Below are 72,089 nucleotides of genomic sequence, written 5' to 3'. Positions count from 1 at the left end.
ACTATTTCACTTTAAAAACCATAGGTTACAAAATCGTTATAGTTAGGAATTAGCATTTCAAAAACCTATGAAATTCACTGAAAAAACCATAGGTTTCACACCAGTTATAGTTAGCTGAACATTTTACTTATACAAAACCATTGAAATTCCCACGTTATAGTTAGTTGGACTCACTATAACTTGCGCGCCCACAATCCACTGCTGATGATGTCACATATTACATCATTCATGACATGGTCCGAGGAATGTACCGGGGAGCGTACCATGGGGAAAAAAGAATGACAGAGTTTTTAAAAAATGTAGTATTTTTGGCAGAGTAGACCCCCCTGACCCCCTAGCTTTGATGTGGGGGCCATAAAAGGGCCCCACGAGGCAAAAAAAAATATATATATTTTTTTTTAGATTTGCGCGGGGGGAGCGCCCGGTACGCGCACCGGGGAGCGTACCGGGGAGCGTACCATGGGGAAAAAAGAATGACAGAGTTTTTTTTAAATGTAGCATTTTTTTATAAATTGGAGGTAGTTCTTAAAAGAACTGTTTTTTTATTCTTTTTGTTGTTTTATATTTTTTTATTGTTTTTTGGAATTTTTTTTACTTTTTTGGGCTTTTATGAACAATTTTATATTTTTTTGTAATTTTTATGGGGACAAACAAAAAACAGAGAATTGTAAACGGCTCAACTGGAGCAAAAAAAATAGGAAACAATTAAGGTTTGTTTTTGCACTTGTGGTTGTCTCCAGCACGGTTAATCAGTTTAATACTTTGCTCTCCATAGCAATTTGTCCTTCCACAAAATTGCTAACTATTTTGAAATCTCCAAACTGGGTTTGGATGTTTGGGATCATCTCACTTGTCTCTGGACCCGATGGAGTGGGTTGCTTACTTTGGGAGGTGCTGGGAGAAGATTGGGGAGGGTTTCTGGTCAGTACTCTGACCTCTGCCGGAGCATAGTTATTTGGGTGCCGGCATTGCATGTGGCGAATCATGGTGTTGTTGCCAAAAGAATACTTTTTGGCAGGGTTCCCCCTGGAAAGTACAGTGCCACAGATCAGACAAGTAACCTTTGGCGCATTAACTTTCTTGAGGCCCCTTGGGATTTAAAAAACTCCCAGACAATGTGCTCCTTTGGCTTATAGGTGGTAGTATCTTCAGGCAGGTACCGCCTCTCCTCCTCCTCCTCCTCCTCCTTCTCTTCTTCTTCTCCACCACTGTGGTGTTGTGGTGGTCCTTGTGGTGGTGGTGGTGGTGGTTGAGATGCTCCTGCTGCTGCTACTGTAGCCATTTCTCAGTACAAATAGGTACAAATAGGTCTGCAAACAGGTCTTCCTCAGTCAAAGTAAAAAGTGAGAATGAGGAAAAAAGGTGGGGGCTTTCATCATTTGGAAAGCAAAACTGTCCTGAACCAATGAAAAGTGTTATTTTCAGGTCACATGACCCGGCTTTCATCATTTGGAAACCAAAGCTGTCTTGAACCAATGAAAAGTGTTATTTTCAGGTCACATGACTTGACGCGCTTACGCTACGTGCCCCGACGCGCTTACGCTACGCGCCCTGGGGCGCTTACGTAGCGCGATCGTATGCGCTCGAGTGCTTCCGGGTGCGCTTACGTCGTGCATATCACGCGGACGTGCCTACGCGATACGTCACGATGATGTTTTCGTTCGCTGCAATAGCGCAAACGCGACGCTCACAGGTACGCGCACCGGGGCGCGCCGGAAGACTGTGCTTACCGGTGTGCTCAAGGGCAAAAAAAAGAATAAAACCATGAACAATATACATAAAAAAATATTATTACATAAATAAACAATATAGGATTCATTATTATATTTGATAGCTATAGAAATTTGCTATTCAAAAACCTTTGAAATTCACTGAAAAAACATAGGTTTGAGGCCCTATATATAGATAGGAATTAGCATTGAAAAACCTATGAAATTCACTGAAAAAACCATAGGTTTCACACCAGTTATAGTTAGGAATTAGCATTTAAAAAACCTAATAAATTCACTGAAAAAAACATAGGTTTCACACCAGTTATAGTTAGCTGGAAATTTTACTGACTGATTTTTTTGAATATGTGTTTCAAGGGTTACATTACACTGAAAGGAGGTCTGTCACTCTGTCACAAGGATGGTGTCATCAGTGATGTCATGAGTGATGTCACTGACCATGTCATGAGTGATGTAATATGTGACGTCATCAGCAGTTCATTGCAGGCGCGCAAGTTATAGTGAGTCCAACTAACTATAACGTGGGAATTTTAATGGTTTTATGTCAGTAAAATTTCCAGCTAACTATAACTGGTGTGAAACCTATGGTTTTTTCAGTGAATATATATATATATATATATATATATATATATATATATATATATATATATATATATATATATATATATATATATATATATATATATATATATATCCACCACAGGTTTTCAGCAAGGCACTCGGAGCAGTATGTAGTCGCGCTACCGCAAGAAAACAGCAGACCCAGGTATTCCGTGAGTTGTTCATTTATTCAGCAACAAAGCAGCATAATATAATATATATATATATATATATATATATATATATATATATATATATATATATATATATATATATATATATATCCAAAACAACAAACTGCACCTTTTTACTTCCAAGAGAGCTGGAACTCCACTTGTCATTTGCGATTTATTTTATTCAACTCACTGGTTTTTCTTCATGACCTTGCTCACATAACAAAACGCTTTGCGGTAAGCTAATTTGTACAACCCTTATGTGTCCCGTGATCTAAATAAACAGTGTAGAGAGACTCAATTTTGGCATTGTATATCGCAATATCATTACCAGCCTGTAATTTACATAAGAATTCAAGTTCATTTTGACTTTCAATTCATTATCAATTTGAAACAATTGCTAAAATTGTTCAAATAAATAAATACATGATGCCTAAATAAATACATAAGAAAGTACATATACACACACAATGTCATGTGTAGACTCTCCAATTTATGCAGAATGGCCGTTTAAGGCCTATTTGTTCTACCAGTTTGTTTCCATTGTTTTTATCAACACTCGGAAATGTCATAGTGGTTTCCTATTAGCATACATGCATTATCTTTACAATAAACAAATTCCCTACTATTTACTCATTTTATTTATGTACTCAGCATGAAATGTATATAAATGTCACAGGAATACATTAATGAATTCCCCAAGTTCAAAATCATTTCCGCCTTCTTATGTGCAAATTGTGCCTAGCCATCTTAATAAAGTGCTTATATGCATAATAAGTGCCTTATTAGTGCAAACATTGCCGTAAAGTGCTAAGTGCCTTACAGTACATGTAATAGTCAAACATGGCTAAAAATAACACATCTATAAAACATTTTTTAAAAGGGTTTTATATATTTTTTATAAATAGTTATCAGTTTTCCCGAGGCGGCAGGCTAAAATTGAATATATTATACATATTATGTCCTGTCATAGTCCTATTTGAGTCTTGACCGACATTAAATCCTATATGTGTTACACAGACTGTCAGGCTGATCACTTAATAATATATTATGTGCTTATCTGCTTCTCTACTTGTTTGCTAGTCTTACTTTATCACAGAGGGGCAATGCTATACATGATTGTAGATGTTTAGGATTACATTTAAGATGTTATACACCTTGTGAAAGACTTGGCAGTTTCACAAGAAATTATGTAAGTCCTCTGTATTGTGAAGTCCTGTTGGTGCTTTGCAATCAAATTCAAAGTATAAAGCGTTACTCTAACTGTCTCAGCAGCCGATCTCTATTACCTCCATGACGGAGAGTAAAGAAAGCATCTACTACAAATTATTTAAGACAGCGGAGGTCATTTACATGTTCAGTTTTAAAATGACAAGCCAAGGGGATATGTGGCATCGTTATTGACAATGGCTCGTAGGTGCTGTAAAATTGTCACATGCACCTGTAGCTTGGTACTTCCCACGTATCTCAAGCCACAGGTACATGTCAGCACATATACCGCATATTCTGCCCAGCAGTTATAATTTCTATTGATAGATGTTTTTTTGGACTAAAAGGTGTTTCATAATGTGTTGTGTTCTCACCAAACATGCATGCCCTGCATTAGGAACACTTAAAGAATCTCTGCTTTGGTTTCAGCCACGTGGTACTTGGACCAAGTTCAGGGCTGCTTTTGACTAGATGGGGCCTCATTGTTAATGCCTGTCTAAAGGTAGCAGTTAGTAATGTTGGTAGCCTTGGTGCCAGAACTTCATTTGTAAGTGTGATGGGCCAATTTATAATAACCATGGACCTTAACTGTCTTTGTTGACAGCTATATGTAGTGATGATCCTCAGTGTTTTATCATCTTTCATATTTCTTGAAGTTTGAGATGTGGCTGCAGTGTCTACTTCTATATGATGTTTCTTTTGTTCTAATAAGGATTACCTAGTTCTGCCATTGGTTTGATTGCTCATATCCCCTCAGCCTGAATCTACCCTTGGCTTCTTGTATGCATTTCTCTAATTACATTTCTATGCTGCATATTCTTTTAAGCCTGAGCAACAAATAGGCCACACTGACAACAGATTAGATTGCCCAGTGCCCACCCATGCTCAGCAGTATTCACTATTTTCTTTTTTTCCACAGGAACGTAAATATTAAGCCATTATTAATTATTAATTGCCTACATTGACTCATCCTTCTAGCACTAAAGGTTACGCTTGTCCACTTCGTAGGTCGAGTTAACTTCAGTTTGTTCTAACTTGTACTTGGCTATCCCTGCCACCATTATGATTTATTTTACTTTAGCATTGCTTATCATTCATCATCTTGTTTCTTGTTTAACAGTCTTCTTCTTGTATACTTACACCTTACTGTAATTCTTCTGTTCGTTCCATAGTCTACCTCAGGTGACTGACTGTCTCATTGTCTTTTTTTGCAAATGTAATAGTCTACTACTGCTACCACCACCCTCCATGGCACCTTAGGAAACCAGACCATCATCATGCAGCCATCACTTTGCCTAAACATCAATCACAGGTAGGAGAAGAAGTGTGGGAAGTCAATAATGTATGTACTATAGAAATTAATTAATTCACACATGCACATCCTTCTGAATACTTACTGCAAAGGGTTTTTTATTGCAGAATGCATAGACTAGGAGGAGAGACTGGCAGTAGTAGGACAAGAGAGGGTACTGCATCTATATGTCGTTGTGTTACACTATTGGTGGATTTCAAAATCTAGCTGTGGCCCTGCAGCAAAAGGAGGAAACAAACAAGGTGACGTAAAAGAGTATCCCCCACAAAAGATTAGTGTCATATGTATTGTAAAACTATAAATACTTTATTACCCTAACAATATAAACTAGAAGAAGAAAAAGTCTCAACACCTAACCCACCCCTCTCCCTAACCCCAACCAATGTCCAATAAATTAAATAAATGCCCATCCATGTCAAAGTTCAAGAAAAAAGTAGTAAACACGAAGTTTCCCCAACTCTCAACATCCCACCCACCAAAGAAAAGATTAAAAAAGGGGCAAGGGTTGAAGACTGAGGTCTAGAGTCATGGGTGCTGGCTAGTTTACTCCAGGACCGCCTCTAGGTGCGCGATTCAGATGAGCATGTGGTACCAAAAGATCCTGCATGAAAAACAGGAGTGGGCAGCAGTAGATGATGATGAAGTTGATGGGTGGGGCGGGTGGCTGCTAGGACATGGCACCATACCACCAGATGCACAGGGGGTTGGCTGGGCCCAGGCCATTAGAGGAAGAACCTGCAGCTGCTCCTCTTCCGACAGGGCAACCAGCCAGCGATATTCATCCGGGATGGGTTCCAGCTTCCTTTGCCAGGCCCTGCTGCTAACTATATCAAGAAAGAAAAAAATACAATTGTAAGCATACTCTTAGTAAAACAGTAACACAAATTTATAAACATAAAACTTATAGTGGCACACTAGCACTAGCAGTTATGGTATCCTCCTCACTTCCTCTGCCCCTAAGATTTGGATGCGATGATTAGACTTTCAGTCACTATGGAGTAGAGTAGAAGTATTCTTCATCCCTCTCTTGTTTAGCACAATTAATCTTGTAGGCATGCTAGCTCAGTCAGCTTGTGGCCTAGGCAGACTCATGTTACTTTACTACTGTCTGCATGTGGGGCAGCCGTACTATACAATTATTTACTTTTTTCATTATGGCCATACTCTGTTAAATTAATGGCAAATGCTCAGACCGTTTCACTTTCACCCTGACTACTGCAATAAGGCACATGATGATGATGACATTCTTACGAATGATGATATACAGCAGCCCGACATTCTGTCACTCATGTGACGATGATGACATACTGAGTGATTTGTAAGTACTTGTTACCATGCAGCTGATAGGCCACCCATGGCTGACACAGTAAAAATTACGTGGGTACGGACTGGAGCAGAAGTGAGCCTTGGAGTCAGAGGAAGGTGATTAATGATGGGTGGGTAGGTTACATAATAGTAGTCATGCACATGCTTCCAAACTACTGTGAGTCAAGGGAGTACTCTATTCTGCGGAGAGTGCGAGCTAGACCCCTGACCCTTGGCCAGAGATCAGCTCCTACCACCGCAGCTCCTCCATGCTGTCCTCTGCCTGCAGTCCTCCCAGGCAGGGTTCAAGTCTGCACCTTGCTGGTGCCTGTTGCCGGTAGATTTTTCTGCTATTATTGTGACATTATTTTGTTTTGTCTGGATTGTATTTCTTGTTTTATTGTTTTTCCTGATTTTATTGGTTCTTGATCCCGCTGACTCCTCTCTTTGTCCCCACGTCCATTCTGCCTTCTGCTTCCCACCCACACTGCTCTCGCCTCCCAGCTGCTCCTCCTTCTACCTTCCCTACTTAATGGAGACCTCTGCGCAGTCACGCCACTGGCAATCCCGTGTGCGCCTGGATCGCACCAGACCCCCGGCACCTGCAAGAGTTTCAACACCCGATACTGATACAATGCCAAATCCCTCCATGCACTCAAGGCCAGCCGAAACTCCACCTGCTTCCAGGATGCCCCGAAGCTCTCTCACAGACACTTGACCTGCCAAAACTGCAGCTACACTAGCCAGCGCAATCCAGCGCGTCCTGCCCATCCCAACAAAGCAGGCCAAACCAATCTGAGATGCATACTACTCAACACCCGCTCAGTCCACAAGCATGCAGTCGAACTATGGGACCTTCTCGATTCTTTCTCCCCCGGATGTTACCTATCTGACGGAGACCTGGATGAAAGCCTCCTTGGCGCCCCATATAGACATAGCCATCCTGAATGGCTACAAGATCACCCGCAGGGACCGAAACAACAACAAACCGAGAGGAGGAATTGCCATTGTCCACAGGAACACCATCAGAATTTTGACTAACACCGAAGACTCCCTCAACATGCCAAACACCTACACTTCCACGTTGATCACAACACTACCCTAGGAGGGACCCTTGTCTACATACCCCCGGGCCTGACCACAGTTCAGCAACTCCATCGCCGACCTCATCAGCACACACGCCCTCGCCTTCACAGACTACATCCTCCTTGGAGACCTGAGCTTTCACCTCGAGAACACCAACAACAGCAACTCCACAACCCTAATAGACAACCTCGGACTCAAACAGCTCATCAAAATTCCCACAGTTCCCACGCCGGACACACCCTAGACCCCATCTTCACCACCAGCACTCATATCACCATCAGCCACACAACCGAACTCCACTGGACCGACCACCACTGCATCCACTTCTCCTTCGCAAAACACAACTCGTACAGCCAAACGCAATGAATCCCACACCGCAGCTGGAACAAATCCACAAAAGGCCAGCCCCCTCACCACCCTCGCCTGAGACCCTCCATCCTAGCCCTCAAACACTAACGCTGCGGCCCACAACTTCAGACAATGGATAGACAACTGCTCCATTCAGGAAACCCTCAGGCACACCGACACAAGAGCCATCTGGTTCAACATTGACCTTCAGACTTCCAAGCAAACCTGCCAAAGACTTGAGAAGCAGTAGCGCCAAGACCAGACACCAGACAACCAGCACCAACTCATCTGATTTGCCAAAAAGACTTTCTTCAAGGAACACATCACCAACAATGCACACAACAGCAAAGATCTCTTCAGCATCGTGAAAGAACGTGTTTCCCCCAATTCCAGCTCTAACAACATCCTGCCGTCGCATGAACTCTGCGACTCCCTGGCCACCTTCTTCCAACGCAAGATCGCAGACATCCACGACAGCTTCGAGACCTAGACACCGACGACAGCCGCCGACACCCCGACTCAACGCCCTCCAAATACACTGACCTCCTGCTCTCCTGCAACAATGTCAACGATGAAGACACCATCAAAATCATGAACACCATCCTCTCCGGCTCACCCTCTGACCCAGGCCCACACCACATCTTCAACACAGTAAGCTCCATCGTCGCATCCCAACTCCAAAAGATCATCAACAGCTTCTTCGAAACCGCCACCTTCCTGGAGAGCTGGAAAGAAGCTGAAATCTACGCCCTACTCAAAAAGCCCAAAGCGGACCCAAAGCACCTCAAGAACTTTCGACCCATCTCCCTGCTTCCATTCCCGGTGAAAGTCATTGAGAAGACTGCAAACCGAAACTGACCCACTTCCTGGAGGAGAACAACATCCTGGACTCAAGCTTCCGCAGCAACCACAGCACCGAAACTGCTCTCATCGCCGCCACAGATGACATCAGGACCCTGCTGGACATCGGCGAAACAGCGGCCCTCCTCCACCTAGACCTCTCTGTCGCTTTGGACACAGTCTGCCATCACACCTTACGCACATACCTCCACAATGCAGGGATCTGTGAAAAAACCCTGAACTGGATCACCTCCTTCCACACTGGCAGAACCTAGAGAGACCGCCTCCCCCCTTTACGATCCAAAGCCACCATGATCACCTGCAGTGTACTCCAAGGATCATCCCTCAGCCCAACCCTTTTCAACATCTACATGGCACCGCTTGCCGACATCATCTGAGTGCACCACCTCAACATCATCTCATACACCGACGACACACAGCTGATCCTCTTCCTCTCCAAGGACCCAGGAACTGCCAAATCCAACCTGCATGAGTTAATGAAGGCTGTCACAGAGTAGATGAAGACCAGCCGTCTGAAACTGAACTCTGACAAAACGGAGGTTCTCATCCTCGACTCTAACCCCTGTGCATGGGATGGACATGGTGGCTGACCATTCTGGGAGCTGCCTGACACCTACCAACCGCACACGCAACCTGGGGTTCATCCTGGACTTAACGCTTTCTATGACCCAGCAAGTGAATGCTGTTTTCTCCTCCTGCTTCAACACCCTCCGCATGCTCCGAAAGATCTACAGATGGATCCCCACTGAAACCAGAAGGTGATGGTCACCCAAGCCCTCATCAGCAGCAGGCTGGACTACGGCAACGCCCTCTATGCGGGAACCATGGCCAAACTCCAGAAACAACTCCAACACATACAAAACGCCTCCGCACACCTCATCCTATGAATCCCTTGCCACAGCCACATCACTGCCCACCTGAGAGACCTGCACTGGCTCCCGGTCAACAAGAGGATCACCTTCAAACTCCTCACCCCTGCTCACAAGTTTCTCCACAATGCTGGACCAACCTACCTCAACGAATGACTCACTTTCTACACACCGAACCACCAGCTTTGCTCCACTGACCTCGTCCTTGCCACCATCCCACGCATCCACTGAACGACCACCGGAGGCAGGTCATTCTCCCACCTCTCCGTCAAGACATGTAGCACCCTCCCCATCCACCTGCGGCAGACGCAGGACCTGCTGACCTTTAGGAGACTTCTCAAAATCTTGCTGTTCGATCAGTAGCTGCGTCATCTCCCTCCCCCTCTAGCACCTTGAGACCCTCACGGTAAGCAGCGTGCTCTACAAATGTTTGATTGATTGATTGAGCCATAAACCTTTGAATCAAAAACCTTGAAAAAAACACAGTTCTCGTTCTTCCCAGGGCTTTTTTCATTTATCAGTGCATTGCTCTTCTAACACTATTCTTTTATTTTTCACCCTTGGCTTTGGTACTCTTTCAGGATTTAATTTTCTTTTACATTCTCTTCATCATGTCTGACTCTATTTTCACCTACTATCTATGATACCATCCAGGCATCCATCCATCCAAACATGGCTATATGCAACCAGCTGTAACCATCAACATACATTTGTCATAGATATAACCAACCACCACCCATGCATCCTTGCTTGCCTTAGAGTTTGACCCCTCAAACCCCCCAGAGGATTACTTTCACCCATACAATTTCACCCACCCAGGCAGGCATCCTCCTCCTCCCGAATGGCATGGACCTCACCGCTGGCCCGGCACTGGTGGTCTGTACGCCTAGAAAAAACATTTTACATTTTATTGTATGCCATGTACGCCTCCCCTATTTATTTTTTTCATTAGCAAGATTGAAAAAAAATACATAATTAATAATACATACACTACACTTCACTATTCACAATTCGGTAGAGTAGAGAAGACTGTATTGTCCTATCAAAAATAACAAACTAATATCCGGTTGGGCATTTTGTTAGTGGAAAGTTTTGAAAACCTCTCAAGAAGAGGACAATCCAAAGGACTGGACTCAGTGACTAGAGCTATGGTGCAACTAATTTTTTGAAAATAAGAAAGAGTGGCCAACTGTGCGGACATGAGGTCTCTCTAAGTTGAAAAATAATAATAATAATAATAATAATAATAATAATAATAATAATAATAATAATAATAATAATAATAATAATAATAAGGTAACTTGTAAAGCGCATGGTTATGCCTTCCCGGCGTGTCTCCGCGCTGTGGAAATGACATGCCCAGCAGAAATAGCATAGCCAAAAAAAAACCCCACCTGATAGAGACCCTAAATGGAGAACAAATAAGTTTTGAGGAGACTCCTAAACTTGGCATCTGACCTTTCAAGTCTGAGACCCATTGGGAGTTTGTTCCAGCTTTGTGCAACTATGAATCGAAAAGAGCGGCCACCCATTCTGGCTTTCTTGATTTGAGGGATTTCAAGCCGCCCTGTACCTCCTGAACGTAGATCCCTACCTGGCACATACCTGGTGACCAAGTCTCCCAGGTAGGATGGAGCCTTGTGCCAGAGAATGCAATGGCATATTAGGAGGGATTTAAACAGGACCCTCTTCTTAACAGGAAGCCAATGAAGTGCCGCCAATGCAGGCCTAGATGCAGCTCTTCTGGGGAGTCTCAAGACAAGCCCTGCTGCTGCATTTTGTAGGACCTGTAGGCGCCTTAGACTCTTTTCAGATGCACCCAGGTATAAAACATTCCCGTAATCCAAACAGGAAGTAATAAGGGCCAGGGTCATTGTCCGTCTTGCTTCTAGCGGAAGCAGATCCAAGGTTTTATTTAGTGTTTTTAGAACACCAAAGCCCTTTCCCACAAGACACTGGATATGTACTCCATAGGAAAGGGCGGGGTCAACCCATATGCCTAGATTCTTTGCCTCCTTACAAGGAGTAGGAGTTGGGCCTAAGCATTGTAGCCACCAGTCATCCGTCCAGCTGATTCTGTCTCCACCCACCACCAGTACCTCGGTCTTGCCTCCATTCAGCTTTAGACAGTTCTTATTCATCCAGGAGGCCAGCTCCTGCAGGCATGTCTTAAAGTTTGAGGCCTCAGCCGAAGGCGCCTGGGAGAGGAAGATCAGCAGCTGGGTGTCATCAGCGTAGGAGACTAACTCCACTCCGAACGTCTGCACCACCTCAGCCAGAGGGGCCAAATATAAATTAAACAAGGTTGGACTCAAGGCAGAGCCTTGAGGCACCCATTGTTCCAGCACTACCTCTGCAGACTGACAGGAGCCCCGTTGGACCTGAAAGCTACGGGCCGTTAAGAAGGATTTCAGTCAGCCCAGTGCAGACCCTCTGACCCCACCTTTGTTCAGACACTGCAGCAAGGTGAAATGAGCTACAGTGTCGAATACCGCACTGAGGTCTAGCATTATCAGTGCCATGGTATGTCCAGCATCCGCATCTTGCCTAATGGTCTTTGTAGCTCTCAGCAGGGCGATTTCGGTAGAGTATCCTGCCCTAAAGCCCGATTGAGAGGGATGTAAGAGATTCGCCTTCTCTAGATGGGCAATCAATTGTGTATTTACCACCTTCTCTGCCACCTTGGCTAAATACGCAGCAGAGAAATAGGTCTAAGGTTCTCTAAAACTTCATGGCTAACATTTGTTTTTTTCTAATTGGTAAGACTACCGCTCTCTTCCAAGCCACCGGTAGTGTGTGGGAAGCAAAAGAGGTCTCGAGGACATATCTAATATAGGGCTCCAGGATTTGCAGGCTCTCTCCCAACACCCTAGGCAGTGCTGGATCTCGTGGGGATTCGGATTTGACACTGAGACAGATACTTCTCAGAATTTCCGGCGGGGGGACTATAAATTGCTCCAAGGTCCATTCTGTATTACTAGCCCCTGTCACTTCCTCAAAGGTCAGACCACTTTCAGGGCTGCTAGAGAAAGAGGCATAGATGTTCCTAACCTTCGTAGCGAAATACTCCGCAACTCGATTACATTCGGCCACCGAGTCATTGTCCGGAGCGTTAGAGCAGGCCACAACAGAGATCTCTTTAAAAATTCTGAAGAGTTCCTTAGAGGAGTTTTCCGCTTCCCCAATTCTGTTTTTATAATGTGAAGCCTTCGCTCCTCTCAGCAGCACTTGATATTTCCTCTGAGCCACCCTATAACGTTTCTTATCCTGAATGCAAAAACCCTTACGCCATCTTCTCTCTAGTCTCTTACAATCAGACCTAGCCGTCTGCAAGATAGGAGTAAACCAGGGGGCCGATTTTACAGCTCTGTTGCCATGTTTTGTTAGTAGTGGCGGAGGCACCTCATTGAGGGCCAGCAGGATGCGCTCCTCTAGATTTTTATTAGCGCTATCACTGTCCGAACCTCTCGGAGGTCCTCCTTTCCCCAACAACTTGTTAAAGGTGTCCTGGGAGAAATTTTTCCATTTACGACAGGGATAGCTTTTATTTTCTCCCCTCTGTATATCTTCCACCAGCCCATTTATCCTAAAGGGTACCAGAAAATGGTCTGACCAGGGGACAGGTAAAGGTATGTCTACCTCCACCCCATCCCAACTGGCGAACACGGGATCTAGCAGATGGCCATGCTTGTGGGTGGGGATATCTGATTTCAGCTCCAGTTGCATAATCTGCAAGTCTTGCCTTAACTCTACCGCCTCCTTCAATGAAGCGTCCTCCAGATGTATATTCAAGTCCCCTAACACAAGAAGCCTACGACGTCTAGTCGCCAAATGGGCAATACCCTCCTGCAGACTCAACCTAAAGTTGCCAAGTCCCCCTGGGGGACGATATAGAGGATCCCTGTGATAGAGGACTTCGGGCTTACTTTTAGCCCAAAAAGCGCTGCTTCACAGTTCTTCATTTCTAGGGGTTCTAAGGTGCATCCATAAGGTGCTTTGGTAATAATCGCAATTCCACCACCCCTACCTATAGCTCTATCAATTTTAGCCATTGTAAAGCCAGGAGGGAGAGCCTCAAAGATATCAGGATCTGAATTATCCCTCAACCATGTCTCCGGTAGGAAAAGAACATCGAGTTTTTCTTCCAAAAGGAGCTCCCAGATCTGGTTACTATGTTTGCTTAAAGATCTACAGTTCAATAGTCTGCCCAAAAGCGTCATGCTGCCTGACCCACTAGCTGTCTCTCTATATACCTTGAAGGGGCAGTTAGGGCAATTACAAAGTTGCATTGCCTCCATAGAGTGTCTGCACTCCTCAGCTATGGGTGGGCGTAGTTGTAAGAGTTTCTCTCTCCCATAGTGAGTGGGACATTGATGGAATTGGACAGGGGTTTTAGCCCCGGCCCCCGTCCGGGGCCGGGGATAAAACCCATGATGCCATCCTTCTACTCTTCATACTTCCAGCCATGGTGCACAGTAACCAGTTGTTCAGTATTCACCATCAACTGTTGCTACTAAAAAAAGTACTAGGACTGCGTTAGAAAAAGAAAAATACACCACTTCGCGTTGTCCTACTTGGGTGACCACACACATAAACAAAAAGAGGGAGGTAGAGTATAGAAGTAGGATTCTTACTCCACAGACTTAGTTACATAAACAAAAGGAATCCTCCTGAGAGTGTTAGGGAAGTGTTTCCCACAATGGTGTGGGAGCACTTAGTGTTTTTTAAAATACCCGCACACACCAAAAGGCCCCTTGGTGTCATGCTTCATCATAGGGATCTTCGCACCCCTCTAGCGGGATGCAGCGTGCTACAACCTATGACTACGCGGGAGCACTTGTAGTTATGACTATGTGTGGTGCATGTGATGCATGTGATAGGGATATTTTATGTGAGTGGTGGGATTTAGTGAAGGATTAAAAAGATACCTGGCTCGTGGGTTTTATGGAAAAAAACTTTATTCACAACTCCGGGCTGGTACTACTAAAAGAAGTGAAGTGTGAGGTTGGACCTGTCGTGTTAATGGACGGTATCTCGTGTGTGCGTCGACATGTTTCGGAGTTTAAGCTCCTTCTTCAGGACGGGGGCACAACTTCCCCACCTTACTCACGTTTCACTAGTTTTGTCACAAAAATTTGTGTTAATAACAAAAAGCGAAAAATTAAATATGTGTATAAAAATACAGGCTATAATGTGCCTACAGCGGTTTGGCTCAAGGTCAATGCAAATTGCATGACCTGAGAGAGAGAAAAGAAAAAGAAAAAGAAAATGGTCACCCTGGTAGTGGGTAGCTCATACAGGTGCAGTCCCCTGGAACAAACCATTCGCTCAATTGACCCTGTAAAAGAAAATTGACAAGACATACAACACAGAAACACATACACTCAAAGGATGTAAAGGAAGTTGTGGTCATACTTATTAAGTATTGCTTGCTTGCTTCATGAGCATTCAAGAATGTCTGGGGGGTGATTGCCATTGTGCAATATAGGTAAAAACAATGTACATTTTAATATGGTTCCTTACTTACTTCGTTAGTCTTAGGAATGCTTGTATTGCAGACTCTACACTCACAAACTCGGGATGAGTTGTCCTCCGTCTTACCCCACACGCTGCTCCGCCTGACTGAGTTGGAAAGTCCGGACGTGTGGTATTTATACCTCGTTTTCAATTAGTGGTTCGACCTCATTAGCATTAAACCGGATGTAATTATGTGCCCATATAAGGGCGATCCGCCATTAGTTGGGTGGTTCTGCTGAAGAAAGGTTAATTATAAGTTAATTGTAGGTCCTTTTTAGGCAGAACCGGCGAGAACGATCAGATGTCAGCCCCGCGGTTCCGTCTAGGAGGTGTGCGCATGTGTGAGTAGCACCCACTAGGTCGCGCATGCTCAGATCAGAGCTACAGTATTGCGCATGCGGGAGGGATGGCAGAGTTTTCCTGCACATGCGTGCAGGATGTCCAGCGCTGTTTTGTTCCCTCGGTAGTTGCTTTTGACCCGAGGAATGTCTATTTTACCTTGCGATATATCCAATACAAAGGGTAAACGTGATTGTATATTCACTGCTTTTTTCACTCAAGATACTCTTGTGCTCGTTCATGCGTATTTTCACAGCTCTCGTGGTTATCCCCACGTATTCCAACCCGCATGGACATGTAATTAAATAGACCACGTTCTTGGTATTACAATTCGTCATTTTGCGCTGTTTCCACGTGGTGCCATTTCCGAATGTTAGTATAGTGCTTTTTTGTGTCAAATGGCAGCTGCTGCAGTTCCCACATGGGAAATGACCCTGTATTCCTATGGTGGTTTGTCTTGTCTCATGAGTAGGTTTGGGTCGTGTGTGTACCAAAATATCTTCAAGGTTTCTGCCTCTGCGGTGTGCGTACATCGGTTTTTCCAGGTTAAGGGTGCCACATGTGAGGATACCCCAATGTTTATTAATGATCTTGGAGACCTCATTGGACATGGTATTATAGGTGGTGACACATATTGGTCGTCTGGTTTCTGGTGGTCTACTTGAGTGACCACCATTACTGATTGAGCATGATGAGACAGTAAAAGAAACTAAAAAAGCCTTCTCTTCTCACAAACCTGCGGAGAATACTTACTTGGGCATGCAACCTGCACAGCAGATTAGTGCTACTAGTACTAGTAGTAGTAAGGATTCCTTACTACTACTAGTAATAGTAGTAGCCTCTGACCAATTGCTTCTCTGAGTCTTACAGTACCACTACTAGGCAATCCACATATAAGGGGAGAAGGAAAGCTGAGTGAAACCCAGGAGAAAGCAAGCTACAGCCTGACTAATACAGAGTCAGAGCAGAGGTTAGTCAGAAGCAGTTTGATTTGATGTTAAAAGAAAAGCAGACACTAGAAACAATGTTAGTACTAGTAGTTAGTAGAAGGTAATGGAGCAAAAACAAGAATTTAAAAACAAATAAATTGAAGAGACTTTGGAAAAATGTAAATTAGGAAATGGAAATAATAAAGCGGTAAACGTTAGGGAAATATTAATATATAACAACACCAGGAGGACTTACTGGGGCCATAGCAAATCCATCTGTGCCTGAGGCCACTTCCTGCTGCTCCCGGGAGACCCCTCGAGCTCCCGCACACATGCACTGCCAGCAGGCCCAGTCTTCATCTTGCCCCTGGATGCTGACCATATAAGACATAATTTAAGGGCCAAAAATTATTTGTGATAAATAAATACATATAATTGCTCCAAAATTATTCTCAGAGAGGAAACATTGACCTATCCTAAATCAGATCGACTTATTCGACTAGTAGTAGTCGACTAGTATGTGTCGCAGTTGAGTACCTTCCAATCATTATAATTCCACAGTTCAATTCAGATTCCAGAATCCTAAACTTACCTAGCCCGCCTATTCCAGACTCTGGAATGAATTGCAAAAAAATTATATTTGCTTCAACTAAGTTCCAATCTCATTTCCAATCATCTCTCAGTCTCAACTCAAACCCCATGTGATGGGCCAATTACTAAGTCACAGGGTCAAGACTGATTTGCATCTGGTCATGTCTGACCTGGGGTGGCTTGGTGAGCAAAATAACGATGGATTAAAACCAGATCTGTGACTGGGGGTGAATGCTTTGCCATTGTGCAACATTCCGTCCATCATCTTGTGTGTTTTGCTGTTCACCCTATGTGGGAAGGGTATGCCCAGATGTGGGTCCCTTGCTCACTAAGCCACTGGAGTCAAGCTATCCTGGCTGAAGATGGCTGATAGCCAGAAACTGGTCCTAGGATGCTTGATTCTGGACCAGGAAAGACATGGCTTGGCAGTTCGGGCTGGACTGTTCCCATGAGGCACAGGGTCAAGACTGATTTGCATATGGTCATGTCTGACCTGTGGTGGCTTGATGAGCAAAATAACGATGGATTAAACCCAGATCTGTGACTGGGGATGAATGTTTTGCCATTGTGCAACATTCCGTCCATCATCTTGTGTGTTTTCAAATTACTACGTCTGCATTTTTATTCTTCTTAATAGATATATGGACTCATGCATATTGCATACGCCAAATTAGTTGGTTGCTATTTTATTCCTTCACTACACGAACAAACTACAAAAGGTTCTACTATGACTGAAGTCATGTGAGAGGAAGTGTCATGCAGGCAGCTAAATTACCAAATAATACTAACTACTACCACTATCTTAGTGACAGGAGACAGGACAGCCAGACAGGACAAGGGAAAGGACTAGAGTCTTTCCTATATGTATTACCTAACTTAAATTCTCTAACCTCTCTTACATAACCAGCTGAAGAGAGCACAAAGTTGCAAACAAGTACGATTAGTTATTAGCACCAAGCATGAGCACTTGTCTGGAAGTAACAATCACGTAATAATGAGATTTTTAAACATAAGTTACCTGCATGTTAGCTATTTGCGAAAAAAATAATATTCGCAATAACACAGAGCAGAAGAACACAATAGTAATATAATTAGCTACTCACCAAGCCCCGGGACCTCAACATCTAGCAGGTCCAGCAGGTCATGCTCCCGGTCCAGGATGTTAGACCACGGGTGCATTAACTGTTTACAGGTGCACCGGACCCCAGAGCAGCGAAATAATGCCTTTGACACCCTATCCCTCTGCCGGTGACACTCCCGGAGCTCGTAACCAGACCCAGGCCTTCCGCCTGCTGCCAGCTTTAAGGGTAGGTGGCACTAGATAAAAAAAAACAGTGCGGCCACCCCCGCCTCAGTGAATAAGGCTAGTGGCTGCACCCCTTGTGGGCGCCGCCTTCCGCAAGAAAGGCAGTTGTGGCTTTCACTCCTCTACTTCCCCTGGCCCTTAGTTTTCTTAAGGTTCTTTGCAAGAGCAAGTAATAGAAAAAAGAGTGGTAAATGCACTAAAAACACAAAAAATGCTGGAAAAAATGCAAAATATAGAATCAGGAATAACAATAAAAAAAATGAAATAAAATACCAGCATTTGTAAAGCACACAGCTACCTCCGGAGAGGTGTCCCGGCACTGGGGACCATCAGGAAGATTAAGCAAGCTATTGCCCAGAGTCACACAGCATTGGGCTAACCTGCAGCCAGCGCCGGGGATCGAACCGCGAACCCCTTGGTCCGGAGTCAGGCACCCTGGCCGCAGCACCACACCTAGATAATAAATAAAAAAGATCAAAAAATAGTTTCTAGAAACAAAGGAGTGAAAAGAAATAGGGAGGATAGAAAAGCAGGCCCAGGACCATAGCAAAAAGGGTAAAAACAAGATGGCCGAGCCCATTGGCGACCGTGTGGTGAAGTTCACACGATATTTTCCCCAGAGCACACAATAAGCATCCCCGAACATGCAATATGCATTCCCGTACAAGAAAAACACATTGCGAATGGGTGGAAAAAGTAACTCAGCGTGCTTGTGGAAATCCGCATATCTCACAGAGGTTTTTTGCGACTTTGCGGGGTGCCAAGTAGCGTGACTACGCGAACTCCGCCCAGGGTTACTATTGATAGGTCTAAACCTCCCTTTTTAATAGATAGAAATCACCCCTAAGAAATGCCCTACACAGCCCAGAGGGCAGGATGCAGTGTATTTAAAAATGTGGACATGTACGTTTAAGTTTTGCAAGTACTGGTAGTGAAAAACTTCTAAATTCAGTTTTTCACAACTGTGAGGCCAACCTCTCCCACAGAATAACATTAGTTTCTCTTATTACATTTAATAAGTAGTAATTTTCAATTGGGAGGAGAAAAGAGCATCATGTTTGGCGCCTAATTAATTGTAATTAAAAGCCTCTTTGATAGTAAAGTTGGATTTTAAGTTACACATTTGAAAATGCCACATTTACAAAGGCTTTTGAAGAGATTTTACATCTTACAGAAAATAAAGCAGAAACTAAAGTTTACAGTGCAATAGAAGTGCAAGAGATTTATGGCCTCATCCGGGAGGTTCGTACTTTTGATTTAACTCCAGGGCCAGTTACACAACAATAGAGACAGTTAGAATATTTGATGCAACCTGAAATCAATCAACGTCTGCACGCCACTACTCTTGTCCAGTATAACAAGGCTAGCAGGATCCCTAGGGAACTGAGACTTCCTCTAAAACCCATGATGTTCAAAATGAACAAAAAGTACATGGACAAGTGGTATTCTATTTTAAACAAGTGTTCTCTTGACCTGATTCTTTTAATCGTAGAGGAACTATCAAGTTTTCTAGTGGGCTTGGAACAAAAGATACAAGCACTAGAAAATTCTTTAAAAACACGCATGGAAGGTGAAGATTGGGCATCATCACTAGAAGACATCAATAAAAGGCTAGACAGTTATGCTAAGGAAATTCATGAATGCAAGGTGCGCAAGTTTAGACACGACACCATAGACTATAAACTTGAAAAGGTCTACTCATGGGCAGAAGTGTACGCACTGAAATTTACATACCATAAGCCTGACACTACTTTATCTGAAGAGAGCTTCTTGTCCATCAGTGAGACTCGAGTATCTCGACCACCTGTACCAGTGTTGTTAGACATTGTACAAACTGAAGTACCCACAACATCAACATCCAAGGTCTCTTTTTTAGAGATAAGCCCAGCGGCTAACAATGCACCTTCGGGTCAAGCAGCAGTACAAATAGACACGGCAAAATCCGCAGAGGTCACGGACAACACAAAACCAATCAGCACCGGTCGTAGACACAAGAAGCACTAGTGGTTAATATTTCAAAAGCACAAACAGCAGTATTAAACAAGGGTATATCCTTTGTGCCTACATTTCAAGCTATGGCTCTTGAGACAGAAATAGAATTCTACAAGTTTATGAGAAAACTAAGATTAAGGTATTTATTTTCCAATCTAGAACCAGCTCAAATGAACACCAACCAAATTGAATACAAAGAATTTAAACCCAAAAGTAATTTCATAGCTCCCACTTCACACAAAGTCATGGATTTCTTTGAGGCATTGATTAAAAGAGAGCTGGCTCAGTTAACAACTTCATCCTGTAAACAACACAATCTGACACCAGATGACAGAAAGGCACTTAAAACCTTAAGGATGAATGAGGCTATAGTATTTTTTCCCAGCTGACAAGGGGGGAGCACTAGTGGTGATGGACCGTAGTTATTACAAAGCCGAAATTCACAAAAATTTTAAAGACCCACCTTTCCGTCCTAAAGTGTCGGCTTGTAGTTCAATACATGAACCTTTGAGGCAATACCTTGATACGATTTTACAACCATTCGTACAGTATGTACAGGATACCACTCATTTTTTGAAATTGCTCTGTGAGCTTATGCTGCCACCAACAGAGATTTGGTTAGGTACAGTTGATGTAGTGTCCCTCTATACTTCGATACCTCATTCTGAGGGCATTGAAGCAATAGAGTGGGCACTACAGCAGCAGGGAGAAACACAGCCCAACAATGTCTCCCTTCTAGAACTACTACAGTTATGTCTGTTTAACAGTTACTTCAAATGGCAAGATAGATTTTTCTTACAACCTATGGTACTTCCATGGGTTTTGCAGGGGCACTCAGCTATGCTAACATCTTTATGATGAAATATGAGCAGGGGAATGTACTGAATGACCCATCTTGGACTGATCAGTTAATCATATATCGCAGATATATTGATGACATATTCATCATTTGGCAGTGTACGGAACTGGGTTGAATGACATAAACCCCAAAATCCAATTCACTTACACACTGGACAGACAAATAATTTCATTCCTAGATGTCAGCATGGAATTGCATGATACAGAAATCACCACTAAGATGTACAAGAAGCCCACAGACAGCAATAATACGCTACTTTTCAGTAGTTTTTCACCCCGAGACCTTAAAGAAACACCTCCCTTTTTCTAAATTTTTGAGGATTAAGCGCATCTCATCAGATAGTCTTCAGTACACAGAAGCATTACCAGGATCTAAAAAGTGTTCTTTTAGACCGGGGGTATCCCATTGACATTGTAGAAGCATCCGTTATTAGAGCAGTGTTCGTTTTCACATTTTCAACTCAGTCACCAGCCATAAAGAGAATAATTTTACATTGTTGGGATCTGCTGCAAACAGAGCCTGACTTTGGAACTCTTTTTCAGGATCCCCCTATTTTTACATACAAAAGATCCAATAATCTTCGGGAGCTACTCACTAAAAGAAAGTCTAAGGACATGGAGCAGCACAAGGGTATGCTAAAATGTAATAATTGCTCGCATTGCATCACAGGTACATCCATATCACACCCTTGGTCAGGAAAAGCCATACATTTATGTTTCACTGCAAACTGTAACACCCAGAATGTCATTTATGTGATTCGTTGCCCAAGTGCTCTGCATTATGTAGGGAAGACAAAAAGATCAGTTAGGATTCGCATAACTGAACATAAGAGCAGGATTAGAACCAGAGCATTGAGTTCGCCGCTAGCCAGTCATTGGACTGATGCACACCATTCTATAGCCCAGTTGTGATTCACAGTACTAGAGTTAGTGACACACCGGAACGACAGAGACATGACTAAATACATCAAACAGAGGGAGACTTTCCGGATTAGATACTTGGATACCTTGACCCAAAGGGGTTAAATGACAAATTAGAGCTATCTTGCTTTCTTTAGGGCTATACTTTGGACTGGACCTAGAGACTTTGTTTTTAATTTGGAATTTAATAGTAGCAAGACCAGTACCAGAATTTTACACACTCCATGTGGAATGATGCGCACCAGAGGGGTACGGCATTTAAGGGTGTATCATTCATTCTATTTCTTTGCTTAGGTTGATCCACAAAGTGAATTATTAGCCTGTGTTTTACTACTGTTGTTGTTTTTTTCGTTTATTTCTCTATTTAGCCTGATCTTAATTCATGTTAATCACTGGTTCTAATGTCCAGAGATTGGATTGTGTATCTATATGTTAATCTTGCTTTAAGAGCCAGTTCCTGGCACACATCACATTTCTGCACTTTATCATGTTTTTTACCATATGTATAATGTTTAGTGGTTTTAATCAGAGAAATATTTGTGTACATACATGATTACTATTCATTAAAAGCCAGATTCCGGCAAATATACATTTTTACATTTATTCATGTCTCTTGCAATATGTTGGCACCAAGCAAAGAGAACGCATAGTGTTTCAGTCTTGTATGTTTTCACTTTAGCAAAACCAATATGCTTAAGGGTGTTGAAGCAGGCACCACACGGAGTCAGCGAAATCCGCATACAGATAACTTCAGGCTACTTTACTAGATATAACCACAGTGGAACTCACAGTCATTCGGGTTTTATGTCTCTTTATATCTTTTATCGTTTCTTTTCCTGTTTCCTTCTGGGGTTTTACACACACTCCAGATAGGGCAAGATGGCTGCCAGATTTTCCAGTATTTTATATGTACGTGAACCTTTTCTCTGTTTCCATTCACTGACGTAGTCTATGTGCCTCATGAGGGTTGTGAGCAGGACGCAATAAAAATCTGTATCGGAGAGAGCGTCTTTGAACTTTAGTGAGCGCGTTCCAGAGGATTGCTTTCATGTTCCAGCTAACTATATCCCAATAAGTCACCGAACGTGTGATCGGCAGGCAGAGGGTGTGGGGTGACTGTTCCTGAGCCAGAATCATGATTAATGTAAAGCTAACTGAACCAATAGAAATTTCACGCGGGACGAGGCAGGAATGCCCCTGTTCCCCACTGCTCTTCGCCCTTTTTATTAATCCACTCTTCAGTAAAATAGAAGCAAACCCAGAAATAAAAGCAGACATCAGACATGGCATAATGGCATATGCTGATGATTTGGCGATAGTGACTCCTGACCCCAAAAACGCCATCAAGGCTTTGGAAAGTTAAGCTCAGAAGTTCGGGAAAATATCGGGATATGCTCTAAATAAAACAAAGACTCCGATAATATTGAATGAAAACATAACCTGGGTTGATAGATTAGTTGTCCCTAAAGCTAAATATTTGGGTGTGAGAATTATGGCCAACATAGATTCAATTGTGGAGGAAAATCTGATCCCGTTATCATTAGACGTGAAAAAAGCATTTAAGAAAATTGATAATTTACATTTAACTATAATAAGCCGTTGTAATGTAATAAAGATGACCTACTTCCCGAAGCTATTATATTTTTTTAGAACAATCCCACTGGAATTTAATAATTCAATCCTTCATTTATTTGAACAAATATTTTGCCAATTTATATGGGCCTACTCAAATACAAGGAGATCATATAAACTACTTTCTTTACCCAAAGAGAGAGGAAGCTGGGCGCTGCCAAATCTTAGTTGTACTGCTGGGCAACTGTTTTACAGTTCAGCCCGTTTTTACTACATGAGAACACAGGGCAGACACCCTCAGGACTACCCTTCCCATACATAGCTTTACTGGGGGAAGACAGCAAGGGATACCTATGGAGACCACTCGAATTTGGGTACTATAAACGTGTTCGGTTCAAGTCATTAAGGAACGCAAACGGGGTATTTTCCAACTTCCGGAAACTCTTCGGTCTGGGCAGATTGAAATATTATAACCCTATCAAACATAACCCAATGCTCCCTTTAATATTTGGTAATTCATATTTGCAGAAATGGCATAATGCAGGAGTAACTAAACTGGGGGACCTGGTCACCCCAGAGGGGATCCGTCCTTTTGCGGAACTCAGGACACAGTTTTTGATCGAGGAAAATCAGATCTTCCTCTATCACGCTGCCAACAACTTATTAAATCGTAAGACTGGTGGCCTAACCGGCTTTGATAAAGTAGAATTCATAGACAGAATACAGGAAAGGAAGTCACTCTGGATCGGAGCGATTTATTCTATCCTGAATGCTAAGATGCCAGATGATCTGGAAAAAATTGATGCAAAGTCGCAGATGAAGCTGAATGCTAGCCAGAATCTCTTTTGCACGACCCTGAAACTAGCCCATAAATATTTATTATCTACTAAGTTGCAGGCCCAATTTTATAAAACAGGGTTTTTTCTTTATATAACCCCTAACAAAATAGCAAAGTGGGGAACTGGAAGGGGAACCCTATGCCCCAGATGCCTTGAATTTTCAGCTGACCAGGTTTACATGTTCGCCACTTGGCCAAACCTAAAACCACTTTTAGAACAAATACAACATTTTATTGGGGTGGTTTTGGGACAAGGCATGCAACTGACCCCGTCAACCATCTTATTGGGGCTGGATGACACTTCTCGGATCAGGGGCCCTTTGATATTTGTAGCTATGAATATCTATAGGATTTGCATTGCATCTCATTGGAAGGATCAGAACCCCCCATCGTTTGCACAATGGCAGGCAAGACTACTGGCGACTTTCAGACTAGAGAGAGCTATCTATGCGAAAAAAGGCAAGCGGGCCAAAAAAACTGGATTGGCGGTTTGGGAGCGTTTAGTTAACTGGATAGATGGGGTACAAGATTAAATCTCTATCTGATCAAACAGCCTTGCCTAGAAAAATAGCTGCTTCTCTCTATAGAATGCTATCTACACTCATGATTTTCTTCTACTGCTTCTTTCCTAATTATTGTGTACTGTTTAGTTAGGTTTTTGTCTTTTCTTCTTTGTATCTTTCTCTTTTTCGTTGTTTTGAGTCCTGATTGAAATAATATGGAAGGTATGGAATGGTGTCAGCGTGGGAGAGGTGGGGGTGCCGGAAAAAGTGATGGAAACTTTGTATTTTGGCTTTTCCTTGTGACGAAAAAAAAAAAAGATTCTGGATTTCTAATCAACATCGTTTGTTGTCAGGAGCAAAGATTTTCTTTGGTTGTTGACATCGGGGTGGCAGGTGAGAATCATGACAGATGGTTGGAGAGTTGCTTAGTCTATACAAGATGCAAATTACACAACTGTGCATTATTTGCATTTTGGACCAAAGAAGGGACATCTCTTGACTGTTCTTTTTATTTCTTGGTTGGAGCATCAGAAGAACTTGTGGGCTGCGTCTCAATGTTTGGGACAAGTGGAGGTACAGAGGTTATTTTTACAGCTAGGGTGTGTAAAGTGCAGGCATTCACCATAATAGCAGGGTCAGCGAGACTAAGCACGCCATGGATGTAGTATTCTATCAGCACTCTTAGTTACTTAGCTCACTTGAATGGTGGTGAGGCATTTTCCTGTTCTTTTTCTGTTTCTTTTCCTTATGGACCTTGTAATTTACTTCCTTTTGGCACCACATGGTTGGTTCTAACAATTAATCCTCTTTACATTAACACTCTATTTTTTCCTTTCCTGGATAATGAGAGGCCCATAAATATGAAGTAATATTTATTCATTGTATGCATGTGTTGTTGTAGATTTCCTTAGACGAAGGGTGTCTGACACACCTGAAATGCATTAGGAATGTTCATCTTCATGATTGTCAGGAATATGAGTAATGTACATTGAAGCTGTACATCATTCATTAACTTTGCTTCAGAATACAAAGAAGCGTTGAAAATACGTCAGATGAAGTCTTTGTTTCATCTGGCTCTGCAGATGCATTGATATAAATTTTGTGTTTACGCTGAGCGCCTAACAAAAAGCTTTAAAAATGGTATTATATTTGTTGGATAATTTGATGATACACTAATTTTTGAGTGGATCAGGTAGTGCACATTCTGCCTAGGACTGTTTTCAAATTCTTCTTTCAGAACTAGTGGTAGGGTGGAACTACCCCAGAGTTAGCACACCAACTTTGATTAATTTGAATGCCAAGTACACTTGGACAAGTATTCAACCGAGTGCATCATAGCTGTTACTTCACACATTTAGATAGTTGCCATTTACCTTCCCTAACTATTGGGCACTTGCAGCCTGTTTCTGTGAATTGTTGTAGATGGCAGTTGGACTTTTGTTTATTTTTCCCAGACAAGCCACACAATAGAGCAATTGGTTGTGCCTGGATGGGCCATTGACTGGCAGGATGGGTGGTGGCAGACTGGGCAGAGCCCCACGTGCAACTGAATGGGCTGTGCCCTGCCTTCACACAAAGGACTTGTCACCACTGCATTGTTCATGCCGCCAGCTTTGAACCAGGACAAAGGAGGCACGTAACTTCAATGAGTTCAATGGCAATTCTCTTGAAACTTCTCCTCCTACTTCAAAAAGGGCACCAGTATCAATAGTTTGTCCTTATACCCAACACTTCGATATACTCCTGCATCTGTGGATACTACAGACGAAAGACTGTTGTGCTACTTTGATGCCAGAAGGAGTGTTACCCTGATAGCTTGAGAATCTGCTGGTTTGCTGTCTGCTGTGCTGCTAGCTGAGAATGATGACTGGGCCTGCAACCTTCATCCCAGGTTAAAATGACTCCAAGGGTCAGATGACTGACCTCCTCCTGTTTTGAGCTAGAGGGGCACATAAGCCCATGAGGCCTCCATGCACCTGCTTTGCTGAAATGCCTTCTAGACCTGCAGCTAGACCTGCAACTGGACCTGCCTGAGCCATGCTCATGCTTGCTGAGCACATTTCTGAAACCCAAGAGGTATCTCTCAGGCCCTGAACCCTTGGTGTTGCCTCAGTTGGGGTCTCTTTCCCAAGGAGGAAAAACCCTGAAGTTTTGGGCTCTTAGAGACTATGAATGGACCTGTTAGTGCCAGAATTTGCTGCCCCCACTGCCTACTAACGCAAAGCTTCAATTAAACTAAATCTTTATACCACAGCGACTGCATACAACACCCAGCAGCGCGAGTTCTGTACTTAGTTCTACAACATTGACAGCCCACAGAGACCACCAACGTTAAGCTCCAGCCACGATCATCAGCGACACCAAACATGATCTTCGTGCACCCAGAGATTACCATCGACAACGCCCATCCTACTCTTTTTGCTAAATGAACAACCATTCACTACACTCTACTTGTTCCTCTTGGCCCACTCCACCATGTACTGAAATCTTCATGCTGGACTTTTGAAGGCACTCTTTTCCATCCCACAGTCCATTGAGGTCAGCCTGATCTGTTTTGCATGACTATATAGCTGTGACTGGTGCTTTGTGTTTTTAGGCATTTTACCTACCGGAAATCTTTAAAATTGCATATCTCTGGTTCTACTCATTGAATATTTGGCATTTTGGTGTCAAAAGTGTATTATATTTTACTTCATTTTTCTAAATTGGTGTAGGATTGTTCTTGTATTGTGCCTTTCATTTATTACTGTTAGAAGTGCTAACTAAGGGGCCGATCAGGATAGCGGTTTTTCCGCATCCTCGGGGCCGGCGGAAGCCACCGCCGGCCCCGAGGATGCGGAAAAACCGCAGCGGACTGACCAAGGACCCACCGCCACATTAGGATGGCTGGTGGGTCCTGGTTTCCGTCCGCAGCTTTTCCGCCGCGGTTGGCTTACAACCGCGGCGGAAAAGCTCTAATATGGTGACGGTGTCTCTCAGACACCGTCCACCATATTAGGATGGGCAGTGAATTATGCTTTTCCGCGGCGCGTTTCCCGCCGTGGAAAAGCATACGGAACTTCACTGCGGGGGCCCGTTGCGGGCCCCCTAGGTGAAGGGGGGGTGGGGGGTGCACATGGGGGGTACCTATGGTACCCCCCTGCATTTGCATGCAGAAAGCGGCAGGCACCGCACGGTGCCTGCCTCTTTCTGCATGCAAAAGCAATGCGTGCATTTTTAACATTGCCGCGGGTGCAGCTTGAAGCTGCACCCGCCGCAATGTTAAAAATAGAGGATGTGACCGCCAGGGTGGCGGTCACATCCTAATTGCACAGGAGGGAACTCCGCATGCCATGCGGAGGTTCCCTCCTGCTCTGGGGTCGCGGACGGACGCAAGTCCGTCCGCGATCCTGATCGGCCCCTAAATACTTTACACATTGTTTCTAAGTTAGGCTTATCTGCTTTTGTGCCAACCTACTAGAGCAGAGGGTTAAGCAGAGATTAATTAAGGGTTTGCTTGTGTTTCACATTGTCAACAATTGTGGTTGCTGCTTGAGTAGGGTTTCATCGCCCATCAACTAATAACTCAATTTCCAACAATGGTGCTTAAAAGATCGCAAAGTTGAGAGGGTTACGGAACATAAATAAGTGATAGTGATCAATAATTCTGAATAATCTTTTCTTCCACATAAGCAGCTATGCCTATGCCCTAAAGTCAGCATTCCCTACACTGGAATTCATGCTGAAAATTGTTGATGCCAAATTATTTCCCACTATAATTTATGGCTGTGAAGCATTGGGAGGAAGAGAATCTAGTTCAATTGGAAATTGATTAACAAAACTGAATATTGCCGAGTAAGGAGGCAGGGGCGGCCGACATTGCTCGCGAGTCAGGATGCGGGAGCACACGGGGGAATGTGTGACCGCAATTGCGAGAGGGAGGGTGAATAATAAAAAAAAATTACAAAAAAGGTACTTAACTTGAGGCCTGGTCCCACGTCTCTGCTCCTGCTCTCCTCGAGAAACAGGAAGCACAGCCAGGCCCCACTGACCAATCAAAATGCAGCAGTGCAGCATTGTGATTGGTAGACACCCAGGCTCAAAAACAAGGAGATGATGGACGGAGCGTTGAAACCTTTCAGACACTCAACCGCCGTCACAGATCTGGGATAAATCCATTATCATTCTCTGCATCACTTTGCCACCGCAGTTCAGACCCAGCCATATGCAAATCAGGCTTGACCCTGTCCCTCATGTGAACAGTCCAGCCCGAACTGAAAAGCCAGGATTTCCTTGGACCAGAAACAATCATCCTGGGACCGGTTTCAGGTTAAAGCTACTCATCAGCCAGGCTAGCTTGAATCCAGTGGCAAAGTGAGCAAGGGACCCACGTCTGGGCACACCTTTCCAACCTAGGGCAAAAAAAGCAAACACAAGGAGATGATGGATGGAACACTGAAACTGTGCACACATGCACCCATGACAAATTACAACGCTACAATGCAGCGTCTTGATTGGGTTTGAGCATCCAGGTTCAACGCTTAACCATGAAATGGGAGGCTGGGCATGTTCTCCATGCAGGCTGAAATGCAGCCTGCATGGAGAACTGGGAAAGTGCACATAACTGCCCATCCACCCCCAGCTTGCAAAGCAGCACAATCCATAAAATGATAATAACCAAAAGTTATTAGAATTTTATGTTTCTGCTTCTCGCACTGCTTGAACGCAGTGGGGCGATGCTCCTCCGCTATAGCAGAGGATCCGCTACTGTAAGGAGCTTTTATAAAATGTTGTCATATGTTTAGGTCAGCAAGAGAGGAGCAGAAACTAACAGAAGCATTGTGAAATCCCCTGCTTGTTTACATCTGGAGGAATCGCTCACTAAACTTCAAATAGGAGCACCCAGGAATGCACCAGTAACCTTATCAGACTTCAAAAAACATTTAAGCATGTATGAAGAAAAAACTACGAAATCAGAATGAAAATGACCTGTCAAAACAGTCACATACTTGGATAATAATATAAACAACTACTGAGAGCAGAGAGAACCACACTTTGCATCAGGATGTTCGAAATATATAAAACAAAAATTATGATCTACTGTTTGGAGGTCTGCTGACCCATGGCCAGATCCCGAAGTGGGCTAAAGAGAGAAAAAGGCAATGCGCGCAGACAGTGTAAAAAAGCAGTGGAAAGCAGGATTCATCTGGTCTGTATCTGAACTGAAACAATCTGCTAAAGCAATCCTTCAGTCAAGGAAAGTCGACTTAGAAAGTTCTTGTCCTAGGCAGCTAAGAATCTAAATGCAGGAACCGAAGCCTTCCCTAACCAGTAAATAAGAATACGGACTGGAGAAATATCGCTATTTTTGGGCTCATTTGCTAGTTCGTGATTTTTATTTTTATATTATGTTTTAATGATTAAATGATAATGTGATCATTTTGTAATTTTATATAATCAATGTATAACGACATGCAACGATTTTATTTTTGCATGAATAAAAATATTGTCATTTGATTCTTAACGGGGAATGTTGGAGCCTGCATGGTGGATATAAATCTAAGGGGCATATTAGCAAGAACCTCGTTAAAATTATCGCCGTTTTAGCTGCAGGAAACTGCTAATATGCCCCTACGTTTTTGTGTTGCAGGTAGTTCAAACGTATAATTTATATCCTCTTTTCAGTCCAGTGCCCAATGTATCTTGAACTAACTTGTTAAATATTTGACAATGAAGATTTTCTTGGTTCTTATAAAACACAGACACAAGTATAATTACATGTTTCTACAATTATAGTTATCATGTAAATAAATGTAAAAACAGTGGTTCCAAATTGAATATTATTTCATCATACAAAGTGCCTTAGTTCAGACATCTGGTGCCCGAAATATTATTCAAATATTTGCTTATGTAAATTAGAAATGCGATTTATGCATGCCACACTTCTAACCACTTGTATGGATGCTATCTTGCAGGGATTCAATTAGAACCTGTATAATTAAATCTGTAATTTGCAGTAATCATATTAGTTTTTTTAACATTCTATTCTACGTTCAATCATTGCTTTATTAATGTAAATATAATTAAAATTGTGTTTGCTAGATGAAACATAAAAACTACTCAAGGTAGAATATTAAAACGAATAACACATTCAAGGTGTTCGAAAACAAGGACATTACTGTAATGATGACTAATTATTAACATGTTTTAATATATTAGATGATTTCCAACAGCTGAATGGATAATTGAAACATATCAAATATGTGTATAAATATCACCTCCTTGATACTGTCTTTGAGCAAACGTTTATCATATGTGTAGAAAAAACTCTTTTAATGGAGAGACCCACAGTAGTCGTCGTCTTCAGCTGAAATATTGGTAAGTGTGATTGTGCCTTTATATCTAGTTTTTTGGGTTTTACGGTCAAAGAGACAATGAGCTTGAGAGGTACGGGCCATTATGTAAGTAAATGCACGGTTTTGCGTACAATTGAGCAGTAGTACACAGAACATTAGGGGTGGGCAGACCAAAACCTTATTTGCCTTGACAGTTTGTGAACACTGATAAATGTATGACTTCTTGGGTATTTGCAAACTCTTATTCAACCCGATCTCAACTTTGAAATGATTGACGAATTGCTCCAGCCAACGAGTAGAAACCTCAATTCTGGTACAGGAATAGGAACGGAGCAACGCCATATTTTATCTGCTTGGAGAGGAAGACGTTTCTCCACAGGGTGAAATGCTTTTGCGCTGGATAAAAAAGGCAAACTTAAGATACAATTACATAGACAGGCAGCTTTTACCTTATTGTGTAAACGTACGATTCCTCATTGATGAAAAAACAGCATTTAAAACAACAACAAAACACAGTAAATGTTACTAATTTCCAGGCAAGCTACAACTGAAATTTGTTAATGGGGAGAAACTGTAAACATCAAGGGCCTTATTTATGAAACGTGACGCATCGCGAAAACAGTGATGCGTCACTTTTCACTGCGTACTCCTTGCGACACCAATGATGCGTCATATTTAATGTATGACACATCATGTTGCAAGGAGTTACAGATACGTCAGTATTTCTGACGTATCTGTAAGCGCAAAAGTGACGCATTGCTGGAGTGTGTCACAAAAGTGACGCAACTCCAGCAATGCGACCTTTCACATGGGGAAAGCACCATGTGAAAGGGCTTGCGTCAGTCTTACACCTGCTGTGAGGCAGGCGCAAGATTTTGATGCAACAGCGTCCTAAAAGGGACGCAGTGAAATCTCATAGATTTCACTGCGTCACTATTACGAGGCTTTTTGCGGGGGAACGCCCCTCTACATACATTATACCTGACGCAGGTATAATGTGGCGCAGGGGTTTAAAAAGTGACGCATCTACCTAGATGCATCACTTTTTAAATATGGCGCAACAAGGCGCATGTTTTATGCCGCCGATGCGTCACAAAAAGTGACGCATCAGCAGCGCAAAACTGACGCAAGGACTCATAAATGAGGCCCCAAGTCTTTGCATGGATATCATAATGGGTGCAGACGTACAATTCCCTTTGTGAGCTTGTCTTAATATCATCAGAAGTCCAGCATAGAGCAGCTAGAAGCAATTACTCGTTTTCATGTGGTTTCATTTAGGCCTGAGTAGGTACTTCACAATTTTACGTACTCATGTTTTAAAGTTGGCATCCTTTCTTAGACACTGACATTCGACAAACATTTGCCTGCATGCCTCTACAGGGTAATAGTCTCTGAAATAGCTTTGCTTACATTTACAATGCTTTATATAGATATATTATAGAGCACCTTGAGCATTCTTTACACTATGCAAAATGCTGTTTGCATTTTTGTTATTGTCCACTAGGCGACTGAGCTATCACGAAAGAATCAACAATAGTTGTCTGACTGGGGCTTTGGCATGATTACATGAGTGCAGTTTATTATATAAACAATATCAGCCCATTGCTAATACAGAGGAACAATTTGCTGACACTACTGAGGTCGCCCCATGTCAGAATTCCAGGCCAGCTGATTCCTGTTTGCTTTCATTGAGGGATGATACCCAGGTCTCCACCAAGACAGGCTCCCTGATTACTCTTACCCACGGGTAATGGGAGAGTTAGTTCCCCCGACAAGGATTCTGGCAAATTCACCCACCCTAGACACTCTAGGATAGGTAGCTCTAGGTAGGAGCAAAAATATAACAGGTCTCTCATGCGAGCATATATCCTACGTAGCAGTGCAATGGTTGATTTGTTTATTTTCTTTATCATTCTCTTGATGCTGGTTACACTGTTCTATTTCTTCTCTTGATAATTGCAACACATGCATTTTACACAAGAATCATAATGCTTCTAAAAATATTGAAATGCTACAAGGTGTGTTTCTTGTGTATCACTTTGGGTATGCCTGAGTTACCAAATGAAGTAGGTATAGATATGTTTCCATGATGTTCCTGTGCAGTCAGAAATGTCATGTTCTGAGGTTGCTTATTCCACCTGTTACCGTACTAGGGTAGGGGTACAGATGGTGCACTGTGAGCTAGCAGGACTGTGGCCCAACATATTCTGATGGTGTGTGTAGAATCATTCTTGCACAGTTTTGATGTTTATGTTGTCCAACAAATGCTCAGTATTACTGAGAAACTTTGAACCCTACAGCATTGGCGCAGCCAAAGTTCCAGCTTGGGTTCTTATTTAATGGAACACCGGAGTAGTTTTCTTTTTCGTACCGAAAGACCCCTATTCATCTACTAATCAGAGACACCCAGGGTGTTAGGGAAAAATCCTCCTCAGCTGAGTAGGAAACCCCTGTGTATTGGCTGTAGGTTGTTCAAGTTTGAACCTTTAAAAGGAACACCCCAAAGAGGTGTCCCTCTAAATTCTACATATTCAAATGACCAATGCAGCACTTCTTAATATAACGGTGAACTGCAGACATATAGTCATATAGATGTTACACAACATTGGCTACCCCTTATGGGAGGAAATGTGAGAAGCAAACAGGACAGATGTATCTATTCATGGATTACATTCCCAGCACAATCCAGACATTTTCATGCTTACACTACAGCTGCTATTCCTAACAGCAATACAGATTATGAAGCATTAAAAATTCCATGAACATTCTTCGAACACCAATACTGCTTTGAAGTATAAAAAATAATATTAGACTAGGTCCCCTCAACAACGAGAGAGCAACATGGCCAGTCCAAGCAGATTCCACACCCTACCCAGATATAGCAATTCTGACAGCACTAGAACTACGTACACTCTACACACATAATTTGAGATGTGAACAATAACAATGAACCCAGCACAGACTGCATAACTGTACAGCTGTACACCCACAATGGCTACTCCTGGAATTAGGCCATTTATCATCAATGCAATCATGATTTTGGTTCCTAACAGACAAGAGAGATTACGTTCTGGATTACACAGAAAACATACCAACTTGAAGCGATATTTTAAAAAAGGGACCCCAAGCTAAACAGAGAATTCTCACCATATGTTTGCCAATGGGGATGGCTCCTCCAGTGGAAGACTGTACCACTTGGGGCACAGCCTTGCTGCAGCATATCCCAGAACAAATGGTAAACCCTCATTAGCTGTTTTGCCAGAGGTGCTTAAACAGATTGAGAATAGTATGGGACAGCCCTTAACCTGGATTCAGGGATTCAGGGATGAAACTGATGGGAAATATCACAACAGTAATAATGCTAATTAATTGAAAGGGAAGCAGCAGTGTTGGGGAATACGCTGGTGGCTCGCGCAAGTAGCTTTGGGAACCAGGAGCACAAATTACCTAAAATTATTGTGTAAACCAATGCATCAATAGGTAGAGGTAATTTAGGAGCCAGACCTGGTTAACCACAAATTAAGGGTAACCCTGAAAAGGATAACCCGAAGCAGGCACCCAAGTCTTCGAGGAAGATGTGGGATAATAAGAACCAAAAAACATAGTGGATCTTCTCGAAATGAGTCCTCGGACGAGCGCTACAATCTGTGCTACAGTGATACAATTAAAACGCGTGATAGGTATCAGGATACTGATACACGTCCTTCTTGTTCCTTTCAGGATTCATCTGAAAAATGCTCAGAGAGAGGAGGACGATCAGAGAGCAGATCAGATGCGTATGTGAACCTGAAGAAGGACTCATAATGCTCTTCTGACTTCTTAAGAAAAAAGGAAGACAAACCTACATAGTCAAAACCTCAATTCAAAAAGAAGAAGGTAGCTGGCATCAAAGTCAAGCGTGCCATGGTTACTGTTTATGAATGGGGAGTTGGTTCTCACTATACTGGACAGCGTGGCAGAAGTCAAGATAGTTTACCAGAATCTTATCTAGTGTCTGAGTATGTCCAGGTGGAAACACTAGAGCATTGACTGTGTGGCCCTAGTCAATTATATGAATTGCTACTCTAAATGGAGGGGGATATACCATGTACCATAAATGTTCTCTTTTGGGGGAACTTGTCATTCTGCTATGATATTCTCTTGGCTGAAAAAGATTGGCCACTGGCGCCCATTATGCATTGCCCCAAATTCTAGATTCTGTAAAACATACATATGCCACAGAGTGGGCCTTAGTGCATACTCCAGCATTATACAGCAACCATGTGGGTTGGGTTGACAGATCCCCAGCGGCGGCTGGTGCAGGTAAGTGTGGTAGCCGGGGCAGGAGGGGGAAGTCAACAGATGACAGAATAGGGAAAATTAAATAAATAAATACATCATATTCCATATTAATTCGACATCCTCCACCCACATGGCCATGTCCCCACTGCACTTACCTCCACCAAACGCAGCTGCAGATCCCCATATCACATCAGACCTTTGAGGTCAAGCCCACAATGACAATACCGCATTAAACATCAGGCTAAAATGCAAGTTAGAAAAATTCTCACACATCTTGAATACAGAAATATAAAAGAAAGTTGCCCCACACCAATGAATAATCTTTTTTTTTCCAGTAATGAAACCAGACCAATCACGTCATTTAGTCTTAGATTCTAGACACTTGAATATTGCCACATGCACATTTGCTGTACGAAACGCACATAGAGTGGGACTAATGAACAATTAAGTAAGAGTCCAATGCTCTTTACCTTATATGTTAGACCATTGGCTGAGCTAGTGGAAAATTGTGGCCTCTCTCTCTTTTCATATGCAGATGATACATCATTTATAGTATCCCTGACAGCCAAGGACAATCAGAATGTGAAGGCCCTCAATTCTTGCTTCATCCAAGTTTCATCATTGAGGGATGCTATTTCCCTGAATTTAAATAGTGATACGACCGAGGTTCAGTTGGTGGGAATCCCCCTACTGCTTGTGGCTCCCACCTGTTGCCTGCAACTATGGACAGTCCCCTTTGCCCAGTTTTGGTGTAATAATCCTGGGAGTTTTTCTGGATGACAAATTGACTAAGAGCCATCAGATTAACAAGGTGTGGGCTACTCGCTTTTGCATTTTGAAATGTCTTATTAAGATTCTCCATTGTATCTCTTCCTTTGCCCAGTGTGGCAGGTGGACTGCTCTCCACACCACTGGAGTCAAGCTATCCTGGTTGAAGACGGCTGATAGCCAGAAACCGGTCCTAGGATGCTTGATTCCGGTCCAGGAAAGACATGGCTTGGCAGTTCGGGCTGGACTGTTCCCATGAGGCACAGGGTCAAGGCTGATTTGCATATGGCCATGTCTGAACTGGGGTGGTGTGGAGTGCAAAGAAACGATGGATTTAGACCCATATCTCTGTACTGGGGTGAATGTATGACATTGTTCTGCATTCTGTCCGTCAACTGTTGTTTTTACATTCGTTACCCCGAGTGGGATGGATATGCTCAGACGTGAGTCCCATGCTCTCCACACCACTGGAGTCAAGCTATCCTGGCTGAAGACGGCTGATAGACAGAAACCGGTCCTAGGATGCTTGATTCCGGTCCAGGAAAGTCAAGGCTTGGCAGTTCGGGCTGGGCTGTTCCCATGAGGCACAGGGTCAAGGCTGATTAGCATATGGCCATGTCTGAACTGGGGTTGTGTGGAGTGCAAAAAAACGATGGATTTAGGCCCAGATCTCTGTACTGGGGTGAATGTATGACATTGTTCTGCATTCTGTCCATCAACTGTTGTTTTTGCATTTGTCACCTCGTGTGGGATGGGTATGCTCAGAGGTGAGTCCCATGCTCTCCACACCACTGGAGTCAAGCTATCCTGACTGAAGATGGCTGATAGCCAGAAACCGGTCCTAGGCTGCTTGATTCCGGTCCAGGAAAGACATAGCTTGGCAGTTCGGGCTGGACTGTTCCATTGAGGCACAGGGTCAAAGCTGATTTGCATGTGGCCATATCGGAACTGGGGTGGTGTGGAGTTCAAAAAAATTATGGATTTAGGCCCAGATCTATGTACTGGGGTGAATGTATGACATTATTCTGCATTCTGCTAATCAACTTGTTTTTGCAGGTGCCCCACTAGCGGCATTTAGACCAAAAAGAGCTTGCAAGTTCAGACTGTTAATAGACTGCTTGTTTTCTCTTGGCAATTGCACACTTTCAAAACGTGAAAACTGCACTACAGGGCAGGCCACTGTGAATGGATGACTCTCAAACTATTATAAATGACTTTCCAGTCTTCTTCAGGAAGTATGTATTAGCCACATTCTATTCAGACCATGACCCGGCGTTCACCTCCAGGGCTTACACAGACACGAAGAGAAAATTTGGTGTGACTGTACAGTACTCCTCCGCTTATCAACCCAAAAGAAACACTGTAGTGGAGAGGAAGAACCTGGCCTTAAAGTAGTCTTTAATAGCTAGAGTACTAGGTACAGTTTGCAGTTGGGTTCACTACCTTTAAGGGATTCAGAGAGCCCTAGATAATCTGCACAGAAAATCTCTTGGTGGTTGGGCTCCCTATATATTCAGGGTTATGATGTGGGTTACAGACCTTGACAGTCCCAGTACAGTGATGGTGTGAATGCCTTCTGATATCAGTGAACATTTTAACTGAATGATTACTGAGACGCTCAAAGAAACGTCAGAGAGAAACATTCCACCACTGGTGTAGTGAAGCAAGAGCTAGCAACTCATGTTTGGATTCCAAAGAGTAGTTATCTGGTCTAGGAGAAAATTGTGTACAAGAAGGAATTTGTTTCATTCTACAGAGCTCCTGTACCTGTTGAGGCTGTTGAAGGGACCAGAACTATACTATTATTGACCCTTGCTGGGAACAAACATAAGCGATATGTGTCTATATATCTCATCAAACCACATCATGTGGCTGGTTCTACATGGTAGGCCTCTATGGCTCCCGGGTAGTTACCTGTCTCCTCTCACTACCCTACAGGAGGTCCCATTGGAAGCTTTGACCAATGGTGAAGCATATTCTCCCTGGCTGGAGACAGCTAACACTGAATTATCCCTTCCTGTTATGGAAACACATGCCATACAATCATCATGTATGGAAACATAGACTTCAACTCTGCAAACTGACAAGGAAGGTGTTTACAACAACGTGCCACCATTTGAGTCATCTGCCAGCTAAACGCAGCTCCATGAGCCTCACAACTGTGTCAAACAGCCTCTGGCTGCTTTGTTGGCTTTGATGAGTTCTCTTTGGATTAGTCAGAAACAGATCCAACTCTACAAAGAGGTCCCCGTAACTTTTACAATCTTCTCAGAAAGACATACTTTATCCCTCCATGGCTACACACATGGATTACAATTTCGTTACTTTTCCTCTTTCTTTGGCTTGGTTTTGTGACTGTTTTTTTCTTACTTCCGACAGATACTATCTCTCAGAATGCTCTGCTGTTGAATTGTTTAACAAGGGTTTGAAACCCTGTTTTTTATCCCATACGTGTGAAGAGACCTTTCCTTGGTGAACATTTCAGCTGTTCCAGTACTCAAAGGAGTTTTTTTGGGATAGGCTACCATATGATATATTTGGACTGACTGAAACTTTACAAATTCCTTATGTATTTCTTTAAATGATGCTATTACTCCTGGAACTATGTCTGATGAATGGAATATTCATACAGGACATGAAATGCTTGCTGATTTAGAGTAGGGGTGGGGTATAAAATCAGTGAAGTTCTACGGAGTTTCACCCATACCTAGCTATGGCAGAATGCATGATACAAGTACACATAATGTAATGCATCAGAATCAAATCTCTGATGTTAAAGGAACAACGAACACCCAATCATGAGTACTATTATGGATCAAGATTAACTAGAGCCTCAAAGGAGCAGGTATAATATTCTAGGGCAGAGTGTAAATATTGCAGTCTCGCTCCTGTGACCCAATTCTTCACCTGTCCCCTTTCTCATACATATGCATGCAAAATGCTAAAAATGCTGCCCCTAAGGCAAACTTACATCTAAAGCTGGCTCCTGGCTTGTAGAACTCAGGATCTCCCTCCACCCTCAGTCTGAACGTATTAAGCTCCTTGATCTGGATGGCACACTGACAAAATATTAGCATTCAAAATATCCTCATACAAAAATATTGTGACCAAAATATCGATGTAAAAACATCAAAACCCTATACTTATAATGCTAAGTACAACAATATCGAGAAGAATATATCCATATCATTAATATAGTTGTATAAAATATTGATTTTGAATATATACATACAATAAAATGATAAGTATTAATTATATTAACACCTTTGCTGCAGCGGCAATTCCACCGCAGCGCTAGGGGGGAGGGGGGGCCGCGCGGCGCTCCCACGCTCATGATGGAACCGCTCCATCATGAGCCTCGGGCGCACTGTGCTTGTGACGGAGCGGTTCCGTCACGGCCCCACCCGCTCAATAGAACGCGCCACGCAGGCACGAAATCAGCGCCACTAAGGCCCGCCGAGCGGGCCTTGATAGAACCGCTCCGTCAACAGCACAGCGCGACCGAGGCTGATGATGGAGCGGTTCTGTCACCAGCATGGAAGGGATTAAATAGTCAAATTAATTAAAAAAACAAAAAATACATTTTATATACATTTTAACAAAAATAACAAATAAACATAATTTACAAAAGTTAAATACACATATCTAATAATTAATATATATATATGTACTTTAAAACAATTACTAAACTATTATTTTTAATTTCTTTTATCGCTTTAAAATGCTATAAAAATGAACAAATATACATATTTAAAAAGGCATTCTATTATAAATTAAAGCTTAAACTATTTAAAAATCTTTAAACTTCAATTTCCCAATCCAGTCAGTGCAACAGTAGGGAAACTGTTGGATAGCAGTGGGGTGAAAATGACTATTCCCACTCAGTGAGTGCAACAGTAGGAAAGTGTTGGATAGTGGAGGGATACAGTTTACTATTCCCACCCCAGTCAGTGCCACAGTAAGGAAAGTGTTGCATAGCTCAGGGGTAAACATTACTATTCCCACTCCAGTGAGTGCAACAGTAGGAAAAGTGCTGGATAATGGAGGGATACAATATACTATTCCCACTCCAGTCAGTGCAACAGTAGGGAAAGTGTTGGATAGCGAGGGTAAAAATTACTATTCCCACTCCAGTCAGTGCATTCATAGGGAAAGTGTTGGATAACAGAGGGGTAAAAATTATTATTCTCACTCCAATGGGTGCAACAGTAGGGAAAGTGTGGATAGCAAAGTGGTACAAATTACTATTCTCACTCCAATGACTGCAACATTAGGGAAAGTGTTGGATTGCCAAGGGGTAAATATTACTATTCCCACACCAATGAATGCAATAGTAGGGAAAGTCTTGGATAGCTGAATGGTAAAAATTATTATTTCCACTCCAGTGAGTGCAACAGTAGGGAAAGTGTTGGATAGCGACAAACAAAATGTCAACACCAACCAAAATATATTTAAAATAAATAAATAAATGCAATTAAAATACAAATATGTTTACTATTAAAAATAAAAATAAAATAAAAACATATTATACCATATATCACAAATACATACAAATATTATATTAAAGAAAATAAAAGAATAATTTTTAAACAAATAAATATTTTGATTTAGAAAATATTTATGAACAAAAACATTAATTATTCCATAAATGTAGTTTATTTACTTTCTACCCTATAACATCACACAATTCACAACTGACATCAAAATAAAAAAAATGTACGTCCATAATAACATAAGAAATATTATTTATTATAAAACAAATCAAAACATTTTAAAATTAATTAACTTCCTGCCCTTTACCCCTAAACAACCCACAACCAGCACCTACATTATTTACACAATTTCCATATTTAATTTTCAATCAATTAATTAATATTATTGAACAACTATTAATTAATTAAAAATAAATAACTTCCCACCTTTACCTTAGTAAACCCAAATCCCAAACCCCAAATAAATATAATTAACAATTAACAAAATTAATTACCATTTATTTATTAATAATTATCAACTTAATATTATTTCATTACAAATACATTTCATCCCAACCTTTACCCCTATAAACCCCCTCCCACGCCTAAACACATTACACAATTATAATAATTAAGAGCCAATTAATTAATGAATATCAATTAACAACCAACTAATTTTTAATTAAAAATAAATTACTTCCCACTTTTTACCCCTATAAACCCTACAACCCACACAACAGTTACAACCAAAAAATTGATCATTAATTTATTATAATTAAATTATTTCCCACCCTATTTTCCAACAACCTGCTACGGAAGTAAAAAACACAAAATGTAATTAAAATAAAATTGATAACTACTAAGGGCCCGATTCTGATGTAATTCGGAAGGCCTCCAAATTGGATTTGGCTTTCCCGGATCCGATGTGTAGCTCTTGTTTCTGATCTAATTGTAGGCGGGTCCGGACGACCAAGTACGATGCGAAGAACGCGTACTCATCCGCTGAATTGTTTTCGGGACCCGAACCTGTCCATACAACTTGTTTGTATCTGATTAGTTCAGCGCAATGGAACTGAATGGCAACCGAGCGAGTACGATGCACAATTCGTACAGCCGCTTCGCCTCAGTATCAACTAGCCTAAATGGCTGTAGGAATCGTACTTCGCTACGGCCACCCCTTCATCCAGAGCCCTCTGAATTATTCACAGGGGTGTGCCCCTGGGTCCCCCCAATCCAGGCATGCACATGGTGCCTGCCACCGGGTGTACGCTTTTCCCCACCCACCCCTTTTTGCTATGGGAGCATGTGTACGCTTCTGTACACAGGCTCCCATTGACTTCAATGGGAGTCAAAGCGAACTGAGTCCGTAAGCAGACGGCTGGATCATACTCGCTCATTCAGACTACCAGAGCACGTTTCACTCGAAAAGCTCTCCGGATCCAAGTCAAGCCAAGAGCTTTTCTAGCAAGATCGGAATTGGACCCTAAAAATTTAACACATATTTAAAAAAACATAAACAATACTTATACAAAAAAATCACATACATCTAAAATATATACTATCATACATAACTCTAATTAAAAATTCGATGTTGTAAACAAATATATTTTTGCATGCAATATTATTGACTTCTATATTTTTAAAATTATATTTCTTACCTTAAATACCATGGTCTTGGCCACAATTCTCTTTCTGTCAATATTTCTGTGTCACGATATTTACAACTCGATATTTGTGTAGGTCGGAATTTCCAACTCAATATTTTGTATAAATACCGATCTGGATCAGGCAGGTGTGCCACAGGCTCTGTTGACAAAGATCACCTCGCTGTCCTTGTTTCCCATACCTGCTATTCGTGGCCACATCATCATCCGCCCTAAGAACACCTGCATCTATACCAGCTGCTAATGGTAAGACTTTCTCTCGTGCTGCCACGTTATTTACTGGCCATACTACTTAGTTCACTGAGGTGTCTCAAAGACTCTAGAAGTCAGACTAGACAGAACTAGACAAAGAACTAATTTTAACGAAACAGAGAATGGACTACTATAAAATTAAGGCTGAAGAAGTTCAGAATCGAGAGGCTTTAATGTGGCAGCTGCTGTGATTGACCATGCCCTGGGGGAATATACAGCAAGGCAAAAAAGGGCATGCATCTTGTGAGATGTCACTGAAACTGCCACTGGCTATAAGAAATCTCCATCATAGATCTATAGTGTCATAATTGACCAAAGCGGCTCTCAGTCACTGCAGAAAGGCAGCTGTGCTGGCTGTCAATTGGCAAACCTAAGCACTACCCAGAGGTTGCAGAAAGCTGGCAGCCACTGGCTCCTTCCCTCCTGCTGTATCATTTGCTCACTTACTGGATGGCCAGCATTAATTTCTTAACATCATTTGCCCCATGTCTCGGCTCTGCCAGAGTGCCCAGACATTGAGGCACTCAACCACTGCGACCCGTGACTAGTGCTGATTATTTAATTCCACTGGCAGAGTAGTGGGGCGGAATTTATTGGTAATTCGGCATTACAAGAGTAAAGTCAAATTATTAAATTCCTGCATTTCGACCGGAGGAATAAACAATTCTGCCCACCCCTAATTTAGAATCCTCGAAGTATTTCATTTGTTGCCTATGGCTGTCGTCGGCAAAATACACAAACAAAATGCCAAATATCAGTGACTAATGTGACATACAGTGTAACATTGTTTTGTACAGATTACGAACTAACACAATTAATATCAAAACATAGATAATACATTTTCAAATATCTCTGTCCTCTTTTAGTCAGTAGAGTTCAACAAGGGCCCTTTTTAGACATTGTCCTTCATTCTAGGGTTAAAGTGACTCAGGACAAGAAGTATATAAGCATCAATGTTTTAACCGAGGTGTCTGTGTTAATGGATGGGCATCATGTTGGGTCTTCCTCAGGACAGGTTAAAAAACATGAAGAGAGCCAAGTCGTGAATGTTAAATTAAGGTACTCCTCCTTTGTGGATGGAGTCCATATCAGGGCATTAGTCAGAAGGTCCTTAGTGCTTGTTGGACTTGGCTCTTTTTGCAAGGTCATCCCTGAACTTTTTGCCTTCCTCCTGTAGTTTGTCTAAGCTGGTTTTGTTGGTTTTAGGACTCTGAGCACTTTACCACTGCTGATCTGTGCTAAAGTGCATATGCTCTCCCTATTGTAAATTGATGTATGGATTAGTGACTCCATGATTGGCTGGTTTGGTTTACTTGTCAGCCCTAGTACAGGGCACTACGTGTCCCCAGGGCTCGTAAATCAAATGCTGCTGGTGGGCTTGCAGCACTGGATGTGTCACCCACAGAAGGAGCCTGTAAAGTGTGTCTCAGGTCTGACATTGCAGAGCCTGTGTGCAGTCTGGTATCATGTTGACTGGGCAAGTGCACCCACTTGCCAATCGCTAAACCTTACCTTGTCTGCATATTAGTCACCCCTATGATAGGTTCATAGGCAGGGTGCATTGTAGGGAAAAGGTAGGACATACCCTGTTGTGTGTGGCATGTCCTAAAAGTGAATGATAGCCTTTTTAGTTTTTCATTATTGCAAGGCTACCTGTTACCCATATGCCTGAATGGGAGGTTTGGTTATTACATCTTATAATCCTAACTGACTCAGGGAAATCAGGTAGAAATTCGAGTTTAGTATGCCTGAACTTAGAATGATAAAATACATCTTTTAGTGAAGTTTGTTTTAATATTCTGTGTCTGAAAATACCACTTTTAGAAAATAGTTTTTTTCTTGCCTAACTATACAAGCCTGTCTCTGCTAGGTTGTGTATTCCTTGTCTGGAATTTGAGTGATAGGGGCTGGGGGATTCCAGGGGACAGGGTGAGTCAGCAAAGGGCTGAATAGAGATATCTGCATGTAGATGGGTGGGAGGAGTGCACCTGGGACCTGAATAGGGCTGTGCCTGCCTTCCACACTGCTGACTCCACCTCCTGTGGTGCTTCTGGAGTCCATGGCCCACACTGTTAAAGGAAAGAAGGAGTCTTGTCAACAAAGTACTCCAGGACTGCAAACAACTGGTTTGGACTAGATACAGGACCCACTGCCTTCAGAGGATAAAGGATGTGCTAGTATAAATATTGGGACCCAGACCCAAGAACTTCAGATCACTTTTGATAAACAAGAAGAGCCTTTGCTGAGGAGAGGAACCCGAGAAACTGAGGAGACTAATACTAAACTGAGTGCTGTTTAGTGCATGCTGTTGAGCAGGGCCTTCTGAGAGACTGCATGTCGCTGGGAGCTGGAAGCGTGACTCAAGACAAAGAAGCGTGTGGCCGTTGCAGCCGTTGTCCTTGCATCACCAGAGAAGAGTGTCGCTGTCGCAACAGATGCCATTGCATCACCTGAGAAGAGTGTCGCTGCTGCCGCTGTCGCCATCGCATCACACGAAGCACCTTGCATCTTCGGAGAAGAGTGTCGCAGTCGCAGCAGAAGCAGTCGCATCACCGGAGAAGCGTGTCGCAGGGCCCGTCGAGGCTCAGAAGAATCATTGAGTCACCTCATGGCCATCGGGCAGGCACGCATTTTTGTCGCATCAAGAAGAAGACGCCATTTTATTTCATTGCACCGGATCTTCATCGCATCACGGCACTACTGGTTGCATCGCCACAGAAGCAGCGTAAGAAACAGACGCGGAGAAGAACTGACGTATCCCCTACACAGCAGTAGGGACCCGATCTATCATCAATCTTGCGTGTAAGGAACCGATGCATCACATTCCCTGCAACACTTTTGTTGTATAGCGTTACACGTCCAAACTTACGTTGAACTCAAAGGGTTGCATTTTACATCTAAAGAGAGCCAAGCTATTTCTACCATTTTTAAAGTACAGTATTGTGGATTTCAGTTTTTTGTGGTCTTGTGTTAAGTCTATATAAAAATACTTATTTTAATACTACACCTTTTGTAGTGTCCATCTGTAGTGTTGGCACTGGGTTACTGTATGTGGCCACAAATGCTTTATTTTAGGGGTGTACCCCTTACCCTGACTAGACTCAAGGGTCTCTATTTGGCCAAAGGTACCTACCTCTGACAAATAGAGACCCCCAAATCTGACAGTGCTGATCTGAAAAACAGGTTCCTTTTTCTCAAAAAAGACATTCAGTCCCAATTTCATCATCTGAATGATAATCCTTAGTAGAAAATGGAACACAAAGACACAGGTTTATATCTTCGACAGGCACAGGGTTCAATATGCTTCCACAGAAAAAATACTTGCGGCGTGCTGCAGTAATAACGATTTCCATATAGTAAGTAAGGGATCTTTGCAGTTGATTTGATGGCGTTAATGAGGTATTGGGGGCACATACTAGGCAAAAAGCTGATCAGTAGAGATGTCTGCAGGTACAGGAGGCCAGGGTAGCAGACTTGGAAGATAGGCCTTTTGGGTATAACATGCGTATACTTAGATCAACACTGTGGAACAGTTCCTGGAGTCCTGGCTGCCAACTGTTTTGCTCCGAATCGGAGGCAAGAGGGAGCTACTGGTGGACAGGGCTCACCGAACTCCATGAGGCCAACCCAGGCTGGGGCCCGCACCGAATGCTAATAGCAAAGATGTTGTGCTACAAATACTAAATGGGCATACTAGCAGCTGCAAGATGCCTGGGCACTAGGAATAAAAGAGAAACCAGGTCTCCTTCTAGTCGAACTATGGCATAACAACCCAGAAAGGCAGACTTCATTCATGGAAGAGGAAGCTGAAAGAGCGTGGTCTGGACTACGCACTACTACCACAGGTGAGTCTCTGAGATATACAGGGGAATATATACTTTTTTGCCCTGGTGGAGGACGCATTACAGTTAGCAAAAATTGTTGATTGCTGCTCTGTAGGATGCTGCACACCTATGGACACAGTTTGAGGTTCATTGAATGTGGAGGGTAACCAACAACAGCTACGTGACAGTGGTGGGCATGTTGGTTGTCACTGAGGTGGTATATGAGTAACAACTTCTTTTAGTGTATAAGAGTACCTAGAGGCATATCTATGGAGGTACTCTGACTATGGGGACTGAGGTGGCACCGCAATGGGAAAGGGAAGCTTGAATGTTATTTTGTTGGGGTGTTGGCATGACATTTTGTTTGCCGGATGTGGAGGCTGGGATAGGGAGGGCCTCACAGGTGGGGAAGGGAGTTCACATGGGTAATTAGTTTGTTATGGGGAGTTAGCTCACAGTTAATAGAGAAAAGGGCTTGGACTACAGACTGAGTGTTACCATACTGGCACTTTTAGGCCAAGGCAACCGAACAGTGCACATATTACATGCATGGGGGTAAAAGCGATATCCTGGAATGTTATCCGCTTCGCTGCGGCGCAAATTCAACCGCGGCAGAATTTGATGGGTGCACAGATCAGAGGGCCCCTGGCTGTCCAACGCACACGCCCACCATTGCAACTGATAACAGGGGCCCTTCCAACGCATCGCAGAGGTTGAGAGGATACAGAGTCCCTGGGCGGAGCTTGGGGAGTTCCACTACACTCAACTCTGCGAAATGCAAAAAAAAACTCTGCCGCTCCTGAGCAGCAGAGTGCATTAGATAAATGCAGTTTGTGGTGATTTTCAGTGCCAGGTGCTTGTCTGCACTGAGCAATCATCACAAATGGCACAATACAGAGCACAAGCGGGTAGATTTTCACTGGAATGGAAACTTTCCCAACGCAAACTGACGGTTTCTCAACTTGAGCGGTCGTGAGCATACGCGACCTCTCACAAAGAGAAATCTGACCACCCGCATTGAGAAATCGAGAAATCTTGACGTTGACAAACGTGAGCGAGGAGCAAAACTCTACTACACTATGCCCGAAGAAAGTCTCTCTTAAAACACTTGTACTTAAGATGGGGCATTAGGTCATGCTGGGAGGCTTCGGCCCTTTGTTTCGCGTCTACCGACATTCAAGTGCTTGCAAGGTCTGGAAAATTTGTGAGACTCTTGGACAATCTTCTGTTACCTTCTTCAGCCCCCGCTCTCTTATCCCTTCCCCCTCAAAAACTCATTACAGATGTTTTCTCCCCTGTGGTTTAGCACCTTTCGTTTTTATCATCTTTTACTTTGGTTTAGCGTAGCAAAATGTTTGCATCGGCAATTACAAGACTGTTTTACTTAGAAGCGCAACGGACAATAAGCTTTGAGAGCTGTTTCTCAGCTCTGTGTTTTTCTTTTAAACATGACAAATGTGTTAATGCTGATTTTTATAAATGTGCTAATGCTGTCTTTTATAGCAATGGTTTTAAGTAACTATGCTAAATTAATAAAAACTTCAAACTTCAAAAACTACACTATGCTAGGAGGAGTTTTACGGACCTCTCCGAGCTCCGCATAATGCAGAGTGCAGAAAAAGCCGCAAACTCCATGATCGGAGCAGGTTTCACCACTCAGACTTAATTAAAGACAGAGGCTATGGTTATACATGAGGAACCATCAGGCATGGATAGTGATGCTGCAGGAGACACACCGGCTGTGAAAGGAGCAAGAGAAACTATTAACTAAATGGGGTGTGTACCATGGTACGCAAGCTTTACCTCATCCGCATGTGACTATCTGCTTTGGTTGGATGCTAGTGTTCCCCTTAAGGTAGATATGTGGCAGTTGTAGGGGAGATAGAAGAAAAACCCACCGTAAGTTTAAATACATATGCTCCAAATGTGGACATATACGATTTCCTTGAGGCAATGACATGGATGCTGACATCGTATGCCTACTGTGACATTATATGGATGGGCAACTGCAATTGTGTATTAGATAGAAGACTAGAAAGTTTCAAGACTACTTGTAGATCCTCCCAGGTACTGCTAGAGGGAATAGACACATTCAATCTCCTAGAATTGTGGACACAACATGGCACAGCAAGGAATTATTCATTTTATTCTCACCCACATGGGAACTTTTCAAGGATAGATTATTTGCTCATTCATCCAGAACAGGTAGCAAAGTTTGGTATCAGTATTTGGACTACACGCTATTGGTCCACGTACCACTGCAGTGGACTTGTAGAACCAGGTCTACGTGGCACTGATGCAGCAGTGGTGCATATAGCCCAGGGCACCTTTGGACCAAGTGTTCAGAGAAGACATCAGAGTGGTGTCCTTTGAATTCTTTGATATAAACACTGGGATGGTGATGTCTGCTGGGGTGTTCTGGGAGGCATTCAAGGTGACGTTGCGGGAGTTATGTATGGCCACATCGCACGGAGTGAGCAACTCAATTTCAAATTCAAAATAGTTAACTGTGTTACTTATCAAAATCCATAACAATTTACAATGAAGCAGTAGAAATTAGCCGCCAATTCCCGAATACAAAAGTTACCAAGATTAAAAAGGGTAATTTTTGCATGCGTAAATTGCTAAAAACCGTCTCTCTGTCCTAAATGACATTGGAGAGAAGATGAAATACCAACAGTTGGATAGACAAAGTGCATTGTGCAAGGTTTAATCTCCCCAGGGTACTTGGATAATAATAGGAAAGTTAAGAGAGAACCTTTGCATGGGACATGGGAACGCTGAGAATTAAAAACAGTACCAATAAAAGATTTTGGAATAAGCCCCCTTTGCACTCCCAATGGCAGGAAGGGAAGCATCATGTGGATCAAGGTTTAATCACCCATGTCTCATCAAAAGTTGCATTTGGGGGAACTACTTAAAGGTTGTTGTTTGAAAGCCCTGTGTCACACTGGGCCCGATTCACAGAACTAACTTAAGACAAAATCATAAACGTACTACTTTTGGTATTCACAGAAGTTAGGATTATGTCTTAAGTTTGTCTTAAGACAGACTTAAGACAGACCTAAGACAAACTTAAGAAAGACTTAAGACAAACTTAAGACAGACTTAAGTTAGGATTTTGTCTTAAGTCTGTCTTAAGTCTGTCTTAAGTTTGTCTTAAGACAGACTTAAGACAGACCTAAGACAAACTTAAGAAAGACTTAAGACGAACTTAAGACAGACTTAAGTTAGGAGTTTGTATTAAGTCTGTCTTAAGTCTGTCTTAAGTTTGTCTTAAGTCTGTCTTAAGTCTGTCTTAAGTCTGTCTTAAGTTTGTCTTAAGACAAACTTAAGGCAAAATCCTAACTTCTGGGAATACCAAAAGTAGTACGTTTATGATTTTGTCTTAAGTTAGTTCTGTGAATCGGCCCCACTGTACTTTATCTCATTAGAGTGTATCTTAGGTGCAGGGCGGGGCATGGTTTGTTTGTACAGAACAGGAGCAGTAGAGTTGTTGCACCAGTTGCTATTAAGGAGCCCTTTCTGAAGTAGTTTGTGATTGTTTTTTCAATGTGAGTGGTGTGCTGAAAGTCTGCAGCATGAGCTCAGAGCTCAATAACAAATGTGCCACACCTGGCTAGAGATCTGACATTGGCAGAGGAGAAACACTGCACTGAGGTCTCCAGACAGGTATTGCGCAAATCACTTGAGCAAAAAGTTACTAAACTAGAATAACAGATAGCTGATATCAATAGGCAGGCACCACACAAGGATGATGTCTGGGAAACACAACACGCACTGTAGGGGAAACTGGATGAGGCATGGGATATTCTAAGGACGCATGGTTATAGGATGTACAGAGAGATGCAACTTGAGCAGGGGATCACTTAAGCTGATTATTGACTTGGTTAGTCAGTAGAGAGAAAGGTGAGAATGCAGTGTTGCCTATTAAAGATGAAAAAGGAATAACCCTGACCACACAAGAGGCTATTCTGACCCAATTTGCCGAATTCTCTTCAACACTGTATGCACACATGAGTCAGGACAATGATGCCACTATCATACAAATACTGGATGAGCAAACTTACCCAGTATAGATGACGATGCGAGAGTGATACTGAAGCACCACTCAATGAAACAGATATAAGATAGGGTATTACACACATGATTACGGGTAAGACCCAGGGAAATAATGGGTTGAGTGTTGAATTCTGCCAGCCTTATGTGGATTTGTTGTGGGCACTGCTGCTGGCTATGTTCACAGAAGCCTTTGAGACGGGTGATCTCCTGGCATCACTAAGAGAGGCTAATATAGTGGTTTTGCTAAATTGAGCAGAGATCACTCAAAATGCGAATCATACCACCCATTATCAGTGATAAATACGGATGCCAATATACTAGGTAAGATGTGAGCACATAGGCTGTTGAAGGTTGCAGAGTGTGTCATACATCCAAATTAATATGTTTTTTTTGGGAAGTTGCACCACCACCACTAATATACGGAAGGCATTCCTTATCATCATGGAACAAGATACAAAGAGGAGGAGCCTTGCCCAGTTATGTTATGTTAATCTGGTTTATAGAGCATGCAGATACTCCACAGAGTGTCCCAGTGATATGATGTGGGCGACCGACTAAGGCACCTAGATAGTCTGATTAAAGGGACATATCATTAGTTTCTTCTTGAAGATGTCAAGATTCTGTGCTAAATTATCATTAGATGGAAGTTTGATCCAGTTAAGTGGGCCCAAATAGGAAAAGGATCTCCCGCCTATTCTAAGGCGGTTAACGCGGGGCACTCCTGCAAGGCGCATGGATTAAGAGTAAGTATGGGCGTAAAATCAGTTTCGTGGGCTAATTTGCAGATTTTTGGTAATTTCGCGATCTGCGAATGACGCAAATTTGCCCAAAAATCTGCAAATTCGCAAGCTGTGAATTATTTTGATTGGTCGCACTTGAAAAATACAATATCGCGCGCGCGGCGTTGACTTACCGTGATTCTGAGTCCGCCGAGTTGTTTTTCTCCCGGTTTGCGTGTGCTGCGCCATTTTTGATCTTGCTGTGTGATCACAAGAGAGTTTTTCGAACGCAATTACGTCATCGCGGCTCGCCATCTTGCACAGCTAGAGTTTGACAACGCGAGTACGTCATAAAGGCCTGCGATCACGCATTGCGGGAGTAAACAATGCCGAACACGTAGATGCGTCGCGCAGCTGACTTCCGGCGGGAGATTTGAACAGCTCGCGCTCCCGAAATTGCAAGGAAGCATTAACCTTTTGAAAATGATGATTTTTATCAGAATAACTCCTCGGATTGACATTTGGCTGCACTTTTTGGTGCAAGGAGTCCCTTTTTTGGGGGGGGTGGGAGGAAGGAAGTGCCCCAGAGTCTCCAACTTCCTGTTCCTGTCCAGCAGGCTCCTCCCAGTGCTTTGTCCATGTCCTGGTCACTTTTGATTTGGATCTAGAGCTGGAAGGATTACTTTTTGTGGCTGCTGCTGGATATTTGTATTTGAGGACTTTTTGGACTTTGGAGTTTGGATCACTTTTGGACTTGAGATTTTACAAGTAAGTTGGTGTTGTTTGTTTGGGGCATTGCAGTTGAGGCAACTATAATTTTAAAACTTTTTTCACAACTTAAAAATAATATATATTGTGGGTAGCCACAGTATCCATTAGGCCCAGGGTTAGTCATGGGTGCATGATACAACTGTTTCTGTGATTTTTGTTTAACTTAATTCTCATTTATGTCATGGAATTTTAGCTCACTTTTATATGTTGATATTTTTTTTAATTTTGGGGTTTCTGTAAAGCCTCACTAGCCAGTAGGCCCAGGTGTAGTGAGTGGTGCATGGACCTAGTATTTCTGTGGGGTTTCTTGAATTTAAACATCATTGAGGGCATGGATGACATTGGATTGTGGTGATATTTGTGTGTTTTTCGACTTTTTGGGGTGTTGTTGGGGCCTGGCCATGTGGGTGGGGGCCATTTTGAGGCCTGGGACAGGCAGGGCCTGACCATGTGGTGGGGGTCAAGGGGCCAATGTGAAGCCAGGCAGTGTGCTCAGGCCTACACCCAGTTTGCCTTGCTTTCAACCATTATGCCTTGGGGTACTCAGTGGTGCATGGGCCTAGTCTTTCTGTGGGGTGTCTTGAATTTAAACATCATTGAGGGATTAATGGCATTGGATTGTAGTGATTTTTGTGTGTTTTTCGACTTTTTGGGGAGTTGTTGGGGCCTGGCCATGTGGGTGGGGGCCATTTTGAGACCTGGGACAGGCAGGGCCTGGCCATGTGGTGGGGGTCAAGGGGCCATTTTGAAGCCAGGCAGTGTGCTCAGGCCTCCACCCAGTTTGCCTTGCTTTCAACCGTTATGCCCAGGGGTACTCAGTGGTGCCTGGGCCTAGTCTTTCTGTGGGGTGTCTTGAATTTAAACATCATTGAGGGCATGGATGGCATTGGATTGTGGTGATTCATGTATGTTTTTCAACTTTTTGGGGTGTTATTGGGGCCTGGCCATGTGGTGGGGGTGAAGGGGCCATTTTGAAGCCAGGCAGTGTGCTCAAGCCTGAACCCAGTTTGAGGTTCTTTGGTTTCTGGCTTCGTCCCGTATTTAGCCGCCATTTTGTGTCTCGTTGCCATTTTGTGTTGCCCTCACTCAGGCAGCACGGCGAACGAAGTGTTTTTGCTTTTCTCAGCTGCTACGTGTCTCTTCAGTTAAAGAGTAACTTCCTGCCCTTGTTTACGAAATCGATGTCAGGGTCTGGCCGAGTTCGCTAATCCATGTCTGGGTTGATTGATCCCTGTCTCGACTGACTATTTGGCTTCTCCTATTCTTCCTTACATTATGTTATCCGACTGGCCTTCGCTATTCTCTCCTTGTATTCTCTTGTTACACAACTATCCTTTGAGGCACACATATACGTCCTGCGACCTGCAAATTGGATTGTCGGTATTAGCAGTGATGAATTTGTTGGGAGGGGTAACACACGGGGTTTGAGAAAGGGGCGTATTTGGGACACCTGATAGCTTGTTTTCCAACTTGGCCTATTGGCTTGCTTTGTATGTATTGGGAGTAAATGTCGTAAATATGTGTGTTATAAAAGATTGTGTGCCACGGACTAAAGTGGCAGTCTCCTTAGAATCAGATAATGAAGTGGAAGGCACTCCTTTTTGATTTTTAACGAAAATATTATTTTAATCCTCTTTGTTTAACACATGCGTGCTGCAGCGGTGGCACGTTTGTCCTCCTTCCGTGCCTGCAAAACTACCAACCTAACTTGAGTGGATGGACCACTCAACCCCTGCGCACTGTTGCTGCTAGTGGATCACACTAGAAATATCATCATTCTAATTTTTCATCCTAGTTTTTACAATTTAAGTTTTCACATAACCAAATTCACCATTCTTATTTGAAAGTGTGATATTTAATCATCAGTTCATTTTCAATAAATTTCAACATATATTCAAAAATCAAAACATTTCAAAATATTTCACTGTATCAACAAAGTCTTTCTTGACAACGTATAGTTGATGTAGCCCAATGCATTTCGAGTCCTAATTGGACTCTTCCTCAGGGGCCTGTAAATATGAACATCTAATGTCAGCAATTTCATAATATTATCCATTTTTCATCAGATTCAAGTTTCAAAAACGTACGGATGCACAAAACAACAAACAATCACTTTGCATTTCATATAGAGGTATAATGACAACATCATGCACTGATAAACCTAAAACTCCACCACCTCACCTCAAGAGTGAATGTGATAACAAATGCGTATACTCACAACAAAACCAAGAAGTTGGAATTCCTGAAAACACAAATTTTGACTAAAATAACTGCTAAATTCATGTACCAACACCCTGAAACCAATGAGCCACCTAACGAAGCTTCCTCTTACCTCGATTCTTTTTAGTTGGAAACCACCGCGTTTCCGTATCTATTCAAAGTGCCACCTACAACAAATATAAAACCATCCTTAACTTCGTGTTGCTAGTTCAATACATTACTACCGCTATCCCTCGCGGACGCCACTTCTTACCTTAAAGTTAATCACCAGCTCCTTCGTATTCTCCCTGCCGATTTCAAACTCAAAACCGGGCTTTCCGGGTTTAAAATGCATTACTAACAACAGCAAAAACGGACTAGGCCGGGTCACTGGTGTGCGCCATTTTAGTACAGTCTCAAAAACGAAACAGAGATAAACCTCATAGCCGGTAGACCAAAAGCGCTCGAAAAAAGCGTGGGATAGAGATCATAGGTTCACAGCAGTGAACACAAACTGAACGAAGTCACTGAATAACGCCTTAACAAAACAAAAACCTCTTTTCCAGTGAAACCACTACCGCTCACTAATAAAAAGTGATGAAGTGCTCAAAATAAAAATACATATACATAGAGTGGATTTCAATTCAAATTCAAAAAAATATATAATAACAGTGCATTGTTTACATTTCAAATACTCAGATATACATGTCTTCAATTGTGGTACTATCGTGTTGCCCTGGGCATCCGAAGTTTTTACTTCTTGAATCAAAGAATAAATATCTGTTGCTTGCTCGGCTGTGTATGCCAATGTTTTTGCTCTCTCATCTGTGAGACTTGATATTTGGTCAAACGACATCTTTTATTTCAGTGGGTGCTCTTTCCGTTTGGACAACGTGACAAAATGAGATAATGAAGTGGAAGGCACTCCTTTTTGATTTTTAACGAAAATATTATTTTAATCCTCTTTGTTTAACACATGCGTGCTGCAGCGGTGGCACGTTTGTCCTCCTTCCGTGCCTGCAAAACTACCAACCTAACTTGAGTGGATGGACCACTCAACCCCTGCGCACTGTTGCTGCTAGTGGATCACACTAGAAATATCATCATTCTAATTTTTCATCCTAGTTTTTACAATTTAAGTTTTCACATAACCAAATTCACCATTCTTATTTGAAAGTGTGATATTTAATCATCAGTTCATTTTCAATAAATTTCAACATATATTCAAAAATCAAAACATTTCAAAATATTTCACTGTATCAACAAAGTCTTTCTTGACAACGTATAGTTGATGTAGCCCGATGCATTTCGAGTCCTAATTGGACTCTTCCTCAGGGGCCTGTAAATATGAACATCTAATGTCAGCAATTTCATAATATTATCCATTTTTCATCAGATTCAAGTTTCAAAAACGTACGGATGCACAAAACAACAAACAATCACTTTGCATTTCATATAGAGGTATAATGACAACATCATGCACTGATAAACCTAAAACTCCACCACCTCACCTCAAGAGTGAATGTGATAACAAATGCGTATACTCACAACAAAACCAAGAAGTTGGAATTCCTGAAAACACAAATTTTGACTAAAATAACTGCTAAATTCATGTACCAACACCCTGAAACCAATGAGCCACCTAACGAAGCTTCCTCTTACCTCGATTCTTTTTAGTTGGAAACCACCGCGTTTCCGTATCTATTCAAAGTGCCACCTACAACAAATATAAAACCATCCTTAACTCCGTGTTGCTAGTTCAATACATTACTACCGCTATCCCTCGCGGACGCCACTTCTTACCTTAAAGTTAATCACCAGCTCCTTCGTATTCTCCCTGCCGATTTCAAACTCAAAACCGGGCTTTCCGGGTTTAAAATGCATTTGTCTCCGGGTAAACTAACAACAGCAAAAACGGACTAGGCCGGGTCACTGGGGTGCGCCATTTTAGTACAGTCTCAAAAACGAAACAGAGATAAACCTCATAGCCGGTAGACCAAAAGCGCTCGAAAAAAGCGTGGGATAGAGATCATAGGTTCACAGCAGTGAACACAAACTGAACGAAGTCACTGAATAACGCCTTAACAAAACAAAAACCTCTTTTCCAGTGAAACCACTACCGCTCACTAATAAAAAGTGATGAAGTGCTCAAAATAAAAATACATATACATAGAGTGGATTTCAATTCAAATTCAAAAAAATATATAATAACAGTGCATTGTTTACATTTCAAATACTCAGATATACATGTCTTCAATTGTTGTACTATCGTGTTGCCCTGGGCATCCAAAGTTTTTACTTCTTGAATCAAAGAATAAATATCTGTTGCTTGCTCGGCTGTGTATGCCAATGTTTTTGCTCTCTCATCTGTGAGACTTGATATTTGGTCAAACGACATCTTTTATTTCAGTGGGTGCTCTTTCCGTTTGGACAACGTGACAAAATGAGATAATGAAGTGGAAGGCACTCCTTTTTGATTTTTAACGAAAATATTATTTTAATCCTCTTTGTTTAACACATGCGTGCTGCAGCGGTGGCACGTTTGTCCTCCTTCCGTGCCTGCAAAACTACCAACCTAACTTGAGTGGATGGACCACTCAACCCCTGCGCAAAGAGGTTTTTGTTTTGTTAAGGCGTTATTCAGTGACTTCGTTCAGTTTGTGTTCACTGCTGTGAACCTATGATCTCTATCCCACGCTTTTTTCGAGCGCTTTTGGTCTACCGGCTATGATGTTTATCTCTGTTTCGTTTTTGAGACTGTACTAAAATGGCGCACCCCAGTGACCCGGCCTAGTCCGTTTTTGCTGTTGTTAGTTTACCCGGAGACAAATGCATTTTAAACCCGGAAAGCCCGGTTTTGAGTTTGAAATCGGCAGGGAGAATACGAAGGAGCTGGTGATTAACTTTAAGGTAAGAAGTGGCGTCCGCGAGGGATAGCGGTAGTAATGTATTGAACTAGCAACACGAAGTTAAGGATGGTTTTATATTTGTTGTAGGTGGCACTTTGAATAGATACGGACACGCGGTGGTTTCCAACTAAAAAGAATCGAGGTAAGAGGAAGCGTCGTTAGGTGGCTCATTGGTTTCAGGGTGTTGGTACATGAATTTAGCAGTTATTTTAGTCAAAATTTGTGTTTTCAGGAATTCCAACTTCTTGGTTTTGTTGTGAGTATACGCATTTGTTATCACATTCACTCTTGAGGTGAGGTGGTGGAGTTTTAGGTTTATCAGTGCATGATGTTGTCATTATACCTCTATATGAAATGCAAAGTGATTGTTTGTTGTTTTGTGCATCCGTACGTTTTTGAAACTTGAATCTGATGAAAAATGGATAATATTATGAAATTGCTGACATTAGATGTTCATATTTACAGGCCCCTGAGGAAGAGTCCAATTAGGACTCGAAATGCATCGGGCTACATCAACTATACGTTGTCAAGAAAGACTTTGTTGATACAGTGAAATATTTTGAAATGTTTTGATTTTTGAATATATGTTGAAATTTATTGAAAATGAACTGATGATTAAATATCACACTTTCAAATAAGAATGGTGAATTTGGTTATGTGAAAACTTAAATTGTAAAAACTAGGATGAAAAATTAGAATGATGATATTTCTAGTGTGATCCACTAGCAGCAACAGTGCGCAGGGGTTGAGTGGTCCATCCACTCAAGTTAGGTTGGTAGTTTTGCAGGCACGGAAGGAGGACAAACGTGCCACCGCTGCAGCACGCATGTGTTAAACAAAGAGGATTAAAATAATATTTTCGTTAAAAATCAAAAAGGAGTGCCTTCCACTTCATTATCTCATTTTGTCACGTTGTCCAAACGGAAAGAGCACCCACTGAAATAAAAGATGTTGTTTGACCAAATATCAAGTCTCACAGATGAGAGAGCAAAAACATTGGCATACACAGCCGAGCAAGCAACAGATATTTATTCTTTGATTCAAGAAGTAAAAACTTCGGATGCCCAGGGCAACACGATAGTACAACAATTGAAGACATGTATATCTGAGTATTTGAAATGTAAACAATGCACTGTTATTATATATTTTTTTGAATTTGAATTGAAATCCACTCTATGTATATGTATTTTTATTTTGAGCACTTCATCACTTTTTATTAGTGAGCGGTAGTGGTTTCACTGGAAAAGAGGTTTTTGTTTTGTTAAGGCGTTATTCAGTGACTTTGTTCAGTTTGTGTTCACTGCTGTGAACCTATGATCTCTATCCCACGCTTTTTTCGAGCGCTTTTGGTCTACCGGCTATGAGGTTTATCTCTGTTTCGTTTTTGAGACTGTACTAAAATGGCGCACCCCAGTGACCCGGCCTAGTCCGTTTTTGCTGTTGTTAGTTTACCCGGAGACAAATGCATTTTAAACCCGGAAAGCCCGGTTTTGAGTTTGAAATCGGCAGGGAGAATACGAAGGAGCTGGTGATTAACTTTAAGGTAAGAAGTGGCGTCCGCGAGGGATAGCGGTAGTAATGTATTGAACTAGCAACACGAAGTTAAGGATGGTTTTATATTTGTTGTAGGTGGCACTTTGAATAGATACGGAAACGCGGTGGTTTCCAACTAAAAAGAATCGAGGTAAGAGGAAGCTTTGTTAGGTGGCTCATTGGTTTCAGGGTGTTGGTACATGAATTTAGCAGTTATTTTAGTCAAAATTTGTGTTTTCAGGAATTCCAACTTCTTGGTTTTGTTGTGAGTATACGCATTTGTTATCACATTCACTCTTGAGGTGAGGTGGTGGAGTTTTAGGTTTATCAGTGCATGATGTTGTCATTATACCTCTATATGAAATGCAAAGTGATTGTTTGTTGTTTTGTGCATCCGTACGTTTTTGAAACTTGAATCTGATGAAAAATGGATAATATTATGAAATTGCTGACATTAGATGTTCATATTTACAGGCCCCTGAGGAAGAGTCCAATTAGGACTCGAAATGCATCGGGCTACATCAACTATACGTTGTCAAGAAAGACTTTGTTGATACAGTGAAATATTTTGAAATGTTTTGATTTTTGAATATATGTTGAAATTTATTGAAAATGAACTGATGATTAAATATCACACTTTCAAATAAGAATGGTGAATTTGGTTATGTGAAAACTTAAATTGTAAAAACTAGGATGAAAAATTAGAATGATGATATTTCTAGTGTGATCCACTAGCAGCAACAGTGCGCAGGGGTTGAGTGGTCCATCCACTCAAGTTAGGTTGGTAGTTTTGCAGGCACGGAAGGAGGACAAACGTGCCACCGCTGCAGTACGCATGTGTTAAACAAAGAGGATTAAAATAATATTTTCGTTAAAAATCAAAAAGGAGTGCCTTCCACTTCATTATCTCATTTTGTCACGTTGTCCAAACGGAAAGAGCACCCACTGAAATAAAAGATGTCGTTTGACCAAATATCAAGTCTCACAGATGAGAGAGCAAAAACATTGGCATACACAGCCGAGCAAGCAACAGATATTTATTCTTTGATTCAAGAAGTAAAAACTTCGGATGCCCAGGGCAACACGATAGTACAACAATTGAAGACATGTATATCTGAGTATTTGAAATGTAAACAATGCACTGTTATTATATATTTTTTTGAATTTGAATTGAAATCCACTCTATGTATATGTATTTTTATTTTGAGCACTTCATCACTTTTTATTAGTGAGCGGTAGTGGTTTCACTGGAAAAGAGGTTTTTGTTTTGTTAAGGCGTTATTCAGTGACTTCGTTCAGTTTGTGTTCACTGCTGTGAACCTATGATCTCTATCCCACGCTTTTTTCGAGCGCTTTTGGTCTACCGGCTATGAGGTTTATCTCTGTTTCGTTTTTGAGACTGTACTAAAATGGCGCACCCCAGTGACCCGGCCTAGTCCGTTTTTGCTGTTGTTAGTTTACCCGGAGACAAATGCATTTTAAACCCGGAAAGCCCGGTTTTGAGTTTGAAATCGGCAGGGAGAATACGAAGGAGCTGGTGATTAACTTTAAGGTAAGAAGTGGCGTCCGCGAGGGATAGCGGTAATAATGTATTGAACTAGCAACACGAAGTTAAGGATGGTTTTATATTTGTTGTAGGTGGCACTTTGAATAGATACGGAAACGCGGTGGTTTCCAACTAAAAAGAATCGAGGTAAGAGGAAGCTTCGTTAGGTGGCTCATTGGTTTCAGGGTGTTGGTACATGAATTTAGCAGTTATTTTAGTCAAAATTTGTGTTTTCAGGAATTCCAACTTCTTGGTTTTGTTGTGAGTATACGCATTTGTTATCACATTCACTCTTGAGGTGAGGTGGTGGAGTTTTAGGTTTATCAGTGCATGATGTTGTCATTATACCTCTATATGAAATGCAAAGTGATTGTTTGTTGTTTTGTGCATCCGTACGTTTTTGAAACTTGAATCTGATGAAAAATTGATAATATTATGAAATTGCTGACATTAGATGTTCATATTTACAGGCCCCTGAGGAAGAGTCCAATTAGGACTCGAAATGCATCGGGCTACATCAACTATACGTTGTCAAGAAAGACTTTGTTGATACAGTGAAATATTTTGAAATGTTTTGATTTTTGAATATATGTTGAAATTTATTGAAAATGAACTGATGATTAAATATCACACTTTCAAATAAGAATGGTGAATTTGGTTATGTGAAAACTTAAATTGTAAAAACTAGGATGAAAAATTAGAATGATGATATTTCTAGTGTGATCCACTAGCAGCAACAGTGCGCAGGGGTTGAGTGGTCCATCCACTCAAGTTAGGTTGGTAGTCTCCTTAGAATCTACACGCTGTATGTACTTCTAGGACAACTGTGCTTAGCTGCAGCTAATAAACCTGGTTTTCTACACCCAACAGAGTGTCTTGTGTCTCTGTTCGACAAGGCAGGTGAACTCGGGGATTTAAGGCGTGCCCTGCACCGCCAGGCCCATAAGGCCCGGTTCTCCAACTGGCGCCCAACATGGGGCGGCTTCAGAGGTAGCGGTTCAGCCTGAGGGTCGTAAGAAGCCTCGCAAGAAAATTCTGGAGGATCCGCGAACCACGTCAAGCGACCCCTGTATGTCGAAGTGGACCGAAGGTTTTTTCAGCGCGGCTACTCCTTTCCGACGGCTGCTGACGACTGCTGCCCTGACTGCCGCCCTGCCTTGGACCCTCTGGTGATGACTGGTATCGCGAGACGTTAGACGGACCTCTGTTGGCGTGAGAGACCACTTAGTTAATTATTCGTGGCTAGCGCCCACTTCTTTGTTTTGTTTTTGAATTTTGTTATTATTGGACCATTGCAATAGCCGAAGCCAAGGGGTGAGTACGTTTGTGCTGTGTTATTTGTTTTAAACCCCTTGAAGTTGGTAAACGGACCAGTGAATTTAAGATGCCTGGTCTTAGTAAACTTAGGAAGTTTCGTTATTTCGGTTGTAATAGGGATTCCCAGCTCGAAGACTCATGTCCGATTCCTCCGGTTGGAACTCCCACTTATGAGCTCTATTCGAAACATGGTGTTGGCCCCATTGCCTTTAATGAGGCATGGATCCGATACACGAAGAAAGATGGTGTTTTGCAGTGGCCACAAAATGGTAGCTTTGAGACTAATATATAAGACAATTTGGAAGCAATTTTGTTCAAAAGAAAAGCCCGGTCGGCAATGTTTGAAGGCAAAAAGAGATAGAAAAGCGAAAGATATGATGATCATACCGGCTGCCCAACAGTTTAAGGACAATAAGACTGATCGAGCAATTGAAGTCTCAGACAGACAACATCGTATGGCAATAGATAGATGCTACCCTGTGTTGCCTACTTCTCCACAGAATAAGGATCTTGACGAAGATCCCTTAATGTCCCATTTGTTGAGATTACCTCCGCCTTATGTACCAGGTGCTAATGCACCCTTATTGTTGCCACCTGTCCAGCAACCTGTTGGTCAGCCAGTTGGTCGGGCTCTTCCACAATTGCCCCTTCCTGCATTGCAACCTGCACCTTCTTTGCCACTAACTTCTGTACCTCAGTCTCCTTCATCTTCGGTTTCTCTTGTCGCGGCTAGTCCTTCTCTTCCTTTCTTTAATACCGTGTCTCCAGTTTTATTGTCTGCTTCTTCCCCAACTCGCAATCGGTTGGTTGATATTGTTTCTGGTCTTTTCTTCCCCCTCTTTGGACCTTTTAATCGGACTCCTGCTTTTTCTCGAAGGCAATCCCGTAGTCAAATCCCATATTCTGATGAACAAGTTGCATAGGACTCTCTTGCTCATAAATGGATCATGAGTAGTCCACAGTATAGTGTACCTGATATTTTGAGTACCTTTCTCCAGTGGAATGCGCCCACGCAGAGATATGTTTTTAATGTCATGTGTGACACTCTTGTCAAAGGATGGGAGAGTATGGAGTTGGATTTAACTCCTCAGGGTCTGTTGGACGTGCAGGATAAGTTTGATAAAGGACTTATTGTGGGTTCCGAAGTTGAGGACGCTATAAGGACACTAGTCACTTTAAGGTTTTTTTTTTCTTCTCAGACTGTTCTTGAACCTGATCCTGCAGTTAGACAGAAAATGAAACATTATCCTATGAGGGAAGTTCCTCCAGTATGGAGGGAAGCGGTTCCACAGGCAGGCAATATTCCGGGTGTACAAAGAAAAACCAAAGGAAATGATGGACGAAGCATTGACAATACAAGCACTCACCCCCAGTCAACTGATCTGGGTTTAATCCATCACCGTTCTTTAGCCCACTCTGCCACCCTAGTTCAGACATGGCCATATGCAAATCAGTCTGACCCTGTGCCTCATAGGAACAGTCCAGCCCGAACTGCCAAGCCATGCCTTCCCTGGACCGGAAACAAGCTACAGAGGACCGGTTTCTGGCATTTCAGTCTTCTTCAGCCTGGCTTGCTTGAATCCAGTGGCAAAGTGAGCAAGGGACTCACGTCTGAGCATACAGTGCCAACTTAGGGCGAACAAAGAAAAACCAAAAGAAATGATGGACAGAGCGTTGACAATACAAGCACTCACCCCCAGTCAACTGATCTGGGTTTAGTCCATCACCGTTCTTTAGCCCACTCTGCCACCCTAGTTCAGACATGGCCATATGCAAATCAGTCTGACCCTGTGCCTCATGGGAACAGTCCAGCCCGAACTGCCAAGCCATGCCTTCCCTGGACTGGAAACAAGCTACCGAGGACCGGTTTCTGGCATTTCAGCCTTCTTCAGCCCGGCTTGCTTGAATCCAGTGGCAAAGTGAGCAAGGGACTCACGTCTGAGCATACCCTGCCAACTTAGGGCGAACAAAGAAAAACCAAAGGAAATGATGGATGGAGCGTTGACAATACAAGCACTCACCCCCAGTCAACTGATCTGGGTTTAATCCATCACCGTTCTTTAGTCCACTCTGCCACCCTAGTTCAGACATGGCCATATGCAAATCAGTCTGACCCTGTGCCTCATGGGAACAGTCCAGCCCGAACTGCCAAGCCATGCCTTCCCTGGACCGGAAACTAGCTACCAAGGACCGGTTTCGGGCATTTCAGCCTTCTTCAGCCCGGATTGCTGGAATCCAGTGGCAAAGTGAGCAAGAGACTCACGTCTGAGCATACCCTGCCAACTTAGGGCGAACAAAGAAAAACCAAAGGAAATGATGGACGGAGCGTTGACAATACAAGCACTCACCCCCAGTCAACTGATCTGGGTTTAATCCATCACCGTTCTTTAGCCCACTCTGCCACCCTAGTTCAGACATGGCAATATGCAAATCAGACTGACCCTGTGCCTCATGGGAACAGTCCAGCCCGAACTGCCAAGCCATGCCTTCCCTGGACCGGAAACAAGCTACCGAGGACAGGTTTCTGGCATTTCAGCCTTCTTCAGCCCGGCTTCCTTGAATCCAGTGGCAAAGTGAGCAAGGGACTTACGTCTGAGCATGCCCTGCCAACTTAGGGCGAACAAAGAAAAACCAAAGAAAATGATGGACGGAGTGTTGACAATACAAGCACTCACCCCCAGTCAACTGATCTGGGTTTAATCCATCACCGTTACTGGACTGTTCCCATGACGCACAGGGTCAAGGCTGATTTGCATATAGCCAGTGTCTGACCTAGGGTGGTGTGGAGGGCAACAAAACGATGGATTTAGGCCCAGATCTTTGTACTGGGGTGAATGTAAAACATTGTTCTGCATTCTGTCCATAAACTGTGTTTGTTGCAATATTCCGGGTGTCCCTGCTCATTTCCAGCGTATATGGGTACATGTCCCCTGAATTCGTTCTGAAGTTTTGGCTCTCAAACAGTCTCTACCGGACCCTCGTAAAAATCCTGCAGGGCATTATAAAGAGCTGTCCCAGACTGTTGATGCGTGTATCATGAATCTGGCAGATATTGATATGCCGATGGGGAATGTAGTTCCACAAGCGTTGTGGGCTCGGATTCGTAGGGAAGACCACGACCAAGCTTTAATTGGTAATTGGGCCGCTATAAGCGCCACAGATGCAGCACAAGTGGGTGGTGCTAAGCCAGATGATTTGATTGCACAATTGCCTGGTAGAATCATCGCTTTAATGAAGACGATAATGCTTGCCTTGCGTGCTAACTGGGATAAGTTAGCCGCATGTAAGCAGAAGAAAGATGAGAGTGTTTCCGATTTCTTTACTCGTTTTGAGGATACGTTCATCGACCAAGATATGAGTACTGAAGGTGGACAGCGATTGTTTGTGGATAAATTTGTATTTAATTTACTTCCAGAATTACCGCATAGGTTGAAAGCCTCAGAAAGTTTGTGGGCTTTTTCTTCCTCTGCACAGATATTAGCTACTGCTCAGTATTACGAGAATAGGGATAAAGAAGAGAAAGATAAGATCGAGAAGAAGACTAAGGAATTAAAAACAATAGTTCTTTTGCAACAGGCTTATCCCCCTCGTTCTGCCCAGCGCCAGTTTCAACAGCCTCCCCAGCTTCAGAGGTTGTTACAGAAACCTGAACCTTTTGTTCCACAACCTTTGCTAGGTCCTAATCAATGTGCCTATTGTAAGGAGGAAATCCGTTTTAAGAATAGCTGTCCGGTTTTATTGCAGCGTAATGGTGGATTCCCATGGCCGCCCGCGAGGCCGTGGTGGTTTTCAATCAGCACCTAGAGGTAGAGGGCGAGGTGCGTTGCTTCAAGGACAGCGTTCCTTTCCCCCTCAGAATCCTTTGAATTATTTTGATCCGCAGAATACTCAGTCTGTGCAATATTACAATGATGATTATTGTGTTGAAGGTGAGGTTCTGGATTTTCATTCTAGTTAGGACAGCCATGGACAAAGTAAGGGAGTCGTATCAGTACCAGTGGATCAGAATGGGCCTTATGTTGAGGTTGTCGCATTGGGTGTTGCAGAGCCATTTCTTTTGGATACTGGTGCAATGAGAAGTTCTATCATTCACTCTAAACTCCCTGGGGCACCTTTGTCTGGCTTAACTAATGTTTCTGTAGGATTTTCTGGTGCCCCAGTTATTACCCCGGTTTCTTGTCCTTTGCCTCTTTCGATTTGTCCTTATAATTTGGAAGCTCCGCATATTTTAACGACTAGTTGCGGAGAGAACTTGTTGGGTTTGGACTTGTTGAAACGTCTTCATGCAACATTGTATTGTTCCCCCTCTGGTGTGCATCTTACTTTAGATGAGAAATTGGTTTCTCCTATGTATTTATCAAAAGACAAACTTCCACCTGAATTGCATTCTCTCCCTGCTATGCTTTGGGCTAAAGGTCCGAATGATGTTGGTCTGCTCCAGATTCCGCCTTACGTGGTTACTATTAAGCCTAATGTTAAATTACCATGCATTCCTCAGTATAAGATTTCCAATAATGGTGAACGAGCTTTGTTGGCTATTATCTATGATCTGGTTCAGAAGAGTGTCGTTGAAGAGACGAGAGGTAATGTTTGTAACAGTCCTGTTCTACCTGTCCTTAAACGCACTGATCCTTCTCAGCCTCCTGTATATCGCTTTTTGATTGATCTTCGGGAGGTCAACAAGATTGTTGTCCCCCAGTTTCCCGTTGTCCCAGATGTCACTGCCTTGCTTACTATGGTACCCACTTCGGCGGCATGGTTCTCGGTTATTGATCTCAAAAATGCTTTCTTTAGCATTCCTATTGCTGAGGAAAGTAGGGATATTTTTGGCTTCTCTCTTGGAGGCCGAAGTGTTTGGTTCAAACTTGCACCTCAAGGTTATTGTGAGAGTCCGCCCATTTACAGTCAGGCTTTGAAATCTCAGCTTGATGCTTTCATTTTGCCCCCAGGTGCCACTCTTATTCAGTATGTGGACGATTTGTTAGTAGCTGCTGATTCAGAGGATATTTGTAAGGATGTGACTGTTTCACTGTTGCGTCATTTGTCTGACCTGCATCACAAGGTGTCACCCTCTAAGTTGCAATATTGCCGCCAAAAGGTTACCTATTTAGGTCATCTCTTGTCGAAGGAGGGAAGACGATTGACCCCAGAAAGAATTCAAGCAATCGCGCAAATATCTGTACCATCCACACAAAGGGAGGTGTGTGCCTTTCTGGGCATTACCTCTTATTGTAGACAGTGGATTCTGAATTTTTCTTTGTTGGCTAAACCTCTGTTGGCACTTACGCTGAAAAATATATCCCAACCTCTTTCCTGGACTGATGAATGTCAGAAGAGTTTTTCTGACTTACGTACTGCCTTGTGTTCTGCTCCTGTGTTAGGTACTCCAGATTACAGTAAGCCTTTCACACTTTATGTTCACGAAAGGGAAGGTTGCGCTTTGTCAGTTTTAACACAACCATTTGGAGACAAACAACGGCCATGTGCCTATTTTTCGGCTACGTTAGATCCAGTAGCCAAGGCATTGCCTAGTTGTCTCAGAGCTACAGCAGCAGCAGCGATCTCTATTCGCCAATCTGCTGGATTGGTACTAGATAACACTCTTGTTGTTATGGTACCACATGCAGGGGATACTCTTTTGAACAGAACGAAAACACAACACCTCACGAGTGCTCGCTTGTCTGGATATGAGCTGACGCTCTTGGCTAGCCATATACACATCAAGCGGTGTAATACTTTGAATCCAGCAACATTGTTGCCCATTCCGGAAGAGAAAGACACTCAAGAACAGCATGATTATTTTCTCCGAACAGAGGAGGAAACAAAAGGCAGAATAGACTTAAAAGACAACACTTCTGGACCCGGATGGGATCCTATGGGTGGATGGGTCTTGTTTCAAACTTCAAAATGGCGAGACGACTGCAGCTTATGCTGTTACCACCTTGTATACGGTAGTGGAGACAGCACGCATTGCACAGTATTCAGCCCAAGCAGCTGAATTAATTGCCCTGACAAGAGCGTGTGTGTTGGCTAAGGGAAAGAGAGTGAATGTTTACACTGATAGCCAATACGCCTTTGGCGTGGCTCATAGCTTTGGTCGTTTGTGGAAGGAAAGAGGATTCTTTACTTCCCATGGGACTAAGATACAGCATGGTCAGTTGGTGACTGGCCTTCTCGAATCACCTGCTTTGCCTACACAAATAGCAATAGTAAAGTGTAGTGCACATAAGAAGATAACTGATGATGTGGGTCGCGGGAATGCATTTGCAGATGAGGTAGCGAAAGAAACAGCAAGAGATGCTACGAGTTGCATGTGTGTTGCAGGCCCTGCAAGATGGGTCAGAGAGGGAGGAATGTGTGAGGACACAATAGAAAGTGTGAGAACGATTCAAGAAGAGGCTACTAAGAAGGAATTGAGTAAGTGGAAAGAAATTATGGGAATGTTGGACGCGACAGGGTGTTGGACGGAATTGTCAGAATATCAGCGTTGGCTGTTACCAGGCGCCTATGGACTACCTGTAGTTACTATGGCGCATGGTCCAGCCCACATTAGTGCATAAGGGATATGTAAACTTCTGGCTCCAGTATGGCAGAATGAAGGAATTCCTAAATGTGCGGAGAATGTGGTGAAGCATTGCATCGTATGTTTGATGCATAATCCAGGAAAGGGAACCCCAACTCCAACAGGTCATTTTGCTCCCCCTACGTACCCTTTTGAGGTAATACAAATTGATTAGATTCATATGGACCGCTGTAACAATCTAAGGTATATTCTGGTGGTGGTGTGTGCCTTTTCCAGATGGATAGAGGCCTACCCCCTAAAGGACAATACTGCTTTGTCTACTGCCAAAGTCCCTTTGAAGGAGTTTTTCCCGAGGTTTGGTTTGCCGCGAATTTTTTGGAGTGACAATGGAAGTGACTTTGTAGGCCAAATTATGCAGAAAGTGTGTGCGGGTTTTGGTATTAGGCAGAAATTCCATGCGGTAAACCACCCTCAGTCAGCAGGTTTGGTAGAGTGCTATAATGGCACTCTCAAGCTTAAATTGGCAAAGATTCATGCCAGCACGGGTCTTGCTTGGCCTGACGCCTTACCTTTGGCACTTTTATCCACGAGAACTATTGTACATTCTCATTTAGGACTCAGCCCATATGAGGTCGTTTTTGGGCGCCCAGCCAACATCTGGGGAGTCCCTCGACTTAAAAAGTATTCTGACATCCCATAACCAATGTTGATTGACTACTTGCAAGACCTCACCACTAAATTATGTGTTCTTCACCAACAGGTTCAAAACGCTTTGCTGGAGGCCTCTGCCGATCCAGGTCACTCCATCCAACCCGGTGACTGAGTCTGTCTGAAGAATTTCCAGCGGAAAAAGAATCTGGAACCTCGTTGGGGCCCGCCTCGGCAAGTCTTGTTAGCAACACGTACAGCAGTAAAGGTCGTCGGGAAGAAGAACTGGGTCCATGGCGTGTACTGTAAGAGAGTACCTGTGCCTTTGCCTTTTGATCAGTGGGTTCGTAAGGGTATAAGTGACAGTGAAGGCGAAAGGGTCCGTCGATTGGTACCTTTCAGTAGTGCACGGCTGGATCAGACGAACTCTGAGAAAGAAGACGACGACGTGTTGCAAGAAGCTGTACCATCACATCTACGACTGAACACAGTAAATCCAGAGACTTTGTTTCAAGAACAAATGATCCCTAATAAGACGCGGTACAATTTAAGATCCAGATCAACGAAAAACAATTGAACTTTCTTTTTCCTTTTTCTGATTACACTTTTTGAGAGACATTTCTTTTTTCCACTATCCATCATGTTGCAGAGTCACGTTAGGAGTCTTAGTCTGTGACGTGAGTAGTGACAGTAGGTCTTCAGGACTTGCAGTGTCATAGGACGGCTAATAATCACAGCTAAGTGGTCTAGAAAGATTGCCGTGAGCAATGCTTTAGAGAATGGATATTAAAGTGGAAAGCAGTGATAAGAATGTACAAATGAAAAGTAAACATAAGAGATTATTGGTTAGTCTATGTGGTATAACCTTATGTATTTTAATATGTTCATGTATTTTATTGGCTTTTGTAAGTTGGGTTGTTTACACTATGCAGCAAACACCTGTTCCAACTTCTGTTTCTTTGTCTTTTCCTACCACTGCGACCCCACATCGGTTTCATACACTCCCAGAACATGAACAAATTAGGAGGACGGAATACTTCAATAATTAATTTATTCAGTTATTGCATCAGCATCAACTGGTAATCAACACCACTGATTGTTGGGTCTGTTGGCTCATGCCCCTTCACAGAGAGAGGGATGCCATATTTAGTTCTTCAATTTTCCTCCAAAGGCTCCGCTTGGGCCTATTTGGCCATGTTTTCTTTCGATATCCTCCTGGTAGTCCATATGGTGGTGGAGCAGATTTTAGTCACAGTTCTTTGATAAAGGGAATAGTGGCCATGGCTAGAATTGCTGAGATTAGTAAGATTCCCGTTGATGAGAAACGAGCATATGATGGCTGGAATGTGACTCGTTATGTCACTAGCCTTACAGATAAGGCTAGACGAAGGAGATCCCCACCAATTTGGACTTTACCTCATCGAGGTAATTTCTGTTTGCAGATCAATGGCCAAAATGTTAAAAATCCACAGGAGAAGAGTGTCTGTTCCCATACGTATATCTATTCACCTCAGATTTCTTCACTGTTAGTGCCATCACAAGGCACATATTTGGTCTGTCATGATAGAGCCTATACGTGGCTTCCTACCTATTTTTCAGGCACTTGCTATGTGGCTTTTTTTCTTCCTCCAACATATACTGCTCCTTCAGGTTATCATAGGAAAAGATATGGCAGAGGGGTTATTGATTCTAAGGACACAGCAGGACAAGAAGGAGGTGACTTCATCAAAGGGTTGCTTTCTTTCTGGAGCCCAATGGCCAACAGCAGAGACATCAGACAGCTAGTTCCCGTTGTTGAGGCTACCATAAATGTAACTTCTGGAGCCTTGAGTAATCTGACAGCCGAACTTCAGGTGGATCGCCGTTTGACTTTGCAGAACCGGATGGTTTTAGTAATTGTCCTTGCAGATCGTGGAGGAGTCTTTAAATTGATTGGGTCTAGTTGCTGCATTTACATTCCTGATAATGCCCCTACAGTATACCAAGCCATCTCGAAGTTGCATATCATTTCCGAGTCTATATATCAGGACACAGGAGATTGGTCTGTGATGGGATGGTTTTGGGGACTACTGTTCACTTGGGGATGGAAGATATTAACGTTCCTTGGAATGGTTTTGGCCATAATTTTCTCTTGTTGTCTCTGTATACAGTGTGGCCCTGCCATCTGCGGTCTTTGTGCCACCATGTGTGTCCCAAGGCCTGTGTCACAGAAAACAGAGAACATTAAAATGATGTTGCAGCAACAGTTTGATGACCTCATGGCCATTGACATCGACTCAGATTAACTTGAGTCCTTCGTGTTTTGCCTGAGTAATGGCAAAAGGAGGGTCTGAGGTTATTTGGTTTCTGACTTCGTCCCGTATTTAGCCGCCATTTTGTGTCTCGTCGCCATTTTGTGTTGCCCTCACTCAGGCAGCATGGCGAACAGAGTGTTTTTGCTTTTCGCAGCTGCTACGTGTCTCTTTGGTTAAAGAGTAACTCCCTGCCCTTGTTTACGAAACCGATGTCAGGGTCTGGCCGAGTTCGCAAATCCATGTCTGGGTTGATTGATCCCTGTCTCGACTGACTATTTGGCTTCTCTTATTCTTTCCTTACATTATCTTATCCGACTGGCCTTCGCTATTCTCTCCTTGTATTCTCTTGTTACACAACTTTCCTTTGAGGCACACAAATACGTCCTGCCACCTGCAAATTGGATTGTTGGTAGTAGCACTGATTAATTTGTTGGGAGGGGTAACACACAGGGTTTGAGAAAGGGGCGTATTTGGGACACCTGATAGCTTGTTTTCCAACTTTTCCTATTGGCTTGCTTTGTATGTATTGGGAGTAAATGTCGTAAATATGTGTGTTATATAAGATTGTGCGCCACAGAATAAAGTGGCAGTCTCCTTAGAATCTAAACTCTGTATGTACTTCCAGGACAACTGTGCCTGACTGCAGCTAATAAACCTGGTTTTCTACGCCCAACAGAGTGTCTTGTGTCTCTGTTCGACAAGGCAGGTGAACTCGGGGATTTAAGGCCTGCCCTGCGCCGCCAGGCCCATAAGGCCCGGTTCTCCAAGTATGCCTTGCTTTCAACCATTATGCCCAGGGGTACTCACTGGTGCATGGGCCTAGTCTTTCTGTGGGGTGTCTTGAATTTAAACATCATTGAGGGCATGGACAGCATCGGATTGTGGTGATTTTTGTGTGTTTTTTGACTTTTTGGGGTGTTGTTGGGGCCTGGTCATGTGGGTTAGGGGCCATTTTGAGGCCTGGTCCAGGCAAGGCCTGGCCATGTGGTGGGGGTCAAGGGGCCATTTTGAAGCCAGGCAGTGTGCTCAGGCCTGCACCCAGTTTGCCTTGCTTTCAACCATTATGCCCAGAGGTACTCAGTGGTGCATGGACCTAGTCTTTCTGTGGGGTGG

This window comes from Lissotriton vulgaris, chromosome 8 (genome assembly GCF_964263255.1).
Source record: "Lissotriton vulgaris chromosome 8, aLisVul1.2, whole genome shotgun sequence".
Classification (NCBI taxonomy): domain Eukaryota; kingdom Metazoa; phylum Chordata; class Amphibia; order Caudata; family Salamandridae; genus Lissotriton; species Lissotriton vulgaris.
The sequence above is the reverse complement of the archived record's forward strand: the minus strand, read 5'-3'. Positions refer to the sequence as shown.